Source organism: Candoia aspera, chromosome 13, assembly GCF_035149785.1.
Source record: "Candoia aspera isolate rCanAsp1 chromosome 13, rCanAsp1.hap2, whole genome shotgun sequence".
Taxonomy (NCBI): domain Eukaryota; kingdom Metazoa; phylum Chordata; class Lepidosauria; order Squamata; family Boidae; genus Candoia; species Candoia aspera.
The window spans coordinates 10,882,863-10,943,810 of record NC_086165.1 but is presented as its reverse complement, the minus strand read 5'-3'; the positions used below and the strand labels follow the sequence as shown (position 1 = coordinate 10,943,810).

The 60,948-nt window shown below is 43.7% G+C and overlaps 3 protein-coding genes across 6 annotated transcripts in view; 2 read left to right on the top strand and 1 right to left on the bottom strand.

Annotated features, from left to right (window-relative positions):
* Nucleotides 1-2,075: 2,075 nt before the first annotated feature.
* Nucleotides 2,076-29,411, top strand: HDGFL3 (HDGF like 3). Its single transcript, XM_063314003.1, has 6 exons — nucleotides 2,076-2,632; nucleotides 20,994-21,070; nucleotides 25,181-25,319; nucleotides 25,832-25,990; nucleotides 26,565-26,711; nucleotides 27,689-29,411. The coding sequence occupies exons 1-6, from the start codon at nucleotides 2,549-2,551 to the stop codon at nucleotides 27,692-27,694; spliced, it is 612 nt and encodes a 203-aa protein (XP_063170073.1). The 5' UTR covers nucleotides 2,076-2,548; the 3' UTR covers nucleotides 27,695-29,411.
* Nucleotides 29,412-31,477: 2,066 nt separating this feature from the next.
* On the bottom strand, nucleotides 31,478-51,926 carry TM6SF1 (transmembrane 6 superfamily member 1). Of its 4 annotated transcripts, XM_063314442.1 has the most exons (10): nucleotides 51,473-51,913; nucleotides 44,088-44,191; nucleotides 43,138-43,235; nucleotides 41,828-41,931; nucleotides 40,716-40,798; nucleotides 39,630-39,751; nucleotides 36,558-36,662; nucleotides 36,044-36,136; nucleotides 34,598-34,717; nucleotides 31,478-31,774 (listed from the first exon to the last, which is right to left on the bottom strand). In XM_063314442.1, exons 1-10 carry the CDS (start codon nucleotides 51,562-51,564, stop codon nucleotides 31,583-31,585), a joined length of 1,113 nt encoding a protein of 370 aa, XP_063170512.1. In that variant the 5' UTR covers nucleotides 51,565-51,913; the 3' UTR covers nucleotides 31,478-31,582. The 4 variants fall into 4 exon arrangements, with proteins under 4 accessions (XP_063170512.1, XP_063170513.1, XP_063170514.1 ...); XM_063314443.1 differs by lacking the exon at nucleotides 34,598-34,717 and having other exon boundaries at nucleotides 51,473-51,919; XM_063314444.1 differs by lacking the exons at nucleotides 41,828-41,931; nucleotides 43,138-43,235; nucleotides 51,473-51,913.
* A 6,956-nt stretch (nucleotides 51,927-58,882) lies between these two features.
* BTBD1 (BTB domain containing 1) overlaps nucleotides 58,883-60,948 on the top strand; it is a 9,776-nt gene continuing 7,710 nt past the window's right edge. Inside the window, exon 1 of the mRNA XM_063314441.1 lies at nucleotides 58,883-59,295. Within this exon, the coding sequence (XP_063170511.1) occupies nucleotides 58,898-59,295 (398 nt within the window). The 5' untranslated portion in view covers nucleotides 58,883-58,897. The remainder of the gene's footprint in view (nucleotides 59,296-60,948) is intronic.

The following is a 60,948-nucleotide window of genomic DNA, read 5'->3' as shown; positions in this document are numbered from 1 at the left end:
CAAGCAACTGTGTCTGTCCCCCACACTTTTTTGTAAAGTGGTCACAGGGTTGTAGTGTGTAAAATATTCAACAGAGTTAATAATGTTTTAGTTAAATCATTGCAGGCGTTTTAACTGATTGATGATCAGGAAGGGATCAGCATTGGACACATCTCCACTTCTACTCTCAAACTATCTATAGCTTAGTGATAAAATATGCTTGTCTTGCAAGAGGTTGAAGGATCAGACCTCATCTTTTTCACATCAAGCTAGAAAAACTTCTTCTGTATCTAGCCTTTGCTGATGTGAGTAAGTTAGCCTTCCAGCCATAACATTCAGTGGGAACATTATGTGTGCGTGTGTATGTATGTATATATATATATATATAAAAGCATATTACTGTTATCATTCCCAAAGCTCCAGAAAAGATGGAAACAGTGATTGATTCATGTCTGCTTTTTAAAAAACTGAACAACTAAAAGTAAGGCGCATCCCACTTATTGTTTTACACCATTCTATGTGCCTCCCATTCCTGAAGGCTCTGGGTGGCTTACAACGTATACATATATGCAAATAAACATTAAAAATCACATAAGCAGCATAAAACCTTTTAAAATGCCAAAAAGCCTGAAGTTGAAGCTCATTGCAATACTGTAATAAGCAAGCCTACTTCAACAACAGTAAGTTTGTCCTGTGTTAAAGATGCCACCAAGGAAAAAGCAGCATTTACTGCTAATGTTAGATATTGAGGTCTTGGTGTTCTCTAAGTGTGTGTGTGTGAGAAAGTGAGTGTGTGTGTGTGTGTGCATGTTTTGAGACATTTCATTTCCAGGCTATGTAACATCGTAACTGCATCATCCCAAGTTTTTAATTGTATTTAATATGGTTCAGCTCTATAATCAGACATGAAGAGAGTTGTAAAGACAATGTTGCCATGTTTTGTTTATTCTTGAATTCAGGCCTCACCTTTTTGTTTATACAGTATAACCACTTAAGGCAGTTTCGAACCATTAAAGAAATACAGAATGACAACCACAATAAAATTGCGGCAATTAAAATCAACATCAGAAATCAACATCAAGATCGTTATTCATGGAAATAAAACCAATTTGCCACCCTTCTTGGAATCAAAGTTTGCCTGGGTCACTCAGATTTTTGGGGTTCACACCACATAGGGACCTATAAAGTAGCCCAACCCACTGGCTGGCACGAGGAGGAGAAAATGGGGTCAACACATTGTGGCTCATTGCCTTTTGCAAACACAGCCTTTGCGCTCGTTCCTTCCCCACTCTTTTTCAAAACTGCCCTGAGAAAACTCTCCCCAAGACTTGGCACCCTTCTTTATCAGCAGAAGTGGGGGGTGCAATTCCACCAGGCCTAAAACCCAACAAACTCTGACGGATTTCCTGCATTTTTTTCCCTCTGCACCCTCAGCTCACAATCCCCCCATTTCGGGCCCGGAGGGGACCCCTGGCCGTCCAGCTCGCTCCTTCTGGCCCACTGCTTTGCGCAGCTAGGAACGCAGTGGCATTTCGCCCGCAAAGAAAGTCCACGAATGCAAATGGCCAGAATTAAAAAGGCCGGAGTGGAGAGGCCGGCGCCTCCGGTGCCCGGGCGCGCTTCCTCCCCGCTTCCCCTTCCCGCTCCGCCGGCCCCGCAGACGAAAAAAGGGCCTCTCCTCCCGCCCGCTGGCCCGCCCGCCTCGCTCGGCGTGTGCGCGCCGGGGTGTCCGTCCCCGCGCGCGTAGCGAAGAGGAGGAGGACGACCTTCTGGCCGGCGGGGGCTGCGGGTGCGCCTTTCCGTTTGCGTGGAAACCGACCGCGTCCGTAGGAAATAGCAGGAAGGGAAAGTAGGCGGCGAGCGAGCCGCTCCCCACAAAAAAGGGAAAAGAAAGAAGTCGGGGGGGGACGTCCAGGTTTCGGCAGTGCCCGAGGAAGCCTTGGGGAGGGAAGGGATTCCCCCCTCTTGCTGCAGCTGTGGCGGCGGCGAAAGCCGGGATGGGCGAAGCCGTGTAGGAGGCAGAGCGCGGCGCGGGCGGCTCCATTCTTCAGGCAGCCTCGTTTCCAAGCCAGGGCTGGGGGAGGGGATCCCCGCCCGTCGCCCCCCTTTGCATCCGCACCCTCCCACCCCGCAGGCCTCGCCTTGCCTGGGGCCCCCCCGCAGAGCGGCTTAACCGTCGGGGGGGAGGCTGCTGGTGCCCAGCCCAGGGCCTTCCCGTTCCCCCTTCTGCGCGCACACACACACACACACACACGGACGTAGGCACCGGCTCTCTCTCTCGCACACACCCCCCCCAGCTCCCCTCTTCTTCCCCTCCTCCTCCTCCTCCTCCACCGCCGTCGCCTGCCGCCGCTCTGCCCGAGGCCTTCCCTCCCCTCCGGAACCGATTCGCCTTCCTCCCCGGTGGCGGGAGGGGAGGGAGCGAGGGAGGGAGGGGCAGCGGGCGCTCGCATCTTCCCCTCCCCCGCCGGCCTCCCCCAGCTCGGCGGATCGGGGGCAAGGCCTGGGAGCGGTGCTGGGGGTGGCCTCGGACTCGGAGACGGGGCGGGCAAAGCTGGACTCGGACCCGATGGCTCGTCCCAGGCCCCGAGAATACAAAGCCGGGGATCTGGTGTTCGCCAAAATGAAGGGCTACCCGCACTGGCCGGCCCGGGTGAGTACGAAGGAGGAAGGGGCGCCTTTCGTCGGGAAGGGGAGGGGGCCCGAGGGCCTGGGGGGATCCCGGCGCGGCCCCTTCCCCGAGAGCAAGGCCCGTCCCTTCCCTTCCCCCCCGCCCGTTGCCGCAAAGGGCTGGCCGCCGCTTCGCCTTTCCTCTCGCCTCTTGATGGAGCCATTGTGTTTGCAGAGCGGGGATGGGGGACGGGAAGAAAAGCCCGCTCCCGCGCGCATCGCCTCCATCCTGCTTTTCTTCTCTCTGCACCCCCTCCCCCCCACAATGGGATAATTGGGAAGAGCGGGGTTCTCCTCGGTTCTTTCTCCAATGGGATCTCTCTCACACACACACCCCTTTCTTCAGCTTTATTATTCCCAGGTCTTTCAGAGCAGCCACCCCACCCCTGGGGGATTGGGCGAGGGGGGAGAGAAGAAGATGGTGGTAGGCGCGGGTGGTTGTCGCTAAAATACTGTAAAGGGGAGAAAGCAGCGGCTGCTCTGCCTGATAACGACGCCGGTTTATTGTCACACACACCCCCCCCCCCGCCAGGCTTAAATTCCCTACCGAAAGCCACCATCCACCTCGCCCCCTTACTGGTTGCAAACTGGAGAAAGTGGAGATGGGGGAGGGGAAGAAAAACCGTGTCCCTCCTCCCCCTTTCTGAGCAGCTTCTGTAAGGCCTGTGTCGTGGGGGGATGCTGCTAGGGCCCTTTCACTGGAAATACCCATCTAGGTCTTGTTAAGGAGCCTTGATAGATAGAAGGTCTCTACCTGTCTCGAGGGGCAAAAGCCTTATGGGCCTGCTCTTCAGCTCCCAGGCCTAATCTCAGATGTTTGAGGTTGGATGTGGGGCCCCTGTCTGCAAGGTGTGCAGGGGTACTGGGTAGTTGCAGGCCTTGGATAGCAAGCCACGGGGCCAAGAGGCCTAGCTGAGTCCTTAGATTCGGTGGTTCTTCCCTTAGCCTTGGATTTAGGAGATCTGAGGAAGTAGGGTGGTAAAACTGATCTGATCAGAGCAAACCAGGAATTGGGGGGTTGCATTAAGTTCCCCTCTCCCTGCTTCTGACACGCATGAGTTTTTGAATATAATTTGAACCCTAGCCCCTGAGCATGGAGTCTCTGCATCTGGGCTTCTGTGTCTGCGATGCCAGTGTTTCTCTTCCCTGCAGCTGAAAGCAGGTGGAAGGTTGACCTTACCAACCTATCCTTGTACTTCTGCCTTTTGCTGCAGGGGACTCCTCAGCAGACCATGTGTGGAATGCTTTGTAGTAGGACCCTTGATGGTTGCAGGTAGAAGAAAAGGTCCCTTATCTCTGTATAAGAGTGTGTGTTTTCTGGCCAATTAGAGGCAGCTGAAGAATGGCAAAAGTACTTATCAGGTCTCTTGTTGGTGAAAGAAAACAATCAGTCATTGCACACTTAGATTACACAGTTGCTCTTCCATAGGCTCACAACCTACAAGACTTGCAGATTTGTCTTCTGTTATCACATAGAAATCTATAGTAATCTCTGCATATTTTGGAGACTATTTTGGTTTTCTCCCAAATTCTGCAACACCTAATAATGGTTGTATTGTGCTGGATCCCATAATATAAGAAACAAAGAGTTAATTACAAGCCATCTCTTGGAGGGGAAGAGAGGGGAGGGGAGGACATGAAAGTAGTATGCATCCACTTCCAATTGCTTTATTGAAGTGGTAAGGTTCATGTGTGCTGCAACAGTATAGAGGCAGGACAATTTCTTAACTTCAGAGGAGAATGTATGGCACATCCAGGAGATGCCCAGATCCTTAGTGCTGACTTCTTCAACTTCTGTGTTGAGCAGTGAAAAACATGAGGGTCTAGCACAATAGCAGATGCTCACTAAGACACATGTCTACTTTGAGGAAGGACCATAAACCTGTGGTAGAGCATGCTCAAGGGCCCTTTGTCAACCCCAGGTCCCTCCCATTGAAAGGACCCAATTTGGACAGTACGGTGTAGGAAAGATCTCTCTCTGCCTGAAATCTTGGAGTGCTGTTGCTAGACAGAGCAATAAGCCAAACATTTTGACCTGTGTACTATATCCACTCTTGGTTACTTTCAACTGCATGCAGTTAGGGATGGGTAGATCAAATTTGGGTTCAATTCCAGTTCTTATAACATCCACAGCATAACAGAAGCCTATGGCCTTTGGTTTTCTTGACTGGTTTAACAGAATTCCAGATGCAATTATTGATAACCGCCTTCTCCAACCTGATGCTTCCAGGGGTGTTTACATAACAACTCCTAAAATTCCCTCCAGGATTGACTGTTGTAATCCCAACACATCTAAAAAACCAGGTTGGGGAAGATGACTTCACAACACTGCACTTTGTAGTTTTGGAAGACTTCTAAGGTCATAGTGAGGTGTGATTTTGGAATGGGTTGGAGCTATCACAGGCTCAAGTTTGACTTTAAAAGGTTCCCCCCCCCCAATAGATTGAACATAGTCAATTCTAGGGCTGTCCTTAATATGAAAGCAATTGCCATCCATCAGACATCCTTGAAGAAGTACAGCATCTTGCCCAACTTTTTTCAACTTGGTGCCTTCCAGGTGTTGGATTTGCAGTTCCAGGAATGTTGAGCCAGCCCCAATACATCTGGTTATTCTCTCTGTTACTATGTCTGGTGTCACCAAAAGTACTGGCCATTGAGTCAGATGTTTTTGAATGCAACTCATCTAAAACAAAGCTGTGTTTAAAGATACAATATGTGCAGCGTTGATATAGATCATTATCAGCCTGAATAAATCTGCTGCAGGATGGTTATAGACTGTAATCGACTATCCTGGTTCAGTGCAGGTTGGTTGGTAGATTTTTTTGGACTTCTCAGTCCATGGCTGAGTGACAGGGACTGGCCCAAAGTCACCAGCCAGTTCCATGTCTAAAAACAGACTAGAACTCATAGTCTCCCACCTTCTAATTGAGCATCTTTAACCATTACACCCAGCTGGCTCTCAGAGATAGAATCATACATTGTTGAATAGCAAAAGGTGGTTCTCTAGAAAAGAAAACAGTTCTAATATCTCTTCCTCATTGTTGATGGGAATGAAAACTTCTCCAGAAGGTTTCCCAACGGTCCATCATTGAATGGGGAAAGCAACTTGGTGCCATTCTTTTCCATAATGAAGAACAGTGTGTGTGTTTTAAACCTTCCTGCTTTTCTCATATCCCTGTGTTGATTCTACCCAGAAATTAGGGAGGGTGGGAGTGTCAAGATAGCATGCAGCATACATAAAATGGGGACAGGGCTTCAATTGTGTAGGCATAGATGCCATCTTTGTTACCTATAAAGCCCTTCATGGCATAGGACCTGGTTACTTGAGGGACCACCTGTCTCTCATAGTATCTGCCCAACCAATTTGGTCTGGCAGGGTTGGCATACTCCAGGTTCCTTCAGTTAAGCAATGTCTTCTATTGGGACCCTGGAATAAACCTTCTCTGTAGCAATGCCTGCCCTCTGGAATGAAGTGCCCCCACAAGATCCGGATGCTCCCCACCTACTGGTGTTTCAAAGGGGTTTGAACTCCTGGCTCTACTCCTAGTCCTTTAGCAAGGGTGAGTGAAGCCCCCTTGTATTCTTTTTTTCCATTCCAGTCTGGTTTTTATCATCTTGCTATCTTTATTCCTTATTTTTGCTCTGATTGTATCTTTTAAAAATGTTTTTACTTGTCAGCCGCCCAGAGTTGTTGGGAGTTGGGCAGCATACAAATTTAATAATAAATAAATCTTTATTTATTTATTTATTTATTTATTTATTTATTTATTTACACATCTCCCCACCCTGTGCTTCTGCTAGAGTAAATGCCTTGATACAATATACTTTATACCTCTTACCTCTGTATTCTGGTTGCTGAGGCGGGCTGTTGCATTTATCCCTGTTTATAGCCTCCCTAGAAATGTGGTAACAAATCTTTCTGGGCTCTTCCTAAGTTCTCAGTTTGAATAGTCCGTGAAGTTCAGTTTCAGGGGTTAGCTCAGCTGGAAACTTGTTCTTTTACTTTAGATCAGCCCTTCTCTTCAAGTGTTGCCTTCCTTATTTATGTATTTATTTATTTTGTCAAATTTATATGCCCCCCCCCTCACAAACAAGTGACTCTGGCCAGCGTGCAACAAGGCTAAAAGACAATTAACATGTACAAAACATTATTATTGTTTAAAAATTTTAAAAAATAAGGCTAAAAAAGACAAATACTAGGCGAAGAGCAGATGTTAATAACAATGGAGCTACTCCAATATCTTACCAGTCCCCTGGGGTCCCCAGGCCTGATGGCACAAATATATGGGTATGTTTAATTTATTTCATGGCTGCCAAAGAGACTGACTTAAGATCATCTTTAAAAAATCCTTTCTCACGGTCTAAAAGATGCAACAATAAAAAAAGGGGGGAAAAAAACCTGTGCCTTTGGCAACAGTTCAAACAGTTACAATGTTCTTATAATGATGAATCTGGAAGAAATAGTTCAGAAGAGTAAGGACACCACAGAGGTGGACTTTGAGCCAAACCAATACAGCAAAGAATAAAACTAGAGAGACCCGGGTTGTCATCTACCCTCAGCCCTACCCACTTCAAAGGGTGGTAGCTGGAACGACATGAAAGCAGATCCCTTTGTAAGCCACCTTGTGCCCCCAAAGGAAAAGTGTGATATAAATCTAATCCCGCCCTCTGCTGTCATCAGATGGAAGAGTCCTTACTGATGCTATTCATTGTGGTCAACTAGAGAAGTTAGTACAAAGGTCACTGAGACAGTTGTTTGAATGATGAGAAAAATTATATGAGTGCTTCTCTTCAAACGGGTGCCCATCGTGGCTGAGAGTGTGGGCAGTTTTATTCCTACCGTATTTGGAGGGCAAAGATTGGCAAAGCCTGCTTTAAAGTAATAAGACTTTGAAAGAGGGACCATTACGCTATGGTAGAGAAGATTTTTTTTCTACCAGAAGGCTCTTAAGTTGAGTCTCCGCTTCTCCAGGTAGTAATGGGACAATGAAACCCTGAAGACCAGTTCCCGGTGTCAGCAGTCAAGAGTTGATGGATCAGGAGCAAAGATATCCCTTTGAACTATTGACTATAAGTTGGTCTAATTCTGCAGTTGGCTGGACCTTTAGCTACTGTATAAGCTTGATAATGATTCTGCTGGCATTGATGGGACAAAAGTAATGTGTCTTCACAGATGGAAGAGTTTTGATACTTTTTAAAATTGCAGCTGAATGGGCAAGCTACTGTTATATTCCGAACCAATTTATCTGTCAAGCCAGATGATCATCTGCAATAACAGCTTTTGTTTTGGATTTTTATCTGTGCCTTTCCTGCCCAGGCTTAAAAGTCCAAGTCTTTTAAACAATCCTACGGGACCCAAAATGTTCTGCATTCACTGAGTTTTAAATATGAAAATTGCTTTATTAGTGATAATAATTGCTATATGGCAACCTGGTGCCCTTCAGTTGTATTGGATAACAGCTTCCCCAGATTTTGACCACCAACCATCTTGAGTTGGATCAGATGGAAATTGACGTCTAGAACATCTGGAACAATAATGAACTTAGATTTACGAACAAAAACATCTGACTCTGTTTTTAAGAGACAAAGTATTGGATTGAATTGTGAACACTGGTATGAAATAACCATAATTTTGAAAGGCGTTCTGGCAGATTGGCAAGCAAATAAAAATCCACTCATCATATCCAGCACAGCCACCATCCTGCAGAAGAGGGTTTAGTTTCGTTGGCTGTAGCAAATGTAGCTGTGATTCTATACAAACATGTTTCCATTACTCTTTGTGTATAGCAAATTGCAACATCAGTTCTTTGTTTATACAATGCCATCAGTATAGGCAATATACAACATGGTTGTATAGATATTAGAGTTAGGTCCTTTCTCCCAAGATACTTTTTGTCTGGGGGTGGGGGGGAGAGAGAGAGAGAGATTTTACTTATTTATTTTAAATCTTTGTAAAGAAGTCTTCCCTTGCTCATAAATGTGATGTGCTCTGAATGATGGTGTAGAGCTGTGATACAGAAGTCACAATAGAAGATGTTTTCCTCTAGCTTTTATAACAGAGGTAAGGTAATCTGTAAGGGGGCACCCTCCTTCTGTCTTTTTCTGCACCCTGCTTTGCCTCTCCCACACTCCTCTCCCCCGCCCACCTTCTCTTGGGCCAGACTACTGGAAAAGGACAAATCCACCTTGTCTGAGCTGAGAACTGATCACTGGGAAGAAGCCTACATTGGACTGAGGAGTGCCAGCAGCTCACAACATACCCAATTCTCCTTATTGTCTTGAAACAGCTACTGTAAATGAGACACACAGAACCCTCGGCCCCTCTGGGGTTCGGGAAGCTCTTTTTCCTTCTTTCCCAGCTGCTAGAACAAACAGAACTTCTGCAGCAGACACATAATGGGGTGGACAAAGAACAGTCAGGAAAAGCAGGGATTGTTGGATTATCTGCTTACCTGGAATGAAAGGTAGTCCTAGGGGCAAACCTATGTGAAGTCAACTACTGTTTTCCATTTGTTTGGAAGAGAAGCTTTCAATGTTCTGCCAGATCCTTAAGGTCCTAGTTGTACTCTTAGGAACACAGTGCTTCCCTCCACCACCACCCCTTCAATTAGACTGCCTTTCTGTAATATAGGGCCATAGTTTTGTGTCCTACAGTCTGGAATGATAGAGAACATGTTGTACCTTCTTTCATGTGACACCTTTAGATATATGAAGCCTACTATCATAACAGCCTTGTTATTTTCTTAGGGTTAAGTGTATTGATGTCTCTTAATCTCTCCTAGCTAATTTTCAGTCCTGTGGTCATTTCTTAACTTCCTCTAACTCAGCAGGATGAGTAGGAATGGAAAGGGGAATGTTACATTTGGGGTATCCTGGAAATCCTCAGAGTCAACTGTATCTCTCAACAGAGAGGTTGCAAGGGGTACAGCTGGAGTCGAGGACATGGAGGTGTGGCTCTTCATTGGATTGGATGAGTGAGCAAACAGGATGAGAGACTTAGATAGCCAGGATAAGGTGTATATCTCTGGTTATTTTCCTATGCTTTCCCTCCAGCGTTTTGGAACTCAAGTGGTAACTCTGACGTCACAGAAAAGGCAAGCTGTTTTTCCTGCCATCAGGATCTTTGCAAAGAACAAGCCATTGATTTCACCCTTGTTGTCTTGGGCAACCTACGAATCCAGAGCATCTGTGTATTTTGGATGAGGGTGCATGGATGGTCATTGGAAGCACATCATATGGACTATAAAGCTGCCTTCACTGTTAACATCACTGTTATATGTGGCCAAATTCTGTCTTCTTCAATAATAGACTCTAGCAAAGTATTTTCCCAGTACTGCTTCTTAAGTCTTTTGTCTGAAAACGCCAGAGATAAAACTTGGGATTTTTTGCATTGAAAACTTGAGCTCCAGCTAGGAACTGCTGTCTGATTCCTGCCTCTGAGCTTTTGACAATGCTCGTACCCATGGACAGTTTTGGCAGGACTCACTCCTATTTAATATCATAGCAAAACTTCCCATTGTCTGGGTTCATATTCTTCCCTAAGCCATACATTTGTTTCTTTGTCTTAGCCGTTTTACATGAACTCAGACACAATATTCCATAAACTGCAGTTGATTCCATAAGTCATTCATAAACCAGGGGGCAAATCAAGGATTTGAGTACTTGACTCAGGGTGCAGTTCCAATAGTTTAAATCCTGTTGGACTCAGTGTGATTTCTGTCCCATTTTGGTCTATGCTGTTAAGTGGTTTTTGGTATTTTAACAGTAGGATTATGCCTTCTTCTGTTTTCTAAATGAAAGCTATTACTTTATTTTGCTCCAATTTGGAGGGCAGAAGTTCAGTACAACTGCTTAAACACACAAAGTGAGCAGCAGTCTTAAGAAATCTTTTCTGGACCAAAGCCCAGAAAAACAATCCATTGGAAATCTTGGAAGTTCTTCTCCCCTGACCTTCCAAAAGACAATACCTCTAAAGCAGAGATAGGTGCCTGATGCCTTCCACATATTTTGGACATCTGTCTCTTGCTGAGGGCCATGCTTCTTCTGGGCTGATGGAAATTGAGATCCAAAACATCAGGTTGCCCTGAATCCAGTCCACCTTCCCCCAAAGGCAGAAGAATCATAGAATCAGGCAGAACCATTAACACCATCTAATCTACCTCCCCTGCTTAGTGCAGGAATCCAAATTAAACCCTCTCTAGGTGATGTCTGTCTAACCTCTGCTTAGATAATAATTTATCACCATCATCATCATATATCCAGTAAAGAGGAGCCCATCACTTCACCTGGACTATTGGCTCTGACAAGCTGCTCTTATTGCTAGGAAGTTTTTCCTAACATTCAACCAAAACATTCCTCTGTAAATCATTTTTTTTTATTATTATTGCACTTCTTGCCTTCTAAGATGATGGAGTGCAACCCTTGGCTTCTTCTCTGGGACACTCCTGCAAGTATTTGAAATTTGATTGTAAGGATGAGATGTTCCATAGCTTTCAACGAATAGTTGATATCCCAGAAATAATTATGGTGATGATAAATGATGTTTATTACCTGGGCCTTGTTGCAACTACAGTTCCCAGAATTGTATTGGCAGGTCCCAAGGTTCAGGAAGGCTGTTCTTCATGACTGGTGAAAAGAATATTTTCTTATTTTTCTTTGTGCCACAGGTATATTATAACTAGGTACATACTTCTTTAATATTGTGTGCGTGTACTGTAAAGGGAGGAATGGAATGTGAAAGAAATAATGTGCTTCAGAAAACAAGGTAAGTATGTAATATCTACTAAAGATACCTCTTAAGTATCTTCACTAGGTGTGGTTTCTACTGTCTGCTGAGCATAAGATGTTAAAGTTTCATGTAGCCAGGATCACTGCAAGGACTCTCGGTTTCAGCAGTGATTTGAAACAGAAAATGTAGGCTAGGGTAGTGTTTGAAGTGTGATGGAGCACAACTCACCCTCTCAACCTTTCCAAGGCCCACAGCAGGTCCTCTGGTGACATGTTCTCAATCGAAATCTCAAGAGGCTCATGATCTCATGGGACAATGATCTCATTAAACGGTTGGCCCTTGTTTCAGGGTTTTAAGGGTAGAAATGGCAGCAGGAGGCCACTAGAAGCATTTCCACCTTCATGTTCCAGGATTGTAGCCTCATAATTGCTATTTTTCAAGCAGATTTTGGATCTTGTGGGAGGGATTTGGAAAGTTTAAAGGTGGGGCCGGGAATGGGAGCAGAAGGTCAAGCCTCCTTCACTGTAGGAAAGAACAGAAACGTGCTGCTGAAATACGGCCATTTTGCCACTGATGTTGGCGGTACAGTCTTGGGGTGCTAGGAAGTTAGCCTTAGACAAGGTGAAGAGCAGCAAAAAGTATCACAAACCAAGGCTCCGCTGTGATTGCTCCCCTTCCCTTTGTTTCTGTAAGATTTGGAAGAACTCTCCGTTGATTTGAATGGGAAAAGAGTTTTTCTCCTCTCTCCTCCTCCTACCTCTCTCTCAATAGACAATTTGTAAAGCTAATTTTTTATGCCTTCACAAGATTGTCTATATAGATATCCAGCCTTCCACCTTGATCCATAAGTATGTACTCAAATAATAAGTGGAAGTTATTGTTGCAAATAAAGAACTCAGATTAATTTCTGTCAGGATGTTCTCTAACTGGCAAGGGCTGTATTTAATGGTAACTCACAAAAATGTATGCCTGGTGTGTGCGTGTGTGCTTTTTTCACTAGGCAGTGGGAAGGACATGTGGATGACAAAATAGATTTTAATTGTGGTAGGTAAAGTTATCGTACACGAGATTCACTCCATGAAATCTTTCTGTGTGAAACACAATGGGGATGTGACCTGATCTGGAGATTGGATAATGTAATCATGTAATTTATGAAGAAAAATGTAAACAGGGTTGGGAACAGGGAGACAACCTAGAATTAAGACTGCTATTGAAAATTAGTATGGATGGTCTGGTGTCTGCTGAAGTCCATTGCTTGGCAGAAGAGCTGCTGCTGAACATGGCTGGAATAATGATCTATTTCCCAATACTACAGTGCTATTTGTTAGTAGAACAGCCGTCCCTAACCTGGAACCCTCTAGATGTCTTGGGACTGCAATTCCCAGAATTCCCAATCAGCACAGGGATTCTGAGAGGTGCAGATTGGGCTATCATAAACAAGGGAAATTAAAGACAAAGAGATGAGGAGAAAAGTAACTAAACCTAGTTCGTAGCAACACCATTCACTACACCTGTCAATACTCTTCTATCCTTGCAAGCCATCCCTACTTCTACAACATCTGTATAGTATTTCATACATGGCCTTTTGTTCTTTAAATGTCTCATGTCTCTCTTTTTTTGAAGTTCTCATCAATTCCTTCCAACCACAATTTTCTCTGACTTCCCTTTCTTCTCAGCCCATTCATTCTTCCTTCCCCTATTTATTTTGCATTTAATCCTCATTTGTTCTATATGCATTTTGCATAATGTTGCTTATTCCCCCAAAGGAAAAGCATGATTAGTAGATATGTACTCTCAACACATTTGGGAAGCATCAGGTTGGAGATGTTGCAATAGAGGAGGTATAGTGCTGTCCCACTGTCAACCAATGCTCCTTTGGAAAATTGAGGATGTTTCAAAAGACTTCTGTGAATGATTTATAGGTAGGTAGAGCATGGGAGAAGGCAAAAAGTACCATTTTAACCCCTTTCCCAACCTGGCACCTTCTTGTTTTCCATGCTGTTTTGGAATTCTAACCATTTACACTTCAGCTCATGTAGGGGGATGAGGTGGTGTACCCTTAGCTTATGATTACCAATTTAGGGAACTCTGATCTATCTCAGAACCCTGATCTATCTCAGAAATTTTATCCGTAGGGAAGGTCTTATGGCAAAGATAGTTACAGTTCAAAGGCAAACTGTTAGAATTCCTTATGTCGGTGTTGGCCAACAGGCTTGTCTAACACCCTGTATTAACTCTTTTCTCTTCTTTTTATTCTCCAAGATTGTACCAGAAGCTGTTTGTAACCCACTCTAGTTAACTGCACTCCTGAGACCAAACTTTGATCTAATTGCATCCTTTTCTCATTGTCTCATGCAAGTCAAGAGCAGCAAGGCTCTTCTTGGTTATGCACACATTTTATTGAAATAAATGTTGGCAGGGCATCTAATAGTGGCAATAAGCCATTTAGCAGTACAGACTGGAATCCACATAAAAGTCTCCAGAAGCTAATACAACTTAGGAGTGTCAAGGATAAATATTCGATTGTAAAGCATCCAGAGTTGTATTAACAAAAAGACATAGTTATATAAAATATAGAAGGGAGGGGGGATGGAACCTTACGTAGTTTGTAAGCTTTCTGTGCCTATATTGCTGGATTTTGTTAAGTTTTGAATGAGTCAGATTTAAGGGGAAAAACCCTTGAGATACTGGAAAGACTAACTTCAAAGTTTACTGACTGTCAGTGTTGAGGATATATTGTGAAAGAGCAACCTACAAATTCTGTATCAAAGCTTATCCAGGTTGCTGACTCTACATTTTTTGGAATAGAATTTTGAATGTTCATAGATAGATAGTGTGGCCATTCTTGGTTTGGCAAGATAAAATCCAACAGATTGGGGAAAAGGCTATGGGAGTTTCCAGAAGTGAGCATCAGAATATCAGTGCTATGAACTCTGGTTTTGTATTTGTTCTTTTTAAAGCTGTCATTCAGAGAACAAGTGGTAAATGTTGCTGTCAGAATAAAGGAACTCCCTACTTAGATTCTAAAATGACAAAGTTAAGTAGAGACAAAGGTAGCTGGTTCTAATAAAGAAGACTATTTTGTGCTTCTGTGACTGTGTATATGTCTCTGTGTGTCTTGGCCATACATTCATAGAAGGTGTTTTCCAAGGTGGATCTCTGCCATGGATATCAACGAAGAGCTCAATCTAAGAAGAGACTGAGGCAGAATTATTAAAGAGGAAGTACACTGTAGGATTCTGTGAAGCACCTAGTTCAGAAGAGATCAGAAAATAAAGTTACTTGAGCCATCTCAGATGTACCATTTGCCTTTACTGCTGTTCTTCACAGCCAAAGTATGCTCATAATATTATCCTGACTTTCCTTGTTTAAAATATAGCATTAGCCTGAGGATTACAGACCCACACCTGAAGCAGAATTGATAATCGTTGCTTTTTAAAATTAGTTAATTAATTGTTTGGTTAGATCCATATAAATATCTGTATGGCTCCACAGCTATGCTGAAGGAAATGCAACTTGTACTTCAGTCAACCAAAGAGGCTGTTCATTGTTAGAAGAAAAGGCTGTCTTTGTTAATTCTAAGTTGCAATAACACAACAGAATGTATAGTCTTTACCCTGTTGGTAATGATTCAACCTCACTGATTAAATTGGTGCTAACTAATCACAGTACTTTGGCTGATTAATCTAGCGGGCCTAATGTTTCCTTTCATAGAGAAATATAGCAGGAAATCGTGTAAGTGATAAAGAGAGAAAGTTACATCAATAAATCTGATGCCATTTAAGGAAGAAGTAGAAGTAAGGGCTACTGGGAGGTGGTAGCGATTTTATATATTTAGTGATTGATTTTTTTTAAAAAAAATATTTTTTTCTGTTTCAAAATTAAGAGCAACAAATTAAAAGCAAGAAACACCTAAATATTTAAGTAGAATTTTAGAAGAAAAACAACTGCTACACATAAATTAATAACAACAACAACAATAATAATTTAAATGTATTGGCCACCCAACTCCAGTAATATTAGTAACTATTACTTAATTATCACTATGAATAATTACAGCAATAATAAATAAAAAGTGGCCAAACCAGTAGAATAGTAGATCCCAAAAATTATACCCTGAGGACAACAGAAGCTATAAAACAAACAGAATTATTCCCAACTTAGCATCTGTTCTACTCCCTAAGGTTTTGGCATCTCCAAATTGGTTGGAAAATCTCCAGTCTGAAATCTACAATACTGGTCTACTTGGATTAAATATGTCACTCTATTGAAGATACCTTCTGATACTTCTAGGTATATCTAGCAGAACTTTGCATCAAAGAATTGGAATAGATTAGGACTCATGTTATGCAAAGTTGCTTCAAGGTGAGATAATCCAAGGAGCTTCTGCAAAGAAACTTGACTCTTGTGATATCTTTGGAGATTTGTCCATTCTCTTGATCCTATGATCAACCCAGTTGCCCTTTATAAGAATGGAAGAAATCTAATTATGACTGGTGCACTGCTCTAAAATCTAGATATTTTCCAGAGGGGAAATATCCCGGCTTTTCCTATTGGCCCTCTTCTGTCCTGTTCATCTAGGAATATCCCAACACTTTTACCTCACATTGCTTTCATTTACGCTGTTTAAACATGTTTGTTTGTTTCTTTTTATTTCCACAGATAAGTATTCCCAAATCCCAAATCAGTTTACATGAAGTGATAATATAGAATAACTTTGGTTGTTTTTTTTTTAAAAAAATATTTATTTTAATATATATGTGAAAGCACAACCAAGAAAAAGAGCAAAAAGGGATTTGCAAGCCATATAAAACTTAATAAAAACATTCAAAGAAAGAAAAATAGAATAGCTTTAGGGCTGCATCTATTCCTTCACCATATAACATTGTTCTGTCATTCGCTTTCTCTCTGTTCCCAACCTTGTTTTTCTTAGGCCATTTACTACTGGTAATTGTCATACTAATGTAGTTGCTGGTGTATCAGATCAAAAAGATCTGAATTCAACCCCACCTATTCCCCAGTTATGCAGTTGATCAGCCTATTTCACCTAGTAGGATCATTGTGGAGGTAAAATTGGATTGAAGAACCCAACCCACTGTGCTGAAATTCTTGGAGGAAAGGTGTGAATAAATCCAGACAACGATTAAATCAATAAACATTTGGATGTCCCATTGTTCGACTATGAAGCTTTACCTGGAACTATCAGATCTAGTTACAAAAAATCAGATGGCCATTAGATGGCAGAAAAAGATGGTGTTTTCTGTATCCCCTTGCTGTCATTTAGTGGTTCATTCAAGTCTGATATTCCTACCTTACTCTTATTCCCGTAAGACTGCAGGTCCTTGACCAACAGAGGTCAGAAACAAAGGTACAGGTTATATGAAACAGATAAGTTTTAAATCAGCTTCCAAGTAAAGACAGAATTTTTAAAATAGTTCTTCCAGTTATTTTTCTGCTTCTTTTATTTATGTTGCTTTGTGGCCTCTTTGGGTTTTTGCTGACTCTTATGTAGAGATCTCCACCTCATATAACCTCATCTTCTTACAGTCTTGTATCTTCCCACATCCTTCTAAATAAAATGAGAGCTGAAATATGCATGCATCAGCATTCTTAGCCCAAATGAATATATTTGAAGAAGCTGTGTGTTTAACATGCAAACAATAATAATTCCACTTCTGTCCTTTAGTTGTGAACTGGAGTCTTGTATGCCTTTGTAAACAACATCACATTAAAAAAAGTCTTCTGGGTGAAATGTTCAGAAAAGGAGAAAAGCCTACCAGGATATAAATGGTGCCAGAGTTGAAACTTATGTTTTTGCCCCAAAGCGAAGAATTGTGCTGCAGTGTTTACAAACTGCTCGCCCTCAAATGTTGAACTGTTAAAAGTGGCCCAGACTTTAACGATTCTTGAAAAAACACTGAAAATGGAGTTCTCTTTTGGAGGGATGGATCTAGCTGTCAGAACTCTGGCCCATTGGTTCTTAAATTGTAGACCTGTGTTTCTCAACCTTGGCAACTTCAAGGTGTGTGGACCTCACCATTCAGTTTTCTTGGCAAGATTTCAGAAGTGGTTTGCCATTGCCTCCTTCCTAGGGCTAAGAGGGAGTGACTGGCCCAAGGTCACCCAGCTGGCTTCATGCCTAAGGCAGGACTAGAACTCACAGTCTCCCTACTTCTAGCCTGGTGCCTTAACCACTGCACCAAACTAGCTACCATACAGGCTGTATATGCCATCTATACCATACATATAGAAAAGTCAGGATACTTCTGAAGGCCAATTCCCATTTCATTTCATTTCGTTCATATGTTCTACATTATATACCCTTACATTGTATGTTGCTTTGTTACTAAGTGATGGTTACCCCAAAATGCAGGTAACCACAGGATGGCAGCAAAGGGATGCAGACGCCTTAACTCTCAGATGCCAACTAGTGGTCATCTGGAACGTTACTAGCCAGTTAGGGCAGGGGCATCTACTATTGCTCACCACACTCTCTCTTACTGGAGGAGCCCAGGATAGAGCTAAGTCCTAATCCTGCTAAGAGTTTCATAAACTGCCCCCACTTCCCAATCCTCCTAATCCTGGCGCCAGTTCCCTTCTTAAGCAGCAACAGCTCTATTTCTCCATAGTCTTCAGCATCTGGTTAGATAAAAATATGGAGGGCGGGGGTGGGACAGCCCTATGCTAAATGAGCTATTATATTCCTGAACGGTGGGAGGGTTGATGTACAGGGGGAGAGCTAACAAAAAGAAGTTTGCTGCTTGCTGTCAACTCTAGCCTGGGGAAGGGGGGGGGGTTGTTACAGCCAGCACTTCAGCACTAGTTTGTTTTCCTCTGAAAGCAACCAGGAGCCTGGGGGTTGCCGGTGAGCAGATGCTGCTGTCCTATTCCTCCTTTGTTTCTGGGTCTCAGTGCTGGAGGGGGCTGAGTGGATATCCTCTCCTCCCTTTTTCATTTCCCTTCAGGTCCTACAGCCACAGAGAAGAATTGCCAGTGCAGTTTCAGGAAAACAGCAGCTATGGGGAATAACATGGTGTGCGGTGGGCTGCCCATTTGCCACTGATTCCAGCAAGGGGGGAGAGAATTCTTCCTTTCCTTTTCTAGCTGATTCCAAGTGGAATTAACAGCAGAGTGGAATTCCTGTTCATGTTGAAAGGGTACAGCTAGCAGAAGGGCGGATAGCGAGCTGTGTCCAGGTTTGAATAAAAAGGCCCACGTTTTGTTTTCTGTTTTGCTAGGAATCAGTGCTTGGGTCTGAAGAGTTGGGCAGTTGCTTTCTGGTGAAGATTGGGTGGTGGAAATGTCAATCAGATCGTGGCAATGCAGGGCCCCTCCTCCAAATTTATATTCCAGGTGGAGGAGGGGTCTCACATTGCCATGCTTTGATTGGCGGTTCACACACTCTCCTCCCATCCTCCGGTTTCCAGTGTCACTGAAGCACCGACTGTGCACATACAAAGGGACATCAGCTCTCTTTGCCTCTTCCTGCACACACCATTTAACCACAACGGGAAGGGTGAGGCGAACAGTACTTCTCCAGCCTGGTTCCCAGTAGGTATGGTGAGACTGGAATTCCCAGAATTCCCAACCAACACAAACTGGGAATCCTGGAACTGGAAATTCTAGAACTTCACAAAGAGGCTGTGAAGACCCAAATTGTGTGTCTTTTGCCGAATGACATTATGACCCACATGATGCCACCTTGATTTCTATTGTACAATCATGGCAGGGCAGTCATCCTGTCTAATACCAGGAACAACGTAGTTTAGAAGTAGCAAGCACTTACTTCTTCAGTGTTGTTAAAATTGTTTCTCCAGATGAATCAAAGCGCTCCTGATGCATGTTTACTTAAAGGTCTGTCCCAATGAGATCAGTACAGTTGTCATCCTAAACCCTGCCCTTCGGAATACCCTTCCCCCTGAGATCTGGTGGGCCCGCCTCCTTCTGGCCAGGCCCGCAACTAGGGTCTCTGTCACCCAGGGCAAACATGGATTCTGTGCCCATTTTGGCGCCCCCCCAGTGCTCATTTTGGCACCCCCCCCAGCACAGCACCGGGGGCACATGCCCCGCTTCCCCCCCCCCAGTTGCGGCCCTGCTCCCGGCTTTCCACAAAGCTGTAAAGACCTGGTTTTTCCCACAAACCTTGGCTTAGTTTCCCACAAACCCTAGTAGTGGGAAGTGTAAGGCTTCAAGCTCTGCAGTTTGCTTGGCTATGTGGCGACGTGTTGTGTTTGGGGCACCAGGAAGGGTTTGTTCACCTGTGTTTGTTTTTGTTTTTTGGTGGTGGTTTGTATGCTTTTTACCGTTTTTATTGTTTTGTGCTTGTGAGCCACCCTGGGCTATACAAATCTTTAAAATAAATAAATAAACAATGAGCCACTTTAGTAAGCATGGTCCTGCTTATTAAAAACATTCTTTTTGAAGGAAACCTTCTCAGGAATACTCTAAGTGAATTTGCCAAGGAGAAAAAGAGGAACATGTTGCTGTAAAAATGGAATAAAATCCCAATTTTGCAAGAGGCATTTTAGTTGCATCTCTGGACTGTGGGCTATTTTTCTTTAAAAGGGCAAAATTCCAGCCCTTGCTTGGGAGACTTCCCACTTACTGCTGAGTGCAATAACTGCTGCGGTTGTGTTGTTAACCAATCATATCATATTCTTTTTACGCCATACTGGTAAGCAAATGGCTGCTTGCTGTTTGTAACAAAACACCTCTAAGCGCACCAAGCCATAGAAAATTTCCCCTCCTTTTTAAATCCTCTGACACATAAGCAATTCTTTTCAACCTTGGGGGTAAACAATAAGCCACAAACACGTTACTAGTCCTTAGTGGTTTCCTAGCAATTATATATTTATTTTAGCCTTTTCTGCAAGAGTTTAGAATGGGTCTGCAGACCCCTGCCCCTGAGCATCGCAACAACCCAATGAGGTGTATGAGTTCAAAAGACAGCAGTTTGTTCAGAGCTTTATGTTTAATGGGGGATGTGAATCAGGTCTTCCGAGTCTTGTCTGAAACTGTAATTCTTACACCATATACTCTTTGAATTGTGGGGATAAGATCAAGGGGGGACCCCATAGGAACTATGCAGAATTCTCAGGGTGGAGAAATGGACAGGTATGTATATGACATATCTTGCTCTGGGATTATTTTTTAGAATGAAAAGCCAGATAGAATTAGAATAGAATAAAATAAATAAATGAGTAAGCCAGGCTCATAAATAACAACACACCTCTTTTCTTTTAACTTATCCTACAGAAAGCCTTTTACTTGTAGAATATTTTGGCACCTATTCTCTTGAAGGCTTCTAGGCCCAATTCACTCTGCTGGTTATTACCTATAAAGTTCTATATCACTGTTTTTCAACCTTGGCAACTTGAAGATGTGTGGACTTCAACTCCCAGAATTCCCTAGACAGTGCTGGCTGCGGAATTCTGGGAGTTGAAGTCCACACATCTTCAAGTTGCCAAGGTTGAGATACACTGCGCTAGTGCCTGAAAATACGCTGAACCTGCACCTGAATAGTCCTCCTCATTGTCCATGGTGTAATTACTTTTTTTTAAATCATCGAACGCATTGGAAATTTGTTGATGGATCATTCTTTCTCTTTGACTGACAGATTGATGAACTCCCCGAGGGAGCTGTGAAGCCTCCAGCAAATAAATATCCAATCTTCTTTTTTGGGACTCATGAAACGTAAGTGAACAAGTTCCATAGACCTTTTGGGGGCCTCTGACCTTGAAGTATCTACTTTATATGAGGATGCGCAAAACATTTTGAATATGTTTTGCACATCCTAATAAGTCTTCCAAGTTAAAAAACGGATCTTCTGGTCTTACTGGAAAAGTTCCAATCATCCCAGAAGGCGTCCAAGCTTCCAACGGGGCAGTTTTGATCTCAGAATCCTTCCAGTCTACTCGGAAAACCATCAGAACTTGCAACAGCTGTTTTGAACGCAAATGAGCTTGAAACATTTCAAATTCAAAAATATTTTGCAGATCTGCAGGTTTATGAAGGCTTCTTCTTTGCTGCAATCTCAGACTTGGATTGCAGCTGCAGCAAGAATTTTTAATGCTCTTTACAAAGTGTTTGGGGGGGTATGATTATTAGCTGCCTAATTGCGCCCTTGAATAATCTTTTCTTAATTGTCACCAGGTCACTTCTCTTCCAAAAAGGGGGAGGTTTTAATTACCTGATTCCTGCAATTACAGTATTTTCCACTTTTCATTTTTTTTATGGTAACCTATGAAAAGCAAAAATAATGCAAGGAAACCCATAATTATAGCCCTTCCGCTCCCCTCCCCATCTGAAAGGACAGAGAGCAATTAAGCAGTTCTGCATTAATTCAGCAAGTAGGACCTTCAGATCCAGGAAATTTAACTCAGGATGGGGTTGGGATGGGATGTTGAATGAGACGTTAAATAAACAGTGTAGAAAGAACTTGGTCACTTCCCTTACATAAGGAAAAAGCATGCATTTTACAGCCACCTGATTGCATCTGATGGAGTGAGCTGAAGGTCATGAAAGCATATGCCTTTTAGTAAGATTGGTTAGTCAGAAAAGATGCTACCAGACTCCTGATTTTTGCCACCACAGACGAACACAACTCTCCTCCTGTAAGGAACAGCAATACAAAAGTCGAGTGAGAAAGCAGCCCTTGCATAGCCTGTCATAAAAATAACTTGCTGATAAAGGAAAAGGTCAAAGACGGGACAGTCCTTTAGCACTGCATCAACCACAGTTCTGCTGTATGGAACATTGATGGCTTTGCTTTCATTCTCTGCCTGCCCACTGCTTTCTTGGCAGCAGTTTAGGAGACACTTCCATATAGGACTTGATTGGCGAGAGCGGACTGGGTCTTATGAGTCACCAGATAAACAGAGCTCACCAATCACAATACCGTCAGGACTGAATACAGGTAGTCCTCACTTAACGACCACAGTTGAGACTGGGATTTCAGTTGCTAAGTCATTAAGGGAATCTGACCTGATTTTACAACCTTTTTGTGGTGGTCATTAAGTGAATCACCACAGTTGTTAAGCGAATCACTTGGTTCTGCATTGATTTTGCTTGTCAGAAGCCGGCAGGGAAGGTTGAAAATGGTGATCACGTGACCACAGGAAGCTGCGGCAGTCATAAATGCAAACTGGTTGCCAAGCGCCCAAATCGTGATCACATGACCACGGGGACGTTGCGACAGTCATAACTGTGAGCATTGCTTGTCAGTCAGTTTTTTCAGCACTGTCGTAAATCTGAACCTTCACTGAACAAATGGTCATTAAGTGAGGATGACCTGTATTGTAATTTTGATTGAGCTACTGCAGCCTTCCTCAGCCTGGGCAGACTCTAGATGTGAGCCTTCCCAGAATTCTCAGCAATCGCTGCAGAAGCTGGGGGATTCAGGGCGTTGAAGTCCTCACATCTGGAAGTTGCCTAGGTTGATCCTGAAGGTGGGATATTTCTCAGCTGCTGGTTCTGAAGAAGCAAAATTCTAATGTCTGCTATAACTATAAAGAAATGCTCACAGGCCATGGTGAATAAACCAGGGTTCCATAAAAACCTATCATTGCAATGAAACTTGTGCCTTTGCAGCCTGTATGTTCCGTCTTTGATCTTCAGCTGAACAGATTCAGCAGAATGTATTATCCCAAACAACCCACAAGATGCCAAGAATAAGTTCTGGTGAATGATCCTGAGCTGGAGAGGGAGCAACACTAAACAGGAGTGCAGAACTTGGGGCTCTCCAGATGTTGCTTCCCTGCAGCTCCCCCTGTCTCTAACTTCATGTGGGATGAAACAACCAACATAAGTCAACACGCATCTCCTTCAGGGTAAGCCAGACCCTGGTTTCTTTTTGATGAGGAGAAACCAGCTGGATTGCATGCCAGAGGATTGATTTAACCAGTGTTGGAGAAAATCTACAACACTTAGACAAATATTCTTGATTGAAGATGGGGATCACTTCCCCCTTTTCTATCTTCCAAAAATGTATAAGGAAGAGAGTGCCTCTGAATATGTATAGACGGTGTTCTCACTGTTGAATGACCACAGGATAAGGGCAGAGTGTCCAGGAAATTTGCAGTGCCTTCCTAGCCAAGATTATGATGGGAACACAATGCTATGGGATGGACCAACATGTTGCAGTAAGTTGGCAAGTGCCTTCTGTGTCCTCACCACAGGAGGGCAGCTCCTCCTAAACTTTTAACCATAAGAGAACGGCAAGTTGTTTACAGGAAAAGAAACCATGAGTAACACACATAACCTTTATGTTTAGGAAATGCATTTCTCTCTGTTAGGTTGATGAGAGCACAGTTTGTCTGCAAGCAGTCGGAGCATATGGTCTGCATTTTTAGCACTCCCGGGTAACAACTAAGATCTCAGTCATTCAGTAACATAGGCTGGTGGCAACAGAGAAATGAGCTAACAACAAGGAAGATTGTGCCAAATGATACTATAGGAGCAAATGTACAAATTATGTAGTAACCCAAGATGTGGGATCAATTCATGTCCCCATGACATGATTTGTGAAACTCTGGGATAAAGTAATGAATATGTCCTACCGAAAACATCTTGCAATTCAACAGCATTTACAATAGCAAGTGCTAGACCAAGTCATTCACCATCCTGTGTTAATGGGGTGACATGGGTAACTCAACTTCAGGGCCAGATTTGATTGTTTTATTTATACCAGCAGTTAGCAATTATGTACATGGATTTTTTAAAAAAATAACTTGTAAGCAGGGAGACCCCAGGGCTAATTGAGATGCTGCTGGAGGGAACATGGGCTGTCTTTCAGACCTAGCCTAGTTTGTAGGGCCACATTGGTTATGTAGATAAGCTTTATGCTCAATGAAGATTGTTGCCACTGACAAATTGGGATCACAGAAGAGGAGAACGTTGGCTAATCTCAACTCTGCTGGTTGATTAAATGGTAGATCACCAGGGAATCCCAGGTCTGTAATCGTGGAAGAAAGCAGTGGCAAACCATTTTAATATTATTTCCAAAAAACCCTACAAGAATGTGCTCATGTAGTCACCAAGAATCAAACTCAGCTTGTGTCAGCCTTCCCAGGTAGACCAGGCAGGAAACAACCAGATGAACTAATTCTACTTTATTGTAAGGCTACATTAACAGAATCTTGCAAGTCTGAAAGTACAAATCTCCTGCTGTTTCCTTTACAGCCTAAGAAGCTAGGGAGGGTCCCTTCTGAGTCTTTTTCTCAGCCCACTATCCAGCTGCGGGCTATGCCCTCTTTTATCTGATCATTCTCTAGGCAGAATCTCTTTGCCCTGTTTCTCAAGGTCTTTCTCACATACCATTATGGCTTATGAGAGTCTTTATCTTTCCGTCCCACTAGCATTCTAATATAGTTAGGTTTCCTTTGGTCTTCTCCACTGTGGTGCCCTTGTATTTGCTGAGACTATAAATCCCCCAGAATTTCCCAGTCAACATGGCCATGCTGGCTGGGGGTCACAGAATACATCTGGAGTATGCGAAGTGGGGGAAAGCTGGTTTACTGTGGTTTTTGACCAGGAAAAAAAAAACCACAACTAGTGGCGGATGTTGTATTTTTCCTCTGAAGGCCACCAAGGGGCTCATCTTTCAAAGTTCTAACCATGGATTAAATTATGAGGTGGAGTTCACACAGCAGGGTTTGATGTAGTATCTGAACTGAGCCACTGCCAGAGTCTATCCAACTGAAGGGGATTTAACTGTCATTTTTCTCCAGCTAATGACACATTTCTATAACTCATATGGATTATCATTCACTCTGTTGTTTGACCATTTCCTTTGTTCAAATACAGTGCATTTTTGGGGCCTAAAGACCTCTTCCCTTACAAAGAGTATAAAGACAAGTTTGGAAAATCAAACAAACGAAAAGGGTTTAATGAAGGCCTGTGGGAAATAGAAAACAACCCCGGTGTCAAGTTTACTGGATACCAGGTAAAACGGGCTTCCTTTCCTTTGTTTTCCTTCACCCCCACCCCTTCCTTTTGTCAATGTGTGATAGTGAGGACAGAAGGCAAACCTGTGTGGTCAGACCTTTTGTTTTTGACCCCTTCTCTTGTCAAATTTTGCCTAAGCAGTGTGGCTAAAAAGGCACAAAGATGACTAAGTAGGAATTTCTACAACTGGGGAAGGGATCTTACCGGCATGATGGTATTTGCCATCAAGTCTATGTAAGAATCATACTTGAGTTATGATATAAGTGAAAGCATGCACCTTATTCAGTTTGCATCATTGACATAAATGGCAGAATTTAGCTTTCGGTGTGGAATGTGGTTTCTTATGAAAGTGCATATAATAAATGTGCTTCGGCTAGGTCGAAGGCTAGTTGCATTCTCCTGGACAGAACGGTTGGATCGTCAACAGCTTCCCATCATTTCCTTGCTCTGAAGTGTGCTGTATTGGCAAACAAACCTGGATGAGGTCTAATTACTGGCTTTATTCACAAGGCAATTCAGCAACAGAGCTCATCAGAAACTGAAGGCGAAGGAGGGAACACGGCAGATGCCAGCAGTGAGGAGGAAGGTGATCGGGTAGAAGAAGATGGGAAAGGCAAGAGGAAGAATGAAAAAGCGGGCTCAAAACGGAAAAAATCTTACACTTCAAAGGTAATTCGTGAAGTTCTCAATTATTGTCTGGAGCTGTTTTGATCTACAGAAGGTTTCCCAGCTGCCTGTAAGTCAAGGATTGGTTTTCAAGATCTGCTTTCCAGAATTGTTCTGCAACTTGCTTAAAGGTATAACTTTTGTCTGTGACTGTATACATAGTAAAGATAAAGAGAACCCAACTTAACAAAGGTTAAGGTTGGCCACTGCACAGTCCTAACTCATCTTCCAATCCTCACCTTCCTCCCTCTGCAATACACACAATTCTTGGCAGATTCCATTTAAACTTTAGGAAATGGTAAGCGCAATTATGTATGAATATGGTGTGGTTTTTAAAAAGGAACAAACCAGTCTGTAATTCTAAGAGGAGGGAAGCATTTAGGAAGAGAAAGTATGGAACAATTAACAATAAAACTCCTTTTCTATCCCAGGAAACAAACCAATGCATATGTAATTAAACCCAAGAATAGTCATCTTGATACTCCTATCAAAAATTACAATTTTTCATACCAAGCTATATAGCTTGGGAAAGAGTTTGGTTTCTTTTTCATTTTTTTTTCTTGATGGATGCCCCTAGAAATCTTCCAAGCAGTCAAGGAAATCTCCCGGAGACGAAGATGATAAGGATTGCAAAGAGGAAGAAAATAAGAGCAGCTCTGATGCTGGTGAAGCAGGCAACGACACACGAAACACTTCTTCAGACTTGCAGAAAACTAGTGAAGGGGTAAGGCTTAGGAATGCGTCAGAAGTTGTGTGATTTCAAATAGATCCATGAGGGTGATCCCTCTTTCTTTTTCAACCCAGTGCAATTGACTGCAGGCTATAACCCCCAAATCCCCCAGCCAGCCTGACTGTTGGACATATAATTTAAACTATCTAGAAGGAGCGCCCTCAGCACATCTTAGAAACACTGAGATAGGAAAGATAGAAAGGGAATGGCATTCTATGCTAAGTGGCAGAGCAGGGTAGTATCGAGTTCATGACTGTGATTACACGAGAAAGCAAGGTTTTCACGTAGGTTTCTTTAATTAGATTTATTGAAAGGGATTAGGTTTCAGTAGATTTCAGAAACCTCAATTTATTGGATTGTTTTCGCTTTCCGAAGAGTCTCCCAGGCTGAAGGGCTTTTTCAGCCTCTCAACCATGGTCTCTGGGTGACCTGGTGAAGAGGTCATTTTTTTACCCAGTCCAAGCGTCCAGAGTAGTTTCTGAGCATGCCATTGCACATAGCTGCATCGGCTGTTCTTGAAACTGATGGGCACCTTGGACAGTTCCATTTCTCTACCAGTAGCTTCCCACCGCTTCTTAAAAATTGGATTCCAGATATTTCCCTGGTATGTTTGGTGTTCTTGTTAGTTGCTCACCTTAACTAATCTATTTAAACCCTGGCTAGCTATTTTTATGCATCATGGCTCATATTAACTATGGCTTGTTATACCTGGACCTGGAATTCTGGCTTACACTGGGTTTGCTTTGTGCTCTCCCCATCTCTGCTGGGTGCTGTCCGAAGGAATGGGGGAAAGCAACCCAGAAATTGGGTCAGACAAGCTACAGTTACTTTGGCGACCACAAGATGGGTTCTGGCTTGTTCCTAACTTGTTTAACAAGTTAGAGATTGCTTTTGTATGAATACATCCAGTGCTGATGGAACCATTTTGGTCTAAAAAGGTGACTCCTCTTTGTCTTCTTATTTCTCCCTAGACTTAACCAACATATTGACTGCTGCATATTAAGGGAAGACACAAGAAGGTTACATGTTTGGTTGTCTAATATTCTTGGATTTGATTGAAGTCAGCACATCTCTTCATCAGCAGCATATATGTTTGTATGCACATTTAGTCACATTCCTACCCATTCTGTTCTCAGCAGCAACTTTCAATGTCATCCCCCCCCCCACAAGGTCCTTTTCTAAATGTCGTTTTATTTAATTGCACCGAAAGGCTCTTTTCAAGCAGGACCCATACCAACAATGGCCATTTTTAGATACTTTTCTTTTACAGGAAAAGAAGGGCAACCTCTCTAAATTTTAAATTGAATCTTTAAAATTGCCTTTTAGAAAATAAAAGAGAATAAAAATGAAATGCTTAGGAATAAATGCCCTCTCATAAAAAGTCACAAGGATCTCTATTCTGCTTACAGATCGTGACTTTTTAAATTACCCTTTATCCATTTGTTGTTCTGCGTTTGTTTTAAAGGGTTTAAAAACAGAGGTGGCCAACTAGCAGCCTATGAACTCTGGTTTTCTTAAGCAGTTTCCTCTCCGCTGACATCCTGATCTTTTTTAGATAATACAAAAGATTTGCTCATACTTCCATTTTTAGGGAAAAGGGGAAAACACGTATTTTCAGCTTGTAAGAAAAAGATGTTCCCTCCCCCATCTCTCCTTGGATTTTGTATGCGTTATGTAAATGTACATATTTTGTATGTAAAGCAATGCCAGAACTCCACAGCTCTGAAGCCCGAAGTAAAGATTCTATCACATTTATAGACCATTGAATTTACAGCGGCAAAAACATTCCTGCAGCCCACTTTTAACGTCTGTCTGGAAATTAAATTGCTACCCACCCACCAAGAGTAAAGAAGTTGGCCATCTCTGGTTTTAAAGCCTAACAAAACGTACTGGATTTATTATCGCTATTAAAAAAAAAGCCAACAATTGTAAGAAAGTACCTTTCCTTATTAGAACTATCTAGCTAGCTATCCTCTTAATACTTTTCAGGATCATGACGTAACGTAGATTTCTCTAACTTAGTTCCTATATGTGGAGTTAGTGAAAGTCTTTTGTGTTTTCTTTAGATGAATACAAGGAGCTTTTTTTCAGGCACCAATACAAATTTGAGCTTAATGTGTTTTTTGGATGCCTTCCACTTTTAAGCTTAATTGTGATACCGAAAACCCAATGGGAAACAAAGCCAAGACATCCAGTTAAAATATAAGAATAATAGCTATACTGAAAAGCTTAAAAACGAAAAGGGGAAAAAAACCCTGTCATTTTTCTGTTTTTTTCTACTCTCAGAACAAGGTCTAGACTAGGAAGTAAGCATTCCAGAATCCATTATTCTGTGTACATTATTGTTGCTATTGTGAGAATAGAGAATTTTATTTATTTTTTAATGCCAGCTTTTATTGTGAAGACATATGGGTTTAGTCCGGTTTTATCAACCCTTGTTATGCTTGTCCTTGGAACATCTTTCGCGTACTCAAGGTTTGTAGTTGAAAAGTTTACTGTACAAAAAAAAAAAAAAGGAAAAAAAAATCAAAAAACAAAAAAACTATTGTTTTTACAGAATAAATTTATTGGAATGTGTATCGGGAGTAAGGTTTGAGGTTGTAAGCAGCTGAGTTAGCGTCATATTTGGCTTCATACGTGTAATGATGTGAGGTATTCATGTAACTCGAGTATTAAAGCAACGCATTCTGTTAACACTGAGTTGGTTATAATAGAACACCAATGCAGGGGAAAGCTTTGTTGTGTCTCTCCCGTGGCTTTTATCTGTGGCTCTTGGGTTGTATCTGAAGTTTGAGGGACCAGGCCAACCAATGGCTGTCTGCAAAAAAAACCAAACCCACAGACCTTTACATCACAAGATCGTTTATAGGTCTTCTTCATCAGTGCCCACTGGGTGGCACGTAGCCAAGTTTGGCTAATCTCAAAGCTAAGCAGGGTTGGTAGGTAAAGGTAAAGGCTTCCCTTGACATTAAGTCCAGTCGTGTCCGACTCTAGGGGGCGGTGCTCATCTCTGTTTCAAAGCCGAAGAGCCGGCGTTTGTCCGTAGACACTTCCTCCGTGGTCATATGGCCGGCATGACTACACGGAACGGTGTTACCTGCCCACCGAAGCAGTACCTATTAATCTACTCACATTTGCATGTTTTCAAACTGCTAGGTTGGCAGGAGCTGGGACTAGCAATGGGAGCTCACCCCGTCACACGGATTCAAACCGCCGACCTTCCAGTCGGCAAGCTCAGCGGATTAATCCGCAGCACCACTGTTAATGTTTGGAAGAGAGACCTCTAGGAAATAACAAGAGTGGGTAGTAAGGGGGAAAAACACTCCTGGAATAAAGCAATAGCAAATCACTTCCTTATTTTTGTCACAAAATCTATATAGACTTTGCTACTAGTATACAAATGCAGCCAACATTGCCAACTTACTTCTAGTTGGAGTCAAACATGTTCTTTTAAATAGGTGGAAAACAAGTGGTTCTTTCTTCAAAAACTGTGCATGTGCCAAGGATGCCCTAAATCTCTGCCATAAAGCTATTAGGAATTGCAGAAGAATAGAGGGGTGGGAATGCTAATTCAAACATGCAAGCTCAGCTCCAGGCAGATTGTCCTGCACCTGCCCCTTCAGCTGGTGGGTGATGTGGGGGGTACAATGATCAGGGTAAACTTAAGTGGAACTATATAAGCCCAATGACTTATTCAGCAATTCTAGAAGCTGTAGCAGAAAGGGACTTGATCAGTTGAAAAAGAGCACTCTGAAGCCAGGGTAAAAGCAGCATATGAAGTACTGTTGCTATTGAAATTGGTTCTCTGAGCATATGCAATCTGCTAGGATAGAGCTAGTGTCAGAAATGATGCACAAGGAGAACTTGCATGAGCATAGTCCCTCTCTGTTACTTGTTAAACAAACCATCTTTTTCCCAAATTTGTCTTGAAGCCTGGGGAAAAAAAGATACAGCTGCTTTAACGAGCCAACTCACTAAAGCAGCTGCATTTTTAAAACCACACTTAAAGCGGCAGTGTCTGTGCACAGTCACTTGCACCTCTGTAGTGGCCCCTCTTAAGCAGAGCTGTCAGACAAACCCTTAAGAATGTCTTTGCTGCTCCATTCCTAGAGTGTGCTAGGTTGAAACTCAGTAGACTTGTGACTCAATATTGTATGAACCAAGGTGATTGGATTCAATCAATAAACATAGGTTTAAGAAACTGTAGGTTAGCATTCTGTGCAGACATAGTCTTCCTGTAGTTCTCAGTAATAACAAAACAGTATATTCACTGTTGGCATGATGTGGCAAAATGTCTGGGATGGCTGTGTTGGTCTTTGGTAATCATTTCCCAACCAAGATCGAAAGGTCCTACTTCCCTGTTTTGCTTTTAATACCCCCCATCCAGGGATTTAAAAAGAAAAATCCAGTGGCACAGTTGAGATTGACCCCACCTCAGACAGGGTTGGGGAAATGTGTCCACCACCCATTCTGGCAACCTTTTTATTCACCTGTGTAGTTGCAAACTGAAATAAGTACAGAATGGGATTAGAGAGACAATTGGGGGGTGTTAATTAACAAGCGTTTGGACAACAGTGGGAAAGTTAATTGCCTGGAGGAGTGAGGTGGGAGAGCTGCCTTCTTGAATTTTTTTAAAGATCACCCCCCCCACACCCCCAAACACTCTTGGAGTAAGTCCCAAACAAAATTGATTCTATTTGGAGAAAGAGGGATCCCCCTCCTTCCCATGAAACTTTGAAGCAAGCTCTTGAGAAGTGCTATGAAAGACAGAAGTCTTTTATTTTCAGTAGTGCTATTTTGCTCCAACTTGGGAGCCATTCTTTGCAACACCCCACCCAGAGTTTTGAAGTGGGCAATTCATCTTCCTAGTCCACCTTCTCTTCCAGCTTGGCTTTCATGAAGAACTCGGGGTTGCAGACGCAGCGATATGCAAACAGCTGGGGGAGGACTCCATGTATCACATTAAGAATGAGAAACCACATCTTCCCTTCATCGGGGACTCTGTAGATGTAGGGTGTTCTAGCATGTATGGAAGCACCAATGTGTGAGAATTGAGCCTGGAAAACAGAAGGAACAAATTTGAGTTGTCACTTCTGTAGGAAGTGCTCACCTTCCCCATAACCACTGGATACATTTACATATTTCCTTCAACCAGAGATCCACAACCCATGGCTCCTGAAAATCCCAGAGCCCCCCCCCAAGTGCCACCTAATGGCCTTTTTAATGAGACAAAAAGGGGCGAGGTATATCTGAGAAACTGTTTCCTTTACTTCATATTATTTAATTCAGTTGAAGCGTAAGTTACATTTAGCTTAACCCCCACCCACTTCTTTGTTCTGGACCCATGCACTTTGGGGGACCGGGGCGTGTGGCGACCCTCCAGCATACCCCTCCCAAATTTAAATGGCAGTCCCTAGTCCCAAAATAATTACACATACTGCCTCCAAGCCACGATCCCCTCCAGCTGTGGCTTCGTCAACCAGTTAACCCTGATCAAGCAAACCATTAAGTGTGAATCAAAACTGATTGGGGTTAACCACCAGCCTAAGAATGAGTCAACCCATACTATGGCTAGTTCAACATGTACCCCATTTTCCATTAACCTTGTTATTTTAAGCACAGCCTCAATCAAGGTTAGTACATAATGGAGTGTCCTATTATTCTCTGAGAACCAGAATGTTTTGGAAAGGATCCATGCCTCTGTATCAGTTCTTGGCATATAATCAGGACACCCACTACAGCTTTCCTGCTTTGAACCTTGACACAATGGTATGTAGCGTTTCCCGAGTACTCGACCTGATCTGCTGCTCGATAAAAGTTAAGGTGAAAAATAGAGTAATTTGCTGTTTCCTTTGCTCAGGGCAAGGCTTTAGTTTAGGAGTTATTTTGTTCTCTTGTCCTTAGAGAAGGTGCAGCTGACTGGGCTTTCTGAAGCACAGTAAATTTACGTCTAAGGTTATGCACAAAAGAGGTTGTCTGCCAAGCCAAAGAATATTTTTAGCATAAACAAACATGTAAAGATAGAAGCAACTGGGACTGCTTGGGATTGTGTCTTGTCCTTTGTCTCCCATCTGTTATCCTCTATTTCAAGCAATGGTTCATTTGTAGGTTAGCAACGTTGTGCCCAAATTCATGATCCCAGACGGTGGTCGGCAGAGGAAGGGCTGATCCGATCATGCTCCAGAGAACTTATGGGAAAGGTGGGCCAGTGCGGATCAGTGAGAAGGCCCAAACATTGCTCTGTATCACGTGATGAGAGGACGATGGCAGGGTGTGGGAAAGTATTCTGAAATCTTTGTGTTACAAGAAAGGTATGTCTCGTTGTTTAAGCTAAGTGGCCGTGGTGATCCGAAGGCATCCTGCTATTAGAAAACGACAGCACAGGATCTTCTTGGTGGTGGCCCCATAATTGTAGAATTCCTCTCCAAGAAAATTTGCCGGCTCTCCTGTTTCTCTAATTGAGGCAGACGTTGAAACTGCTTGGTAAGGTAGTTTATTTTTTATTTCCTTCTTTTTTTAACTGTGTCTTATAAAAAATATTGTTGATATAGTCGGGTTTGAATTCTAGGCTTTTTTTCCTGCCATAAACCACCTTGGATTTTTTTTTTTTTTTAAATTTGGTGAGATAAAGAAGTAAATAAACAAATAACTCCTTTTTGGAGGAAGAATCACCTGTAAGAACCCCACCCGGATAAGTATAGAGGATCAGAGCCCTAGATGGTAAAGAATGCAAGCCCAGAAAACTACCTGGTGAGGCTATTTATGTAGCAGTAGGAGTTCTCCTTGTGAGTAGCACACTTAGGAATCCTGTGGATTAATCGCATCTGGGCTGAAGGTGTGGCTGATGGAAGAGTATCCTGAAATTGTTCCTGGTATGTTCTTCTGGCTGTTTCTTAGGTGGGGTTTTGCAGATGGTCCTTCTACCACTGCTGAATTCAGAACCTTGAACTCAGTGGGGCAGAGAAGCTAGCTAGTTCCATTGCTGATCCGGCTACCTGCTTTCTTTAATCTTGCTCTGTCTTTAGCTTCCATAACAAGCCCTTCATCCGTGCTGAATAGATACTGGGTGGGGCTTTGTACGAAGCAGGATAATATCTCCAGTGGCAACAGTGTTTGGCCTGTGTAGTAACAGCATTCAGATTTCCCCATGTGCAAACAGCAGCAAAAGAATTTGAATAGGTAGCTTTATCCCTTCTGAACAGTGATTGAACAATGCATTTGTTATACTAAGCTAGGAGGACCGTGTTCATACAGCATGCTAACTCAACCATCTTTATTTGATTAACACAGTTGCCTGAGTTCATGCAACCCATTTTAATCAGGAATGAAGCACACTGGCTGGGTTTGAGCAAGTCTGTGAGCCCCAAAATAGCTAACCACATCATTTTAGGTTAGTAGGTTGATCAAGGCCAGCCTCGGTGGTTAACTTAGTTTTGGCTTAAGCACAATGTGCGAAGCCAGCCATTGCAGTTGGCAAGCCATGCTTAATGGATTGGTGTGGTGTGTGAGCCCAGATGATGATGATGATTTTATCCCACTGTTTATATATTTTAGCCAACTCAAGGCAGCAGCCATACCTAATATTCCTGCCTCCTATTTTCACCACAAAACCTGTGAGGTGGGTTGGGCTAAAAGAGAGAAGGACTGGCCCAAATTCATGCAGTTGGTTTTCATGACTAAGGGGGGCCTAGAAATCACCGCTTCCTGCTTTCTAGGCCAGCACCTTCCCCGTGACACCAAACGGTGCTTTATTCAGTAAACCATAGCTGAGGACCATCTGTGTTCTAGTTCATAGCTACTTGTTCCCTTTTGAATGTGGAAGCGGTACAGAGGAAAACCATGCCTTCAATGTGGGATCACTAAAAATGTTCCGGCATTACCTGGGCTAGTCCTCCAGCATGAATAAGAGTTAAATCAGGCATCCAGGAGCATCCGGGTACAAGCAGACCATACAGTGAAATTATGTAGTATGGCACAGAGTAGAACATGTAGGCCAACATCTGCATATTAGAAGAGAAATGAATTGGTCTTTGTACCTTCAAAACAGCAGCCATTTGTTTATGTGTCAAAACCTAGCCTCCTTGTACAATTTTGTAAATGAGGTGGGGTGACTGTCAAAGCCTCATCTGGAAATGCCCAAAGACCTGATTTGTACAATATGTTAAGCCAGTGTTTTTCAAACTTGGCAATTTTAAGATGTGTGGACTTCAACTCCCAAAATTCCCCAGCAAGAATGCTTTAAGATGTATACTTTGTGCTGGCTGGGGAATTCTAGGAACTGAAGTCCACACATCTTAAAATTGCCAGGTTTGAAAAACATTGTGCTAAGCTATCATGTGATTTGTCTGGTTATGGCTTGACACACTGTAAGAACCAACCTGATTTGGAAACCAGGATTTATGTATTTGTATATGATACTATATGAACCCAGGTTAAAACTATTGCTTAGGGCAGCCATGTTTTGCCCTACATTATTACATCCTGTTGAAAGTCACTCTGAGGGTCATTCAATTGAAGGGCAGAGGATAAATCTTTCAAATGAATAGAATAAATGATGAATGGAAAAGCCTGCTGGATTAAATCAATCTGCTTCTGCTTCAGCAAAGTCACTCTTAGTTTTAATTCTGGCCTCTGCAAGTAAGCAAAACTTATTCCTGGCTACAAATTCTCAATCTCCCTCAAGTTAGATAAGACTTCTTGATTTCAGACCGTACTAGTAAAACTTAAGCAGAAACAGAAAAACAGCCGTTTAGGGAAAAATTGACCTTACAGTTTTTTCCCCTCTTCAGAACCATCATCTAGCTTCACGCATCATGCTAAGCCACCATTTTTAAATTATAGTTAGTGCTGTGTTTAAACCAGACTACTATAACCTAAGCCATAAATCATGGTTTATGAACCATAATGATTGGGTACACATATCTTGTCAAGCCATAGTTGATTTTTTTTAATTAGTGCAAAATATGAACCCTGCTATTAAGGCTTGAAAATCATGATTTGGATGTTGTACAAATCCAACCAATAAGGTCTTAGTCTAAAAACATGTTGATAATTAGCAGGGTTTGTCAAATCAGGCATCACACCTTAGGCTAAACCATGCTTGCTGAAGAAACTGCCTTTGTTGGGTTCATATGGCATGCATAATCCCCAGTTTCCAATCCCAACATTGACAGTAGGTTCACACAGAACTCTAAATCATAACTCTATCACCTCGATTCTGGCTTAGCGTCGTGAATTAACCCAATTATTCTGCCTTACTGAACCGTGTAAACAGAGCCACCAAAGGTTGTGTGTGAATCACAGTGCAAATGTCCCAGTTGGGTCACCTGAAGCTTTGGATAGGCAGCAGGATCCTTGAGGTATGGCTCGTGAAGCTGGCTGTAAAGTCGACACAGTTCACCTGGACAGTCCAAAACAATCTAAAGAAAATTTGCATAATATTTGGGTCATAATTTCAGTGCAATAAACTACAGGTTAGGAAATCTCTGGTTTGAATTTTGTTCAACTGCCAGATATCTCCCTAGATATGGGAGGAAGAGAAAACAGCTTGGAGCCTACGATGATGCCAAAATGGCATACTGTGACATTACATGATGAACTCCACCCTTCTGGACTTGCGATGCACCTCTGCACACAAATACATAAGAGGTGGACTTTGTGATGCATGTCTTCTCACAATTTGCCCCCCTGTGGATGCCCATGCCTGGAACTTCAGCTTTCTTGCCCCTGTGCTAAAGTATGAATATAGCTACAAACTTAGAAATATGCTTTTTAATTCAAATCTAAACCTTTCCACACAACACATTACAAGAGTATGGTCTTTTTTTAAAAGAAACTTACCATGCCCCTGAATAGGCAAAACCCAGTTGCAAAAATGAAATATGAAGCCAAGAGAAAGTCAGTCGGTCTTCTCAGAAGATTCTTCTTGTGGACTCTTTTAATGATCTGCAACGGGGATGGCAAGCCCTGTTAGTGGTTTGCACCAAAAGCAACAAAGTGCTTTGTAGCATCTCTACAAAACAATATGCTTTGTATGCCAGATGTTTTTATGAGGTGCCTTGCATCTGCAATATAATGGTACTTTCTAAGCAGGCCCAAAGTGTCAAAAAGAAACAGAAAAACAATGCATAGGCTCAATTCACACAACCTGCCAAAATCATGTGGTCAGTTTAGTTTGGGCTTAGTGCCCTGGGGGACCTCAATCATTTGCTTTTTAAACCATGATTTATGGTTTAGTGTGACCTATCAACCCAATTGTGATGTTACAATTTAATAATTGTGCAAATTCATCCAATTATGCCTAATTCCATAAATCACAGTGAACGAGCTATGAATTAGCATGTTGTAGGAGCACAGCTAAAGGTCTCTTTTTCTCCCCCCACCCAAAAAAAAAAAAATCCTGGAGAAAAGTATTTCTCAAAAAACACAAAACAGTTTCCTGACTGCGTCTGACATAGAAAATGTCTGGAGTCAAGCCAACGTGAATAATTGCATTGCCATTTATTGAAGCTCTAACAAGAAGAAGACACAAAAACCAAAGCAAAAGGTAAACCACAAGTAAAAACATGCATCCCCTTCCATCGAAAAGATTTGGCAGCGTGAGATTATTTTAAGAAGCCTTCTTCAACTGTGGAGCTAGAGTTGGAAACCAAGTTAGGTTAATCATAGGCTTGCTTTGCCGTTTTGGCCTCCTTTCAAAACTAAGCCAATCAATATTCATTTCCTCTTAGTGCTCTCTGAGCCTTGTTGTTTTCTCGCAGATGTTGCATTGCCAGGCCAGGCAACGTCTTCAGTGCAAAGAGGGAGTGGGGTTTGCGCTGAGGATGTTGCCTAGCCTGGCAATGAAACGTCTGCGAGAAAACAACAAGGCTCAGAGGGCACCAAGGACTCCACACTTCAACCCTGAGCTACAAATACTCTCTTTGATTAATTTCCCCTTAAGACGAGATGTTGCTTATGGTCAGAACGTTCTAAGATCCTCTATACATGACAAGGCTGTGATTCTATGCACACTGAACATAGGGAGAGTAAACATGCAAAATTTCTTCTGCAAGGGTGACATATGTTAGGTTTGTAACAGGTATGTCGAGTCCAGGCCTTCTGAATTGCAATGTGATTTATTTGTTTTTGGCTTAGTGCTAGAAGATGAAGCCAGCCACTGTGTCTTGCAAACCATGGCTTGTGAGAGGTCAACTCAGTCTTTGGCTCTGTTCACACATGCTAAGGCATGATTTGTTTAATCATGGTGTAGACCATCAAGCCCAATTGGCTGGACTTGCACAGTATACAAAACCTTAAATCATGGAGTTAAAAAAAAAAAGATGGCTTTCTTGCAAGACTCAGAAACTTGTAGTAACTACCAGGAGAGTGGCCTATATCTCAGTCATCCCACAGGGAAGAGCAGTTATGGTGTGCAAGGTGTGCTGCACACGCTACGCCAAAAGCACAATAAACTGTGATGGGTGAACATCTTGTGAGAATCTAGCCTTTAGCTACGGAATGTGTTTCTGCAGGGTGGTTTCTCCCACTGCCCCCCTTCTTGCTATTTCTTAGTCTCTTCCTGGACTGCAAAAAGCAAACAGACCCTGGGAAAGCCAACTCCTGTTTGGCGGGCATGGCACATGGCTGTAGCAGCTCAACGTCTGTGAGACTTTTGAGTAATTGGGCCATTTCCCATGTGCTTCGAAAGGCAGAGATGACAGCTCTTTTGACTGAAAAATGATTGCTATGTCAGGCCTCTGCCAACTGGGGGGAGGGGAGGGCGAGGCAGATCAGCCAAAAGACTTAGCCAAGGGAGCTTGGGCAACCCTTATGGGCTCTGGAGTGCATGGCTGTGTAACACCAAGGTTGCTTATAACTTGGCAGCCGTTCCTCCGAGTCCAGTGAGCTGAAATGATACCGAATGCAGTCATGCAGAAGGAGGAAGCAAGGGGTGACCTTTAGGAAGCAAGAAAGAAGCTTGTCTGCTCCTGGAGAAGGATCCATTTCTCCACTATACTTCTCTGGCATCCTGGGACCCAAAGTTTTCCATCACTTCCAAGCGGCATGGCTAATAGGACTTGTCATGGAGACATTTCTGGAAGGCTACGGAGCTAGCTGAGAAGTTTCATTTTACAAGCATGCAAGGTATACTAACTAAGGCAGTCCAAAGTCCTATAGAAGTTCCACCATCCTTTGAAGTCTTTTTTTAAACTGATGCCACATGACCATGGAAGTGTCTACGGACAAACGCTGGCTCTTCAGCTTTGAAACGGAGATGAGCACCGCCCCCTAGAGTCGGACACGACTGGACTTAATGTCAAGGGAAACCTTTACCTTTACCTTACATCAGATCTACAATATTATTCACTTCATACCCTGACTGGTTTTACACATGCTTAATCAGATTGTGTAGAATAAACGGCAGCTGGTTGGGTTCATACAAGCTAAGCTGTTGAGCATGGTTTATTAACCATGACAGCTAGGGTCACATAATATTTTAAATCCAAGCTCTATTGGCTTAGCACATGTGGGTAGAAGTGCCTATTAGCATAGCTGTTAATTGGTGTGTTAAAATTAGTTAATTTACTTTAAGCTAGCTTTTAGTTTTTGCCACCCAGTGCCGTCTGGATGTTTTGAATGACAATTCACTTGGCTTGGTAAGTACATAATATACTGCACATTGGGTTCTCATATTGCACTAAGCCATGGCTTGATTTAACTATAGTTGATCAAATAATCCACAAAGAAACCACACTGTGATGCTCAGGCTCCTTCCCAAGTACTGCATCCAGATCTGGGTACCACAGTTCAAGAAGGATTCTGGCAAATTGTGACAAGTTCAGAAAATGGGGATCGAGACGATCAGGGACTATTTTGAAATTCAACCATTTTTCCTCCTCATTTCCATAATGACAGTAGTAAGAAGAATACCTTTGTTGGGAAATTGGCAGCTGCTGGAGGTTGATTATAGATTTTGAAACCAGCCCATATTGGGAGACAAATGTATGGTACACTTAACAAAGATACAGGACAAACTCTTGTTCCATATTTTCCTATTCAGCAACAGTGAAAACAAGAATTAAAGATTGTCAATGAGAGGTTGTACAGCCAATCCTTTGCATGTCTACTCAGAAGAAAATCACAGTGAATCCAATGCAGCTTACTGATTTTGTCTGCATGACAAGTTTAGCTGTGTTGATTTGAATCTGGTTTATTCAGGTAAACCACTTTCAACGTTTCACACAATGCATTCAGTCATGAGCGAAGCACCCTAGCTAGGCTCGCATATCAGACTAGGCGAAAATAAGATTAATCATGAAGACCCAGCCACTTTCATGTAAATGTGCATGATCTCCAGATGTTCTGTCTTGAGAACCGTAGCCGTTGTGTTCAAGCACATCTGGAGGGAGCTAGGCACCTCCTTTGACTGGATGCTCTCCAGATGTGTTAGGTTACAATTCTCAAAATTCCCAGCCAACATGACCAATTCCATACCAGTTCATATTTATTCAAGGGATGGGCACAAATGGGGGAAAGACACCTCAAATGTTCTACTTTGTTTTGTGTTTTCCCCCTAGGAGGCACAAAATATAAATCTCAATATATTTCAGGTACAAGACAAAATTCTATGCTGCAATTTATTTTTGGTTTACTATAACTCACTAAGAAATTGTTATTTTTAGTTTGGCTGCAGGAGCTCAAGTCCTAGAGATTTCATACAGTTTTCTTGGAACATAAGGGATTAGCCACTGCCTTGTTTGAGGATGCATTTTTTACTTTTGTGCAATCCTAGGCTCACCCAGTAGTCTCCCATCTAAGCACTAAACAGATCTAAAGCTGTTTAGCTTTTGAGATTGGCCAAAGTTAACTAGATGCTCCCAACCTGCTGTATGATGCAATATAATATACTGCATTTTATTGGTAACCACTGATCTTGTTGCCTTGAAAATGCAAGACACTGAAAAGAGGTCAGTGATTGTTGCCCCAAAGCAAAGTGCATTCTTGATGTTTCCTTACCCACAATATTTCCAGGGACAAAAACAATTATACTCATTGTGATGGATCCCAGCCAATACAAGCCAATAGTCCGATAATTTTCCCTGCAAGAGAAATAGAAAGCCCTGCTTTCAAATACCATTTATGATCCAGGTTCTCTTACTGGAGGTACATTCAGACAAACTATATGTGCCTATATATTTATAGTCATTGAATGTATTAATTGCTGCTTATGCTACATCACTGGGTAATCTGATTGCATTCATTTTAAACATAACTGGGTGAATTTCTAAAATATTCAGCCATATAGGCCGGAGGAGACAACAAGTAAAGAGGTGTTTGCAATGTGAAGAAAAAAATCCCACCTAAATGTGAATAGCGTCACATTGGCTGGAGACACACATCATCCATAATGTAGTTTGTTGGGTTTAGGTGCTGAAGCATGGCCAAGAAGACTTGGGTTCAAGTTTAGCTTTAGCCACAGAAGGTCATTGGAAGAACCATCTCTCAGCCCTACCTACATCACAGGGATGTTTTTGTGAAGATGACTGGAGGAAGAATGCTGTCTATTTTAAACTCTTAGAGGAAAAGCAGGTTATAAATCTAATAAAAAACATGAGCTGTTAATTTGTGCCTCATCAAAACTGAGCTAATACACTATACCGTAATAGGGTCTGACGTCTGCTTCATATGCTAAACTAACTCAGTTGATCCTTACATGTTCAAACAAGCCAATAACATTGCTTAGCTTGATAGGTAAATAACGGTCCAATGATACTCCAGATTACAAATTAATCTGGAATTAATTTAGAAATTAGAAGACATACACACTCACACAAGATGCCTATGCATCTCAGCATTAAATTTTAAAAGCAAGAACAGCCCCAAACAAATGGCTAAAGAGCTTTTCTCAACATCCATGTTTCTGACAGAATATATTTCATACACTGGTTCTTTGTCCTTTTCTGTTCTTTGTCACTGTTACCATGTATTTAGTTGGAGGAAGGTTTTCTTTTGAATAAAGAAAAACAGCATTTTATTTCCTGTCTGCCGGGAAGGCAGCAGCACATAGAATTTTTGGAAAGGCATGAAAGGTAACCCCAGGGTACCCCCAAAATGTCATGCTTGCTTACTCCCAGGCGATTGCTGCCACCATCAGGAGATACATCAGATAATGGACTGAGCCATCCCAATAGCAAATCATGTGGCCATAAGCAGTGTTCAGATAAGGTTCACCCTATGGAAACAAGCATACAAGTAACTGAATGACCAAGAAGATAAGGCTAACGTTGCTGTTTCAGCTGAAACGAAAAGGCTAGCTGAGTTCAACTCCGAACTGGCTCTCATGATTTATACAACTAGGGTTTAACCCACTTTCCTAGATTTGTACAACCCCTAGAGTAATATGCAGATCCAGCTTAGTTTAATCTCGTAGACTAAAAAGTGGTTGGCAAGTCTGGCATTCGGTGTGTCATGTGGTTGCAGATGAAGATTAAAAAAAAACTAATCTCAGCTTTAAATCTCATGAAGCTTGTTCAAGGCCATCAGGGCCTGCTAAACATGCTATCAACAGGCTAAGCCATGGTTAACAACCCAATAACAGGATTGCCAACATGTTCAATTGTAAACTGACCACATTGGGCTCACACAGTGCTCTGAGCTACAAACTAGCTCTCTCTTTATCCTCATGTGAACCCAGCTGCTCTCTCTTAGCTTAATCTAACTTCCTGAGTGATGGTAATGGGGAAAAAAAGGCATTTTGTATCTGGAAGAACCCCCAAGACCATTCAGATCAACGTGGGGGGAAAACAAGAATAGAAATGAATACAAAGGAAATGAAGCATGCTAATGGCCTTCTGCAAACCATAGCTTGAGAGCTGTGTGTTGCTCCAGATAAAATATAAGAATGTTATTTAGTTCATGTACTATCACCTTTGGACAAAGGTCTCTGCAAAGGGAGGAAATACCTATGTCGGCAAGGTTTTTTGGCCTTTCCTGACTCATAACTTCACCGTAGCATCTCACACATCCAGACTGAAAGCCTCAAACTTGCGAACAGGAAGGATATCACAAAATCAGAGGAATGTTCAAACAATACATGATCTTTAATGGATTTAGGATCCCACCACAAGAAAGAGTTGTGCACTTTCTGATCTCTTCCAATGAAAGATAAATTATAGAAGTCAAGTGTTCTTTCCAGCAACCTTTCCTAATATCCTAAGCCTGCAGCTCCAAGCATCTGCAGCTAGCAGAGAATGCTGTTTGCTTCCCGAAAGTAAAACTCAGCACGCATTGGCAAGCCTCCAGCATACCAGCATCAAGGATGCAGAAGTGAACAATCTTTTGCAAGCATAGAACCTTGCTGCTTTCCACTCAAGTATTCCAGGAGAGGTCCCAGGTTCCTACCCACTTCCTCCACTTGTAATGACGTGTAATTATTTACCTCTTTCAAGTAATAAGTCATGAATCCATCAATTATCCCATCATGTTCAAGCCCAATGATTAGATTCACGATGCTGGTGAAAGCGAATACAGCGTAAACTACAGCAAAACCAGGGAAGAAAAGAAGGCACATTTTTAATTACAAGAGAAGCAACTAAGAATCACAGGGCATCTTCAGGACTATCAATCCTATTATTGTACAGATTGTTTTTATGCAACTGCCTGGCCTCGTTCACGGACTTTTCCAGGATTCAGATCATCATCCTTCTCCATTTGCAAGCCTCTTATCTTCTATCCTTTTCTTGCAGGGGTGGGGGTGGAGTTAAAAATGGAATAAAGCTTTTTCTACCAACGGATTGAGCTAGCTGACTTTATGCATTGCATTAAGCCCGAATTGTTTTTATTATAATTGTTTTGAAGTAGCTGTCAGGCCCTGGCTTGTGCTTCATGCTAAATCGTCAGGGGTGGTATCACAAATTGCACCAAGTCAAAAATAAATGAACTACATTATGGGTTAGTGCTGCATTTGAATGAGGCCAGTGTCTAAGCCCCAGATTTACCACAACTTGTTCTTGTATCAGGAAACCTTAATTTCTCAAATCGAAGATGAGTAAAGGCACAACAGCTGTCTTCACACAACATACCAAACCAGGTCTGGTGAAGATCTAAAGTTTATTATTCATGACATTGTGCAAACCCAGACAATGAATGAATTCAGTCCTATGCATTGTACAAATAATGCAAACGAGGCACTAAAGCATAGTTTGGCTTGTCGGATATTGGCTTCATGTTATTAGTTTATGGCTTAGCATGTCATGCAAATTCAGCCAATTGCCGTTAGTTCAATTAACTGTAGTTAAACCATGGTTTGGTACAGTGTGATTTGAATTATACATTAGCTAGCAATTAGATGCTCCAGTTTATTTTTTTCTGCAACACACCAATACCTACCATAGAAAAGTGGATCGCTTGGTGGTCTCCTTTTCACCAGAAATCGAGCTGCCAAGCCCACTAAGACCAGAATCAACAATCCAGCTACTACAATGACCCAAGAGCTACAGGAATTAAAAACAGAAGTGAGAAACCAAAAGAGGGGGAAAAAATAGACCTCAACAGATTTTTTCTTCAATTCCTCAAATAAAACCAATGCAGAAAGAGAAATCTTCACCTGGTGTTTTATTTCCCTTCAAATTAGGCATTTCAGAGCATCCTAACAGGCATGGATAATAATCATTGATAGCTCCTTGGTGAGAATCTGGAACAGTGAATAAGTTTCCCTGCCGGACAAATTTTGCTGCTCTTTGGCAGCGCAGGATACAAACATAAGGAGCCTCTGATATTTATGACAAGGGCCAGAACAAATAAGGAGAACCAGCTTTTTCCTTTTTCTTTGACAAATGCAGTTTAGCATTCTGTGGGTCAGCCGTTTAAGGAACCATGCAGCTTCAGTGGGAAACCTCCTTGCTAGTCATTTCCTTTTCCCCCTCAAAATACAAAAGATGTAGCCACAAAAACAATGCTGTTGAATTTGTTGTCATATTTTGCTGGCTTAATTAAGATAAGGGGACCAGGCTTTGAGGAGACTTAGTTGCCGTTTGCTGAGATGCTCAAGCAGACAGCTTGCCATCCTCTGACAAAGCCAGATGTGTTTGTGCTGTGTTCCAACACAGCCCAAGGCCTGGTTTGAACGATGCCCCAACCCAGCAGCTTGAGTTGGCCATAAACCCTGTTTAAGCAAACTGTGACTTCATGTGATGAATGAGCTCTCTAAGAGCAAAACTACAGTATATTAAGGCAGATATATTTGTCACATTAAGGATTTGTGTATAGATAAGAGATGAGATATGGGAAGAAGAGCTCATTTGTATTTTAAGAGAAGGGGATAACTTACTAAAATTGTTCATACTTGTGACGAAGGGGGAAGTAATTTCTTTACATATTTCTCTCCTTTTAACTATATTCTTATTTTTTTCTTTTCTATTTTTTAACTTCTTTTCTGCACTTTCTATTTTTCCTTTTTACTCTTGTTTTTCTTCAGCAAAGGATCGTTACCTTGTCGTGGTGCTGGAGCTTGAGCACCTCAGTGATGCCATGAGCTAAACCGTGAAGGGCCACCCAAGACGGGAAGGTCATGACAGAGAGGTCAGGCTAAATGCGATCCCTGGGGAAGGTAATGGCAACCCACCCCAGTATTCTTGCTGTGAAAACTAAATGGATCAGTCCAACCAGAGATATGTCGGTATACCATCAGAAGATGAGACCCCCAGGTCAGAGGATGGTCAAAATGCTACTGGGGAGGAACAGAGGATGAGTTCAACTAGCCCCAGACGTGATGACGCAGCTAGCTCAAAGCCAAAAGGACGGCTAGCGGCCGACGGTGCTGGTGGTGAACGGCGAAGCCGATGTTCTAAGGATCAACACACCATCGGAACCTGGAATGTAAGATCTATGAGCCAGGGCAAATTGGATGTGGTTATTGGTGAGATGTCAAGATTAAAGATAGACATTCTGGGCGTCAGTGAACTGAAATGGACTGGAATGGGCCACTTCACATCAAATGACCACCAGATCTACTACTGTGGACAAGAGGACCACAGAAGAAATGGAGTAGCCTTCATAATTAATCGTAAAGTGGCTAAAGCAGTGCTTGGATACAATCCAAAAAACGACAGAATGATCTCAATTCGAATTCAGGGCAAGCCATCTAACATCACAGTGATCCAAATATACGCCCCAACCACAAATGCTGAAGAAGCTAAAGTAGAGCAGTTCTATGAGGATCTGCAGCACCTACTGGACAACACACCTAAAAGAGATGTTATTTTCATCACAGGAGACTGGAATGCTAAGGTGGGCAGTCAAATGACACCTGGAATTACAGGTAAGCATGGCCTGGGAGAACAAAATGAAGCTGGACATAGGCTGATAGAATTTTGCCAAGACAACTCACTCTGCATAACAAACACTCTCTTCCAACAACCTAAGAGACGGCTTTATACATGGACTTCACCAGATGGACAACACCGAAATCAGATTGACTACATCCTTTGCAGCCAAAGGTGGCGGACATCTGTACAGTCGGTAAAAACAAGACCTGGAGCTGACTGTAGTTCCGATCACGAACTTCTTCTTGCACAATTTAGGATCAGACTAAAGAGATTAGGGAAGACCCACAGATCAGCTAGATATGAGCTCACTAATATTCCTAAGGAATATGCAGTGGAGGTGAAGAATCGATTTAAGGGACTGGACTTAGTAGATAGGGTCCCGGAAGAACTCTGGACAGAAGTTCGCAGCATTGTTCAGGAGGCGGCAACAAAATACATCCCAAAGAAAGAGAAAACCAAGAAGGCAAAATGGCTGTCTGCTGAGACACTAGAAGTAGCCCAAGAAAGAAGGAAAGCAAAAGGCAACAGTGATAGGGGGAGATATGCCCAATTAAATGCACAATTCCAGAGGTTAGCCAGAAGAGATAAGGAATTATTTTTAAACAAGCAATGCGCGGAAGTGGAAGAAGACAATAGAATAGGAAGGACAAGAGACCTCTTCCAGAAAATTAGAAACATTGGAGGTAAATTCCAGGCCAAAATGGGTATGATCAAAAACAAAGATGGCAAGGACCTAACAGAAGAAGAAGAGATCAAGAAAAGGTGGCAAGAATATACAGAAGACCTGTATAGGAAGGATAACAATACCGGGGATAGCTTTGACGGTGTGGTCAGTGAGCTAGAGCCAGACATCCTGAAGAGTGAGGTTGAGTGGGCCTTAAGAAGCATTGCTAATAAGAAGGCAGCAGGAGACGACGGCATCCCAGCTGAACTGTTCAAAATCTTGCAAGATGATGCTGTCAAGGTAATGCATGCTATATGCCAGCAAATTTGGAAAACACAACAATGGCCATCAGATTGGAAAAAATCAACTTATATCCTCATACCAAAAAAGGGAAACACTAAAAATGTTCAAACTATTGAACAGTGGCAGTCATTTCACATGCCAGTAAGGTAATGCTCAAGATCCTTCAAGGTAGACTTCAGCAGTTCATGGAGCGAGAATTGCCAGATGTACAAGCTGGGTTTAGAAAAGGCAGAGGAATTAGAGACCAAATTGCCAATATCCGCTGGATAATGGAAAAAGCCAGGGAGTTTCAGAAAAACATCTATTTCTGTTTTATTGACTATTCTAAAGCCTTTGACTGTGTGGACCATAACAAATTGTGGCAAGTTCTTAGTAGTATGGGGATACCAAGTCATCTTGTATGCCTCCTGAAGAATCTGTATAACAACCAAGTAGCAACAGTAAGAACAGACCATGGAACAACGGACTGGTTTAAGATTGGGAAAGGAGTACGGCAGGGCTGTATACTCTCACCCTACCTATTCAACTTGTATGCAGAACACATCATGCGACAAGCTGGGCTTGAGGAATCCAAGGCTGGAGTTAAAATCTCTGGAAGAAACATTAACAATCTCAGATATGCAGATGATACCACTTTGATGGCTGAAAGTGAAGAGGAACTGAGGAGCCTTATGATGAAGGTGAAAGAAGAAAGTGCAAAAGCTGGCTTGCAGCTAAACCTCAAAAAACCAAGATTATGGCAACCAGCTTGATTGATAACTGGCAAATAGAGGGAGAAAATGTAGAAGCAGGGAAAGACTTTGTATTCCTAGGTGCGAAGATTACTGCAGATGCTGACTGCAGTCAGGAAATCAGAAGACGCTTAATCCTTGGGAGAAGAGCAATGACAAATCTCGATAAAATAGTTAAGAGCAGAGACATCACACTGACAACAAAGGCCCGCATAGTTAAAGCAATGGTGTTCCCCGTAGTAACATATGGCTGCGAGAGCTGGACCATAAGGAAGGCTGAGAGAAGGAAGATAGATGCTTTTGAACTGTGGTGTTGGAGGAAAATTCTGAGAGTGCCTTGGACTGCAAGAAGATCCAACCAGTCCATCCTCCAGGAAATAAAGCCAGACTGCTCACTTGAGGGAATTATATTAAAGGCAAAACTGAAATACTTTGGCCACATGATGAGAAGACAGGATACCCTGGAGAAGATGCTGATGCTAGGGAGAGTGGAAGGCAAAAGGAAGAGGGGCCGACCAAAGGCAAGATGGATGGATGATATTCTAGAGGTGATGGACTTGTCCCTGGGGGAGCTGGGGGTGTCGACGACCGACAGGAAGCTCTGGCGTGGGCTGGTCCATGAAGTCACGAAGAGTCAGAAGCGACTAAACGAATAAACAACAACAACTCTTTTTTTTAGTTCATTTAGTTTTTATTTTTTTAGTTGTAATGTTTAATACGATTATTATAAGAGCTGTTCACGGTAAAAAAAAAAAAAAAAAGACATATATTTGTCGTGGCTATCAGCACTGGGCCAACCGTTTCCAAACTTCAGTTCCTGCAGCAAAGTTCGCTCCCCCTTCCAACCACAGAGTTGAGGATGAGGAAGGATATTGCTAACGATTATCTTTTGTGTTTCTGAATGTTTAGCACCCTTCTGTTGCAATTTGCTGCTGAGATACATGGAGGGAGCAAGCAAAAGGAGAAGAAACAGCTTATGATCTCTGACTGTCAGCTTTGGCTACGAGATCTAGTGTGGTGTAGTAGTTAAAGGGCTGGACTATGAGCAAGGACAGAGCCGGCTTGGTGTGGTGGTGAAGGCACCAGGCTAGAAACCGGGAGACCATGAGTTCTAGTCCCGCCTTGGGCGCAAAGCCAGCTGGGTGACCTTGGGCCAGTCCCCCTCTCTCAGGCAACGGCAAACCACTTCTGAAATTTTGCCAAGAAAACTGCAGGGACTTGTCTAGGCAGTTGCCAGGAATCAAGACTGACTTTAAGGGACACACACACACACAAAATTAAAGGACAACTTCCTTCACAATTACATTTTTAAAAACTGGGATTGGGTTAGTGCTTACGAACCTGCATTGCTTCCAGCCTTCCCTCCTAACTGGACATGAAAATAGAGTCTATATGCAGAATACTGGACATTCCTGTCTTCTTATGTACATGTTCATGTGCATGGGTAAAATTCCTTTCTCTAAATGAAGGGAGGAGAGACAGTTTGGTGCAGTGGTGAAGGCATCAGGCTAGAAACCTGGAGTCCATGACTTCTAGTCCCACCTTGGGCACAAAGCTAGCTGGGTGACCTTGGACCAGTCACTTTCTCTCAGCCGTAGGAAGCAGGCAATGGCAAACCACTTCTGAAATCTCACCAAGAAGACTGCAGGGACTATTCCAGACAGTCACCAGGAGTCAAAAACTGACTCGAAGGCACAAAAAAAAAAATTAGCAGGGAGGCCCAGGTTCCAGTCTCTCCTCTGCCATCTGTGCCCAGTGAGTGATGTTAGGATAGTCTCTTTCTCTCTCTCAATTACTTTACAGCAGTGTTTCCCAACCTTAGCAACTTTAAGATAGGTGGAATTCAACTCCCAGAATTCCCCAGCCAGCCTTGAGAAAAGCTGCTTTACAGGGTTTTGATGGGGGAAAATTGGAGGAGGGAAAGGAATGACCAGTAGAGAAAAAGAGGGATTTACATCAAGCAAATAAATAAACTAAGTAAATACAAGCAGATGTCCAGGGATGCTGATCCTGACTGCGAGTTGCTCTCTTCCCACCCTCCTTGCTGAGTGAGGGACGATGGGCTCCAGAGAGAAAGCATTTGCATTCAAGCCAAGCCTGCCTCTTCTCTCTTGACAAATGAACCTCTGGCATTTCCTCTGGAGAAAGCAGCTGCTGGCTATTGTTCCCCTTTCTGCAGAATGTCAGCACAGGCAGGCAGCCGAGGGCAGGGCGGTTTCTAAAAATACCTGCCTGGCTTATGCAAGTAGCCAAAGGCCCGGCTTCCTGCTCTCACTCCCCGCCCGGCCCTCCCCAGGGCAGCTTTTGTGCCACCACATCGACAACAGCCTGTTCAGCATGTCCCCCTTTATATAACCTGAAACACAATACCCACAACCTCAAGGTGTTTTTCGAGGGGCAAAGGACATTGAGTGGCAAGACAGCCAGCTGGATGCACAAAATGTGCGGGGAGGGTGATAGAGATACCTGTCCCAAACTGGTGCCTTGCTGATATACTGGGCAAAACCCAGATTCAGGAAGGCCAAGATTGGAAGTGTTTTCTTTGCAAGATGTTTCACTGTTTGGTAGGGAATTTACAGCATGACCCTATGCCTTTCTACGATCCCCTCAAACTAAGTTTGTGGCTGGCTGGGGAATTCTGAGAGTTGAAGTCCACACATCTTCAAGCTGCCAAGGTTGAGAAACACTGGTCTAGTTAGTGCAGTTAATTTATAACTTAAGTTGTGTTTTATTTTGTTTTTTGCCAATGCAGGAATACAGTTCTTTTAATCAAGGATTAATTAGCCCTGAGTTAACCTGTTGTTCCCCAGGAATTTTATTAGGTTTGGGATGTAGTAAACACAGGAGCTCTGCTTTGTACAACCTGGTTTATGACAGCGTTGTATGTGAACTCGGCCATTTTGGGCTTACTCAAACACCGTCAAATGTTCTGTGTGTGAATTTATAAATTGGTCTTGTTCCAAAATTTGGCTGCAGTCTCTATCTTGTTCTAAAGTGGTTGGTTTGATTTGAATTCAGCATGCTAGGTGAACTCAGCCATGCTTTAGGGTAAACCACAATCTGGCCCAGTCTGGCCAACAAACCATGGTGAATAAAAATAATGGCTTATGCTCAATTTGAAAACAACCACGGGCAGGCCTGGGCAGCCTATGGTGCTCTATTGTGGCATTTGGTGAAGGACAAGCGGCTGAGGCTGGGGAAGAGAAGCATGGAATTTGAATGGCCGTGATGCTGTTCACTTTATTCAAGCCCCTCTCCCCCCAAAGAACGAATCTAAAACTCCAGCAAACCCACACTCATCCCCAAGCAGACCTGATCGAATCCAAGGTGCTTTATTCTCAAGGCACCATGCAGACGACAGCAGCCTCACAGCTGGATCGGCTGGATCCGTGTTGGCACAGAAGCAATGCCCAGCGGGTGCAAATGTGGCTTCCTGCAAGCCCGCCTTGAATTCTCCCCACTCCTGCAAAACGCCTCCCGCCCGGTCTTTGGGATGGATCTCTCCGGGCGGGCGGACCAGAGAGACGGGGGCTGCTTCCCTACAACCCCGGCACCCTGCGAGTTTTTCTACCTGGGACCAAGCTCGAGCTCTCGCCCCCCTCCATCCCATGTTCGTTGCCACTTCTGCGCCTTCTTTCCGCGCCTTCGCCGCCGCAAGCACCGTTCCCACATTACGCCTGCCCAGCTTCGCGGCGCGCACGTGGGAAAACGCTGCCCGGGCGCCGCGTCGGCTCCTGCCCCCTAGCTCACCTGCCGGTGGCAGCCGAAGCGTTGAAGAGGTAAGTGACGGGGATGGCGCAGAGGGACAATACGAAGACGCCGGTGGCAGCCGAGGCGCTCATCCCAGCAGCCGGCCCGCTTCCTCCTCCTCGTCTGGCCTCGGCTGGGGCTCGGGGGGACTAGACGGGCGGCATTCCGTTCCAGACTCCGGGCGCTCCGGCGCTGCGCTTCACGGCTGCCTCGTCGGCCGCTCCATGCGCTCCGGGTTGGCAGGCTCTGCAGGCTGCCGGGCGTCGCGGCTGGCAGCCGGGCCGACCGATGCGCGGGGGCTCGCGCCTAGTTCCCCAGCCCTCCCGCGAAGCTGGCGCGCCCTTGTGCGCTTGCTGGTGCCGCTGGTGGAGCGGAGCGAGCGCCCAAAGGCTCCCATGGCCGGAGAGACGCCGCCTCCCGCCGCCGCTCTTGCTGCTCCCCCCGGTCGGATCAGGCCAAAGCGGGCGGGTTTGCTGGGGTCCCTCCTCCTCCTCAACCCCCGTCCAGCGGGTTTCTGGGCGGGCATGGCTATGTTTAGGCAACCCGGAGAGGAAGCCTGGCAGAGGCAGCGTAGGGAGCCTGTGCTGAGTCAGACGGTTGCGCGGCCAGCAGTAACTCCCTTGCCGAGGTTTCCGACAAGACCCTCCAGATGCTGGGGTTCGGACCTGGGATCCTGAGCAAAACCCTCTCTGGGACCCATCTTCTCCTCTGCCATCTTCTCATTCGTCCCATCTCATCACTGGCCACTGGTTTCTTTCTCAGGTCCAATCCAGCTGTTTCCCAGAGGTGGAGGCTACCAGTGTTCCTTGTCCAGGAGAAAGATAATAGCAAGGCGGAGCAAGGGATGAGAACCCACCTGCTTTGGGTCCACTCCCACCCCTTTGGAGGCCTGGGGCAATATCTAGCCAACCCTGGTTGATCTCTGAAAGCTATGCAGGGCCTGGTGGGCCATTCAGAAATCCCAGAGGCTTTAGACTAGAGTGGAAGATCAAAAAACGTTCCAGAAGAAAGCAGTGGCAAACCACTTCAGAACTGCTGCTCCAAAAACAATGTGGCTATGTTCATCAAGTCCCCAGCAGTCAAGTTCAATCCAATGGAGATGTTCCATTATTCTTCATAGAGAAACAAGCATAATATCAGCATTGCACAGTCTTCAAGAAGACTTCAAAGTCATTTCTTTCCAATTCATATCAAGAAGGATGTATTGCTCCCATTGTCTATAAATGAAGATTTTTTATTGGTGTCATACCAAGGGTTGTGATTTTTAAGTGTTGATATATGCTCGAGATGGAGAGGACAGTGTTCCTGAAAAACCAAGTTAAAAATATCCACTTTCTCCATCCAGGTGTCCTTTAGGCAACTTTGATTTCAGCTCTCACAATTCCCAGCAAAAAGTCTTGCTGAATTCTGGGAACTGTAGTATTATAGAAGATTGTAGTAGGATTCTTGTAGATTCCAACACAACTACAGGAAAAGACTAGCATGGTCTATGAAGGTTTGATTTTCTAAGAAGCTTTCTGAGCACACCACTTGACCAGCTGTTGAGAAGGTCTCCAGCATGTCTGGAAAAGAGATTGTGTTGAGCTTGATTGCAATGATATATGGGATTGATCCTGGGAGACGGGCAAGAGCCACAGCCAGGGGAAGTTGTAAGATTGATGTCAGCCTTGTGGTGTAGTCCAGACAGGAAGCACACCCAGATGAACTAATTCTACTTTATTGTAAGGTCACATTAACAAAATCTTCCAAGTCTGAAAGTACATCTCTCCCCCATCGCCTTTACAGCCCTAGGAAGGGGCTATTTGGAGACATTTGCCCCACCCACATTCCTTCTGCGGGCCCAGCCTGCCTCTTATCTGACTGTTGCCTAGTCTGTGGCTCTTCCCTCTGTCTCCCAAGGTCATCCCCACATACCATTACATCAATCTCTTCTCCAGATCTCTGGACCGAGATCTCTGGATTAGGATGGTTTGATTGCTAAAGGTTTTTTTTTCCCCATGGTTTCAGTACAATACAATCTGCTGGTTAGTGAGCGGAAAAAATGGATTACTTGATTTGTAAATAAATGGATAAAACTTTTTCCCCTCTCCATTTACACTTAACAATGTCACAAACATTTCCTGGCAAACTTTTTTTTTCTATCCTCTCTCCATCTGGTTGTCATTCTCTCTTCCCTGCCCATGACAGGCTTAAGTGATCCTTATCCATGCTGGGTTTCAAGAGCGTTTTCCCCAGTCTTCTGATATCATCCAAGGTCAGCCTCAAAATGAATGGAGTTTGTGTTCACTTTGGAGCACAGCCCATGGCTGAGAACAGCGGCAATAGACGCAGGACAGGGATGAGAAATGGAGACAGCAAATTTATTTTGATCTAGTTTTCTCAGAAACCAATTCAGGCATCAACTAAGCAAGATCCAACTCGAGGCCTTGCAGTTCAAAGGGGACACTCAAATGTTTGTTTGTTTGTTTGTTTTAATTTGTTACAATTTTATTATGATTTCACCTAGGAAAGGCTATTCACTGGCTGGTTATGCATCTTGGCAGCATTCTTTTTTTAAAAAAAAAATGTTGTTCAGTCGCTTCTGACTCTTCGTGACTTCGTGACTAGGTTGAACATTCTTTAGTGTTTCCCTTTTTTGGTATGGGGATATAAGTTGATTTTTTCCAATCGGATGGCCATTCTTGTGTTTTCCAAATTTGCTGGCATATAGCATGCATTACCTTGACAGCATCATCTTGCAAGATTTTGAACAGTTCAGCTGGGATGCTGTCGTCTCCTGCTGCCTTGTTATTAGCAATGCTTCTTAAGGCCCTAGCTCACTGACCACACCGTCAAAGCTATCCCCGATATTGTTATCCTTCCTATACAGGTCTTCTGTATATTCTTGCCACCTTTTCTTGATCTCTTCTTCTTCTGTTAGGTCCTTGCCATCTTTATTTTTGATCATTCCCATTTTTGCCTGGAATTTACCTCCAATGTTTCTAATTTTCTGGAAGAGGTCTCTTGTCCTTCCTATTCTATTGTCTTCTTCCACTTCCATGCATTGCTTGTTTAAAAATAATTCCTTATCTCTTCTGGCTAGCCTCTGGAATTGTGCATTTAATTGGGCATATCTCCCCCTATCACTGTTGCCTTTTGCTTTCCTTCTTTCTTGGGCTACTTCTAGTGTCTCAGCAGACAGCCATTTTGCCTTCTTGGTTTTCTCTTTCTTTGGGATGTATTTTGTTGCCGCCTCCTGAACAATGTTGCGAACTTCTGTCCAGAGTTCTTCCGGGACCCTATCTACTAAGTCCAGTCCCTTAAATCGATTCTTCACCTCCACTGCTTATTCCTTAGGAATATTAGTGAGCTCATATCTAGCTGATCTGTGGGTCTTCCCTAATCTCTTTAGTCTGATCCTAAATTGTGCAAGAAGAAGTTCGTGATCGGAACTACAGTCAGCTCCAGGTCTTGTTTTTACCGACTGTACAGATGTCCGCCACCTTTGGCTGCAAAGGATGTAGTCAATCTGATTTCGGTGTTGTCCATCTGGTGAAGTATATAAAGTATATAAAGTATATAAAGTATATAAAGCCATCTCTTAGGTTGTTGGAAGAGAGTGTTTGTTATGCAGAGTGAGTTGTCTTGGCAAAATTCTATCAGCCTATGTCCTGCTTCGTTTTGTTCTCCCAGGCCATGCTTACCTGTAATTCGAGGTGTCATTTGACTGCCCACCTTAGCATTCCAGTCTCCTGTGATGAAAATAACATCTCTTTTAGGTGTGTTGTCCAGTAGGTGCTGCAGATCCTCATAGAACTGCTCTACTTCAGCTTCTTCAGCATCTGTGGTTGGGGTGTATATTTGGATCACTGTGAAATTAGATGGCTTGCCCTGAATTCGAATTGAGATCATTCTATCGTTTTTTGGATTATATCCGAGCACTGCTTTAGCCACTTTACTATTAATTATGAAGGCTACTCCATTTCTTCTGTGGTCCTCTTGTCCACAGTAGTAGATCTGGTGGTCATTTGATGTGAAGTGGCCCATTCCAGTCCATTTCAGTTCACTGACGCCCAAAATGTCTATCTTTAATCTTGACATCTCACCAATAACCACATCCAATTTGCCCTGGCTCATAGATCTTACATTCCAGCTTCCAATGGCGTGTTGATCCTTAGAACATCGGAGTCACCATTCACCACCAGCACCGTCAGCCACTAGCCGTCCTTTTGGCTTTGAGCTAGCTGCGTCATCACGTCTGGGGCTAGTTGAGCTCATCCTCTGTTCCTCCCCAGTAGCATTTTGACCATCTTCCGACCTGGGGGTCTCATCTTCCGATGGTATACCGACATATCTCTGGTTGTACTGATCCATTTAGTTTTCACGGCAAGAATACTGGGGTGGTTGCCATTACCTTCCCCAGGGATCGCATTTAGTCTGACCTCGAGGTGCTCAAGCTCCAGCACCACGACAAGGTAACGATCCTTTGCTGAAGAAAAATTAAATACATAAATTATATTTATTGAAAAAATTAATATAATAATAATAAACCCAAAGACAAAAACAGAAGAGTGCAAGAAAAGAAAAAACCAGTCTTTCAAGAAAGTTTTTGTTTGTTGGCAAACATTCTTGACAAGTTCAATTTTTTAGCCAGCCCAGGGGTATCTGCAGGGTATGGTCAAAAAAGTCAAGATGGTAAAAGAACAAAAACAAAATGGTGGCCACAACAATGCAAGTGAAGTTCATGTGGTTTTTTACACCTTGCTATCATGACTTTCTGAAGCCTTGAGCCCTGACCCAGCCATATTCCGTTAGCACTCTCCAAATAGAGCATCTCATAGCTTAGGACCTCACTGAGTCTCAGTCTGGCCCCGAGTTTTCTTCTGACTGAAGGTTGGGTACAGAGTACTTCACTTGGTCATGGAGAAAAGCCTTGAATAAGCCACTTGGTTGGTTTCTCCCAACCCACTCAGAGAAAACCAGGGATGGGTTAGCAGCAGGGCTGAGCCTTCCTAGCCTTTCCGTGCTTGATTTGGCTAAAACAAGGACAGTTTGCAGCTTCCATTGGCCTCTCCGCTCTCCTCATCCTATCTGAGTATTAGCCACTCCAAGCAAATTACTTCCTAAGGCACTTGGTTATGGGCACCTGGAGGGCAGAGGAGGACGGGCATCCCATGCATCATGACATTGTGCAAACTATAGAATCTGTGTCATTTACAACAGTGCCTCATGAGACACACATCATCTTCATAAATTGTGCAATCTGCCATGAGGGCCTGATAATCTGGTTCTGACACATGGATGCCAGACCTGCTTTTTCCTTTACAGCCATTTGCCCCAGAGACAGCAGGCAGACTTGCACATGCAACGGTTCTGGGTCTTTGGTGTTGTCATGGTGCTAAAAATCTGCCTTTTAGTTTGTTTGCAATAGATGACACATAAGGTGTGGAATTTGCACTGTTTAGGTCAGGCTGAGGTCAAACCTGGTGAAAAATGTGGTTGGGAGGTATGTTTATATAGATATACATCTACAGAAGGATGTATGGGGGATCCACCTCCCTTCCAGATGTGAAGGAGTGAAACCCCAGAAGTCCAGCTTCTTTGTCATAGTCCTTTTGCTCTAGAATACGCTACCCTCCTTTCCTGACCTCCTCCCATTACACCCTAGGAAGGATGTTTAAAAGCCTTTAGGGTAAAGGCTGCTCCTTGCACAGAAGCAGCTGCTGTAATGATTGCCTATCCTAACAGAGTCAGACTCACGAGCAGGTACTTAATGATATCTGATTTATTGAAAGAATAGTATACAAATACAGAAAAAGCTGAGAATGAATAAAAGCGCGCCAAATACAAACTAAAAACCCTCGGCTCAAAACGTAATCCCTCCCCTCGCCCGACCGTAGCAACCCCCCCCCCCCAGGTGCTGGTAACCGTTTTCCACTGATCCTGGGAAAGTAACCTTGAACACATGAGATAACCCAAACACATTCCAAACACATTCCAAACCAGCAGCCAACAGATAACAACTCCCCGAAGTCCCGAGAACAAACACGTATCAGGGAAATGACATGCGAAACGTTACGATGTACCAGGAACATTGAAACGGTGAACATGACAGCTGCTGACTGATAGCTGGCAGTCTCGGCTGAGATGACATTAGCCAATCTGGAGTTTTTGTTTTTTATTTTGTCAGTTGCAAGCCACCTAAAGCCTGAGATGGACTGGGCACCTTCCAAGTTCTAGGTTAAAATAAATAAATAATACTAAATAATCGTATCCCTGTCTGTACTTGCAGGTAGCATACTTTGTGCATGTAGATAAGAAAAAGAAGGGCAAACCATCTCTTTATAAGATCACTGGCTTGGCTCACTTACTGACTCACTATTCATTTAGTGACTTTCTCTACATCTTTTTATGTTTCTCTTATGGACCCTGGACCTGCAACAGACAGCATTCTGTGACTAACATGAGCCACACTCTCTCAGCTTTCCCCCTGTGGCTAAACCATAATGGGTTCCATCTCTTTTCCCACCATCATGTATTAGGACTACAACCTGAATGCATCCAGACATAATTCATTCACGAGAACTGATATGTTGATATGTTGTGGATCTACCGTAAAGTAAGTATCGCGCAAGTCACGCAACGTAAGTCACGCAAATAGCGTAAATCACGCAAATAGCGTAACTTACGCCACTTGCGTAACTTGCGCAAGTAGCGTAAATTACGCAAATAGCGTAAGTTACGCAAGTGGCGTAAGTTACGCAAATAGCGCAAATTACGCAAGTGGCGTAAGTTACGCAAATAGCGCAAGTTACGCAAGTGGCGTAAGTTACGCAAATAGCGCAAGTCACGCAAGTGGCGTAAGTTACGCAAATAGCGCAAGTTACGCAAATAGCGCAAGTTACGCAAATAGCGCAAGTTACGCAAGTGGCGTAAGTTACGCAAATAGCGCAAGTTACGCAAGTGGCGTAAGTTACGCAAATAGCGTAAGTTACGCGAGTGGCGTAAGTTGCGCAAGTAGCGTAAGTTACGCAAGTGGCAAGGGTAAGTTATACATATAGCCCCTTTTCCAGGTTCGTCCTTTATTTTTTCCCATTTTCCCTTGCAACTTAGTCGGGGCGTGGCGCCTCCCATCCACACCGCGATTTTCTCCACCGAAGGAGAAAAGAGGGGCGTGTTTGGTCAGCCACGCCCACCCGGGCAAAAAGAGCTTGCTTGCTGCAGCCGACTCCTCTTCCTTATTATCTCTCTGCGAGCCCGCGGAGATGCGCGCGCAGGCGCTCTGCTCGCCGCCGCTGGGCCGTGTGGGCCGGCGGGCGGGGCGAAGGGCCCCCGCGCCACCCGTTCGCTTCCCGGGGACGCCAAGCCTGCGCAGACGCAGTCCGGGAGGTGCCCGGCGGATTGTGAGGCGATAGGGCGCCTGCGCGGGCCGGAGGAGGGCTGGCGATGGCGGCCGCGGGCGGCCTTGAGGCGGCGTTGGCGGCCGCCGGTGGGGGCGAGGGGCCGGCCGGCGCGGCGGGGGTGCCGGCGCCCGCGCCGCCGGTGGTGGTCCAGCGCGAGCCGGCGTACAACTGGCAGGCCACGAAGCGGTCGCTGCGGGAGCGCTTCGCCTTCCTCTTCGCCAACGAGCTGCTCAGCGACGTGCGCTTCGTGGTGGGCAAAGGCGGGCCGCGGGCCGGCGGAGGGGCGCCCGGGCCGGGCCAGCAGCGCATCCCCGCGCACCGCTTCGTGCTGGCCGCGGGCAGCGCCGTCTTCGACGCCATGTTCAACGGCGGGATGGCCACCACCTCGGCCGAGATCGAGCTGCCTGACGTGGAGCCCGCCGCCTTCCTGGCCCTGCTCAGGTCCGAGGCGGGAGGGCGGCGGCCGCGAGGGGTGGGAGCTGCGCCTGGTCGCCTCCCCGGCCGGGCGACCTTAACCGGGGGGAGGGGTTGCCCCCGAGGGGTACCTGGGGCATAACCTGGGGGTAGGGGAGCAATTTTTAAGTGCAGCTCTAGTTTTGGGAGTCGATCCAGTTTAGGGCTGCTGCTGAGGCCCTCGGATCAAGCCACAAATCCTGTTTTTGAGGGGGAGGGAATGACATGATGTATAGAGAGATGTATTTTGATCTATGGCCGTGGCAAAGATTTGATTTGGCGTTTTTTTGGTGGGGGGCTTAATGACATGATTTATATAGAGATATATGCTGGCCTTAATAAAGATTTGAGATATAGAGATATAGAAAGAGCCAGTGTGGTGAAGTGCCAGTCTAGAAACCAGGAGAGGGTAAATTCTAATCCTGCCTTAGTCATGGAAGGCCCCCTGGGTGACTTGGGGCCAGTTCCTCTCTCTCAGGCCAACCCACCTCAGAGGGTTGTTGTGGAGAAAATAGGAGGCGGGCAAATTAGGTATGTCCGCAGCCTTGAGTTACTACTAAAAAGGTGGGATATAAATCTAATAATACTGACCATAATAATTTGAGGCCAGTTTGGTCTGGTGGTTGAGGCACTAGGCTAGAAACCGAGAGATGGTGAGTTCTAGTCCCGCCTTAGGCACGAAAACTGGCTGGGTGACCTTGGGCCAGTCCCCCTCTCTCAGCCCAACTCACCTCACAGGGTTGTTGTTGTGGGGAAAAGAGGAGGAAGAAGTAGTATTAGGTATCTTCCCAGTGTTGAGTTATTTATAAAAATAATAAAGGCAGGATATTAAAAAATCTAAAAGAAAAGGGGCGGGTAATTTCAGTAGGAGAGAATATATGTAGCTCAGGGTTAAGTGTGGAGTTTTTGGTGCTCCCTGTGCTTGGTGGTTTGTTTGCAGATGTTTCATTACCCAGATAGGTAACATCATCAGTGCTGATAATGGCACTGATCTGATGGCACTGAGGAAGATGGCACCCACTTATTTGGGCAAGGAAACGTCTGCAAGCAAACAAGCAAGCAAGCACAGGGAGCATCAAGGACTCCAAAGTGGTAATTGGGTGAAACAGTTGAAGAACCACTGCTCTAAGCCATCCACGGTGAGGGATAAACCGGGATAGCTGGGTTGGCACAAAGGTATCAACGTGCATTGGGCCATCAACTTTCTCAAAAAGGACCTTTGCTTGCTCTTAGGAGACTGGTATTTGCAGTGGTGGTAATGTGAATGATGCCTGTTGTCAGGAAATCAGGATGAGTTTAAAAGGTCCTCTTGAATGTACATAAGAGATTTTTGAATGACTGCTTCCATTTGTTGTATAAAATGCTGTCACACGCATGTTCTGAAAACAGAATGTGTCTCTTGGTGAAATTGTGGGCTAGCAGAAAGTAGGTTATGCATCCCATTTGCTGCTGAATAAAATGGATTATTGGAGATTTTGAAGTAGAGTCTTGGGTGTGCGAGATCCAAGTCAAAATATTTGAACTTGATAAGGTAGAAAAGGGCATTTTGAATTGGACTTCTAGGAATGCAGTATCTCTTGTTGTGTTAGGCACCCAGAGGCCATCTCTAACTTTTTTTGAGTTGGGAAAATGATTGATTGC

Coding starts and splice junctions, on each gene's coding strand:
- HDGFL3 (XM_063314003.1), top strand. CDS start 2,549: ATGGCTCGTCCCAGGCCCCGAGAATACAAAGCCGGGGATCTGGTGTTC. Junction 21,071..25,180: donor TTTTTTGGGACTCATGAAAC/GTAAGTGAACAA, acceptor GTTCAAATACAG/TGCATTTTTGGGGCCTAAAG. Junction 25,320..25,831: donor TCAAGTTTACTGGATACCAG/GTAAAACGGGCT, acceptor TTTATTCACAAG/GCAATTCAGCAACAGAGCTC.
- TM6SF1 (XM_063314442.1), bottom strand. CDS start 51,564: ATGAGCGCCTCGGCTGCCACCGGCGTCTTCGTATTGTCCCTCTGCGCC. Junction 41,932..43,137: donor TGACTTATTACTTGAAAGAG/GTAAATAATTAC, acceptor TTGTTTCCATAG/GGTGAACCTTATCTGAACAC. Junction 31,775..34,597: donor ATGCTGGAGGACTAGCCCAG/GTAATGCCGGAA, acceptor TCTGTTTTCCAG/GCTCAATTCTCACACATTGG.